Below are 72,078 nucleotides of genomic sequence, written 5' to 3' on the forward strand. Positions count from 1 at the left end.
ATAAATCTGACAATATAAATAGTTGATATCTTGCTGGAATATCTGTAATTAAAAATACAACTCCTTTGTGGTTGAAAACTTGCTAGTAGCATTGTGTAGTATGTTTCAGCATGTCATAAATGTCGGAAGTCATTTGACTCTATGTACATACCACCATTGAAGTTGTCTTTTTGATGTTTAATGACTTATTCCGAGTAAAACACTTAATATTCATTTACTTAATTTTTGTATCCTCCTTGTCATCCACGTGTTGCTACACATGACATGTTTTTCCCTAGGATGAATGACATGTTAGATGTATATGTGATTGTATAAATGTATGTTTGCCATAGGTTCATAAAAGTACTACTGTACCACTAGTGTTAGGAATAATGTTTTAAGCTAGCAGTCCATACATGTATAAGCATATGCTTGTCTGATGTTTTGCTTACGTAGAGTAGGGTAAAAAACAATGTAAATTATACATTTGATTCAGTATTAAATCCTTGTGTTACATTGTGCTTGTTTGATTGTGAGAGCATATGCTTGTTCTGGATGCACAAAAGTATTCCACGCTTAAATAAATAGCTATCAAATACCTTCCTGTCTATCCATTAAATATTGGCTCATATGTGTGCTTGATATTCATGCATCTCATTCACTGCATCATGCATATCATTCATATAGTGACGCTTATTGCAGATACGTGATCATTAAGCAACTGCGTGGAGCTACATCAAGCAATGGTGATCCAGAAGACCAACCAAGCCCCAAGCACGACCTGGAGGGCCCATCAGTCGTGTTTGGATGGAGAAGTTGTCCTCGTGGTCAAGGGGTTGCCTGGGGCAAAGCCTCACAACCCGGCAAACTAACATTAGCTTAGTTTGTTGGTTTTCTCTAAATAAAAGCAAAGGTAGGCAGGAACATAATTTTCGCCAGCTTACTCAAATTATTTGGTATTTAGGCATCCGCATTAGGAGTTGTTTGAAACCCATTGCATTAGACTTCCTGGCCGCCCTGGCCCTAGCACCTACAATAGAGTACGTAGGACGAGTATGCCTAGTAATGCTAGGTACGAGTACACACGAGTGAATGGAGTCACTCGTCGTATAGGTTTTATTCAATATCAATTGCTATTATGAAAAATGATATTTATGCTTATTGTTAAACTAAGACCGGGTGGAGAGTAAGTTTACTTTTGTGGTGTGAGTTGTTGTACGATCTGGCTCCGCCCGAGTCGCATAAGGCCCATTCGTTGTTCGCTGCTGATTGGCATAACATTGCTAGAGTGCTTATCCAGGAAATGGGTTTGGTTAAAGTCTTGCTTGTGCCATCCGAAGAACAGAGACTTGTTCCTACCATGGGACCTAGGGGCGCTTAACTCACGGAGGGCTGACCCGTCGTGGTATCGCTCTGTGGAGGCTAAACCTAGGGGATGGCGGGTTGGAATCGAACTTGGGATGGGACAAGTGGAGATGGGGGCTATATGTGATGAACGCGATGGCTAGTAAGCATATATCCCCTGTCATTTTTAGTTATTCCTGGGAATTAAAAATCGATTCGAATCGCTGATGCTCACCAGGTGTGAGAATGCCAAATATCACTGACGGGCAACGTAGTAATAACTTGAATATGTTGTTATTCATCATTGTTTGTTAATCCAACATGCTTGTTTTTGTGTTCTTTACATTCCTGCAAGTATATTATGAGGCAAGTTAAATGATGATACCAGTTATATTACGCTGTAAGTTATTATATGATGATTTATACTATGTTATGATCCACTATGCTCCTGATGATTAATTACCTGTTAATTTGAAAATTGTTGTAAAAATGAACAGCTAAGGATCAACTATTAGTATGCAAGCTTTGTGTCAGCCGTAAGCCATTCCATTAAGTCCTACTGAGTAATTAGTACTCAGGGTTTGCCCCCACTTTTGGAGCGCAGGTACTGATGAGGCTTGGATAATTGCTTGGAGGAGGGTAGTACTGGTGGGCTCGTTGCTACTCATCTCGTTCATCATTGCATGGAGATTACCTCTTCAAGTTTTATTTTCTGCTGCGAGATATTTTTGAACATGCTTCCGCTAGTATCTTGATTTGAACTTGTATTTGAAATCAACTTGGGTGGTAATAACTCCATCTTAATTTTACCATAACTGCCTGTGATGATTTATCTGTTGTGGCTCCATCGTGGGCTAGATGTGTGTTATGTCCGTTCCTCTGGGAAATGGTAATATCGGGGGTCGAATGACTCTCGACGGATGACCGAGTTTGATTCGGTCTAAGCGCACTGCGAGCCAAAGGATGGCAGGTGTGCTTAGCTCGGATTAAATCAGCGGTTCCGCCACAATCTAACGGTTTATAAATTGGCGGTACTACGGTACGGTACCAGATAGGTCCGGCAGCAAGATTATCTTCATCACACGGTCTGCCGACACCACCCTACCGCCCGTCTTCCTGCCGAAGCGCTCGTCCGCCTCACCTGAGCTGGCCGGAATCGTCCATCTCCTGGTCGCCGGAGTCCGCCCGTGTTATCGGAACCAGCAACATGCCTCCCCTAGAAGCCGACCGGCCACCTCCGTGCCTAGATCTGATGCGAGGAGTGGGGCGGGCGGCGGGCGGCGGGCGGCACGAGCAAGTTCTAAGTTCTAGCCAAGAAGAGCCCTTGGCATTCTGCATGGATGGGAGGGAGGGGATTGCGATGGCAGGTGGCCCTGAAAGGCCACACCGCCACAGTTTCTTCAGAGCAAACATCTCCATGACAGAGGCACAAGAAGTAGCAAAGGGGTACCACTACTCTCCCTGCTCACCGTCAACGTCCCCCACTCCGTCGCCGCCGCAGCTGGCCATAGTGGGGATGGCACCCCAAGTTCGCTCGCCTCATCGCCTGTAGCTTGGGCGGGGACAGGCCTAGTGAGGCCGCGGGGGACAACGGCATGCAGCGAAGATGGGTGGGCAGAGTATGCCTGAAGTGCATCTAGGCCGATAGATGTAATGGTAAGTTTCGGTGATTAATGACAACCGTATGCGACTAACGTATGTTTTGAAGGAAAAATTAGTGATTGAGTTAGTCCCATATGAAATGTGAAAAGAGACCCCTCAATTCGGAACAATCATGCGAGCCAAGGACTCAATTTCAAAGATTAAGGACCTTTCTAGTCTCAAGTGTCACAAGGAGATGAAGGACACTTGATTTAGATAGGGTTTATAGTTTTTAGTTCTTGACCGTACTATTAAGAGGGGTTCATGAGTTAGTAGCTTGATCAAACTTGAGTTGGCCCTAGAAATCTTGCACACTCGCTCAAAAACAGCTCAAGATAGTCAATAGAAGTTAACACAACACTTGGAAGAAGAAACAATCGAAGTAACATTGAAATCCAAGCCAATTCAGCTAAAAACCAGGAAAAACAGCAGCACCGGTTGAACCGGTGCCCTAGCGTCGGAGCATCCGATGCTTGCCGGAAGGACCGATGCCCTGTCGGTCTATCTTCTCTGGATAAAGGCTGAAATCAAGTACAGCACCGGTTGAACCGATGGTCAGAAAAGTAACCACCGGTGCAATGAAAGTTCTTTGTTCCAGAGAGCATGTTTTGGTGGATTTCAACTTCTCTTCAGCACCGGTTGAACCGACGCTTCGGAATCAAAGCACCGGTGCATTGAGCGTCCTATGTTCCAGAGAGCTTGTTTGGATTGATCCGTAAAACTCTTCAGCACCGGTTGAACCGACGCACCTACGGAGCATGCACCGGTGCATTGAAGCAAGCCTGGACACTGTGTCAGGACCCCAACGGCTACAATTTGGACACAGAGAGACCGGTTGAACCGACGCCCCAAAACTGACACCCATCGGTTCTTCCGGTGCTCACGGTTTTTCTGCAGTGGACTTCCAACGGCTATGTAACCACTTCCACTCTATAAAAGGGCACCCCATGGCTCATTTCAGTCGCCTTTGACACCCTGAATACTTGAGGCCACCCTTGAGAAGAAGAGAAAGTGCTTTGAGCAAACAAGAGAAGATCTAGCATTTAGTTTGTGCTTCAACCTTGAAGAATCCATCCTTTGCAAGTGTAGCAAGTGTGCTTGAGCTAGGGCCAACTGAGTGTAGGTCAAGTGAAGGCTTAGGAGCTTGTTACTCTTGGTGTTTGACGGCACCTAGCCGGTCTTGGTGATCGGGAGGTTCTTGGTGAGCTCTTGGTGTTTGTGGGAGCCCCAAGACAAGAAGATTGTATACGGTGTGAAGCTCGCCGTTCCGGAGATGGAGAAAGAGCATTCTTAGTGATCACTTGCTTCTTGGTGGAGCAAGGGAGCTACACCCTTGTGTGGGTGCTCCAACGTGGATTAGGGGGGAGCGTCAACTCCTCGATACCACGGGAAAAAATCCGGTTGTCTCGTGTCCTTTACTCTTACTTCAAGCATTTAAATCCTTTTGTTACTTTTCTTGCTTGTAGTTTGACTAGGACAACTTGCTTGGTAGAGTGAGCTTTATCTTAGGATTTGATCTTGCTAGTGTGCATCCATCTAGGCAATATGATCATGATAGTGTGTTTACCTACCTAAGGACCCTTTGCTAGCGTGCTCTAGTAATTAGGTTTCGAATTTATAGATTGGGCAATACTAGTTTAGGTTAAGGACTGATTAGAAATTCGAAAAAGTCCCAATTCAACCCCCCCCCCTTCTTGGGCCACGATCCTTTCAATTGGTATCAGAGCTAGGGCTCTATTTGTAGGCTTCAAATCCTAGAGAATGGCCGGGGGAAGTGGTGGTCCACCCAAGCTCGATGGGAGAAACTATGCTTATTGGAAAGCTCGCATGGCGGGTTACCTTGAGGCTATAAATCCCATCGCTTGGGCGGTCACGGAAAAACCTATTGTTGGTCCGTGGAATGAGGATCAAGTCAAATATGGTGCTAGAGCGAAGAATGCTTTATTTGATGCTCTTAGTGAGGAGATCTTTGCTCGTGTTCATAGCAAGAAGACCTCTCATGAAATTTGGGAAGCACTTGAAGCTATTTATGTTGGTTCTAAAAAGCTTCGTGAAGAAAAATATCAAGTGCTTAAGGAAAAACTTAATGAATTCAAAATGCTTCCAAATGAGTTGGTTGAACAAATGTTTGCTCGGTTAAATGTGCTTATTGAAGACATTAATGCTCTTGAAATTTCTCCTTTGTCTAACAGTGACATCATACGGAAGATCCTACATTGTCTACACAAGCCCAAGTACAACATCGTCACCTCATTGCTCTATGAGAAGGATCTTGAAACGCTTGAAGTGAGTGATGTTGTTGGGAAGATTCGGTCTCATGAGATGTTCCTCTTGGGAGAAGTTGATCCACCGCAAGACAAGAGAGATCTTGCACTCAAAGCTAAGGGTGATCACAAGTCCAAGAAAAAGAACAAGTGCAATGTTCCATCACCAAGCTCAAGCGAAGATGAAGCTAATGAAGATTCAAGTGATGAAGATGGTGATGTTGAGCTAGCACTTCTCATGAGAAAGACCTCCAAGATGATGTCAAGGTTGAACAAGAGAGGGTACAACTATGACCCTAAGAAAAACAAGTTTCGTACCCGGAAGAGCAAAGACAATGTCAAGAAAGTTTGTTACAATTGTGGCAAATATGGCCATCTCTCATATGATTGTCCGGAGCCTTCAAAGCTCAACAAGAAACAAGAAGATGGTGACAATCAATACAAGACTTCAAAGAAAAATCATGAGAAGAAGGACCACAAGAAGAAAGGGTCTTTCACAAGAAAAGAAAAGGTCAAGGCTTTCCTTGGAGAATGGATCACGGATGGTGAATCCTCAAATGATGACTCAAGTGATGAAGAATCAAATAAAAAGATTGTGGGGATTGCCATGCATAATGATGAAGATGATGGTGATGAGGCACCTCTACCTCCACCACCCATGTGTTTCATGGCAAGAGGTAACTCCAAGGTAAGTGATAATGATGACTCCTCTAGTGATGAAAGTGAACATTGCTTATCTCCTATTGAAGTGCAAAACATCCTAGAAGAGTACCAACAAGTGATCAAGAAGTACAAATCAAAATGTAAAGTTCTTGGAAATGAATATGCCAAGCTTAAGGCCTCGAATAATGAGTTAATTGTTAGGCACAATGAGATAATAGAAACTCATGATACAAGCATTGTTCCTAGCAAACAACTTAGAGAGGAGCATGACAAGCTACTTGTTAAGCATGATGAATTAAATGTTAAATATGAGGAAGTAGTTGTGCTTAACAAGTCACTTACTTCATGCAACAAAAAGCTTAAGCTTGATTATGCTAATTTAAATATGAAGTATCAAGAACTTGACCTTGCCTTTGATGCTTTGGATGAAGAACTAAAAGAAACTCAAACAAAAGTCATCAAAGTCAATATAGCTACTTCTTGTGATGATCTTGTGAAGTTGCCTCACCCTACTACTTGTCATCATGCTTCTCCTTCTTGTTCAAAGACTAACCATGATAGGGAGAAACAACTTGAGGAAGAACTTGAAAGCATGAGCAAATGCATGTTCAATGTGACAAGAGGAGAATACTTGCATAAAGAAATTCTCTTCCACAATGCAAGGCACTATGGGACAAATGGACTTGGATCATTTCCCAACCCTCCGGAAAATTGTCCCAAGTCGCCGGAGCTCATGGCATGTTTCAACAAGGAAGTTGGCTCTTATTGTCAACATTGTCAAGTCACCGGGCATCACACAAGGGAGTGTCCAATTCCTACACGTCCACCTCCTACCTTGCCTCCTAATTACAAGTCTCAATTCAATGAAAATCATTTCTTGTTAAGCAAACTTAAAAGTGGCAAGGTTAAGGCAAAGTTTATTGGCACTCAAATTAAGGGAAAGCTACCACGCCAACTATGGGTTCCTAAAGCTTTAGTAACTCATGTCAAAGGACCCAAACTTGCATGGGTTCCCAAACCTCAAAAGTAATTCACTTGTGTGTAGGTGAACTACAAAGCCGGTGGCAAGCATTGGGTGCTTGATAGCGGATGTACACAACACATGACCGGCTATGTAAAGATGTTCACCTCATTAGATGAAGATGTGGGCGATTATGAACATGTCACCTTTGGTGACAACTCAAAAGGAAAAGTGGTAGGTTTGGGTAAGGTAGCCATAACCAAGGATCTCTCTATCTCTAATGTGTTGCTTGTTGAGTCGGTTAGTTTCAATTTGTTATCTATTGCCCAACTTTGTGATTTAGGACTAATATGCACCTTTAGTGATAGTGAGGTTGTAGTGACAAGCAAGGAGGACAAGAGCTTAATATTCAAAGGATTTCGACATGGTAACATCTACCTTGTTGACTTCTCATCTAATGATGCAAGCTTGGCAACATGTCTCTTCTCCAAAAACTCCATGGGTTGGCTTTGGCATCGCCGCATTGCTCATATTGGCATGAGTCAACTCAAGAAGGCCTTCAAACGAGGTATGGTGGTTGGTATTAAAGATGTTACATTTGACAAAAACAAATTGTGTAGTGCTTGTCAAGCCGGGAAGCAATTTGCATCATCACATCCCATGAAAGCTTATTTGTCAACATCAAGAAGCTTGGAGCTACTACACATGGATCTCTTTGGGCCAACCACCTACAAAAGTCTTGGCGGTAATCTCTATTGTCTTGTAATTGTTGATGATTATTCTAGATATACTTGGACTTTCTTTTTAGAGGACAAAAGCAAGACTATGGGGATCTTCAAGATTTTTGTCAAGCAAGCTCAAAATGAATTTGAGTCAAGTGTTGTGAAGGTCCGGAGTGACAATGGCACGGAGTTTAGAAACACTCAAGTAGAAGAGCTTTGCAACGACTTGGGGATCAAACATGAGTTTTCATCAACATACACACCCCAACAAAATGGAGTGGTGGAGAGGAAGAACAAGACATTGATCACTCTTGCAAGAGCAATGTTGGATGACTATGGCATCTCACAAAGATTTTGGGCGGAAGCCATCAACACCGCATGCCATGCGTCCAACCGAGTTTATCTTCACCGCTTCTTGGGAAAGACACCCTATGAGCTTCTCATTGGGAGGAAGCCCAACATCTCCTACTTCCGGGTGTTTGGTTGCAAGTGCTACATCTTCAAGAAAAGGAAGCACCTAGGCAAGTTTGAAAGTAGATGTGATGTTGGCTTTCTTATTGGTTATTCATCAAACTCCAAAGCATATCGAGTATTCAATAGTGCTACAAGCAAAATTGAAGAAACTTGTGATGTGGAGTTTGATGAGACTAATGGCTCCCAAGGGGAAGTTTTCTCTTGTGATGATGTAGGTGATGAACCACTTCGAAAAGTCATGAAGAACATCGCTATTGGGCAAGTCAAGCCAAAGGAGGAAGTAGAAGAGCTACAAGCCTCATCCACTCAAGTGGAAGTCACTTCCAAGGATGACTCAAAGGATGAAGACAAGTCTACATCATCACATCACCATGATGAGTCATCCGATGAAGAAGATGATGCCTTACCTCCTTTCCAAGATGCCCAAGATGAACAAGTGGTTGAAGAACAACTTCCATTTGATGACATGCACATCACAAGTGAACAAGTCCAAGCTCAAGATCAAGATGATGAATCACTAGAAGAATCAACGTCTCAAGCACAAGAGAGGCATACAAGAACTTCAAGGAATCATCCCATTGACTTGGTCATGGGTAACCCCTCTAGTGGAGTAAGAACTCGTAGACGTCAATATGCCTCTTTTTGTGAACATTACTCGTTTGTTTCTTGCCTGGAACCCACAAATATAGATGAAGCTCTTGAGGACCCGGATTGGGTGATGGCCATGCAAGAAGAGCTCAACAACTTCACCCGCAATGAAGTTTGGGTTCTTGAAGAACGTCCTCAAGACAAGAATATCATTGGTACTAAGTGGGTCTTCCGCAACAAACAAGATGAGCATGGTGTAGTGATTCGCAACAAGGCAAGACTTGTGGCAAAGGGTTTTGCACAAGTTGAAGGATTGGACTTTGGTGAAACTTTTGCCCCCGTTGCAAGACTTGAAGCCATTCGTATCCTTTTAGCGTACGCTTCACATCATAACATGAAACTCTTTCAAATGGATGTGAAGAGTGCGTTCTTAAATGGCTTGATTAATGAGTTGGTGTTTGTTGAACAACCTCCCGGGTTTGAGGACCCTAGATATCCTAATCATGTTTATAGGTTGCACAAGGCGCTCTACGGGCTCAAGCAAGCGCCAAGGGCTTGGTATGAACGCCTTCGTGACTTCCTCATCAACAAGGGCTTCAAGATCGGGAGGGTGGATACAACTCTATTCACAAAAATCATCAATGAAGAGCTATTTGTATGTCAAATTTATGTTGATGATATCATTTTTGGTTCAACTAACCCCACTCTTTGCAAAGATTTTGGAGAAATAATGGCTAGGGAATTTGAGATGTCCATGATCGGTGAGCTCAATTTCTTCCTTGGGTTTCAAATCAAGCAATTGAAGGAAGGGACATTCATCCATCAAGAAAAGTATACAAAGGATATTCTCAAGAAATTCAAGATGGATGATTGCAAGCCGATCAAGACTCCAATGCCAACTAATGGACATCTTGACTTGGATGAGGGAGGTAAATCGGTTGACCAAACTCTCTATCGTTCTATGATTGGGTCACTTCTTTACCTAACCGCATCTAGGCCCGATATCATGTTTAGCGTATGCATGTGTGCCCGCTTTCAAGCTAATCCTAAGGAATCACACATTAGTGCCGTTAAGAGGATCCTTAGATATCTCAAGCATACGCCGAGCATAGGCTTGTGGTACCCCAAAGGCGCTAGTTTTACACTTTTGGGATACTCGGATTCGGACTTTGCCGGATGCCGTGTGGATCGCAAGAGTACATCCGGTGGGTGCCACTTGCTAGGGCGTTCTTTAGTCTCATGGTCGTCAAAGAAACAAAATTCCGTGGCCTTGTCAACCGCGGAGGCGGAATATATTGCCGCCGGGGCTTGTTGTGCTCAAATCCTCTACTTGAAGCAAAGCCTCTTGGACTATGGTGTAGTATTAGATAGGATCCCGCTCCTTTGTGATAACGAGAGTGCCGTTAAAATTGCTAATAACCCGGTTCAACACTCTCGCACCAAGCACATAGATATTCGCCATCACTTTCTAAGAGATCATGTGGCAAGGAATGATATACTACTTTGTGGTGTTCGTTCCGAAGATCAATTGGCGGATATCTTCACCAAACCTCTAGATGAGAGCACCTTTTGTAGGTTGCGAAGTGAGCTTAACGTTTTAGATGCTTCTAACGTCATATAATTGCCTTGTCATATAGATGCATTTCATATGTACATGTGCTAGGGGCTTGTCTAACCTTGTCAAGATAGTGATGAACATGGGTCTTGCATGAGCCGGTGGTCTTGGTTTCGCTCATGGCATGAAGAATGGTTCATCATGAAGAAGCTTGACGAGGGTTCAAACTTGACAAGATAGTTTCAAATTTTGCAATGCATGTGCTTGTTATATAGAATGCATCCATGTTTAATTTCTCGCTTTGCATTGGCATTGCATCACGTTAGTAGCATCACAAGGGAGCAAATCACACTTCGAGAAAGATATTCATGCGAAATATGATATATCATCTCCACAAGAGTGATAAGATCAATAATGTGCTTTCACGCCTATTGAGTCACGTCCTATCGAACTTAAAGTTTCAATCTCTAAGTTCATAGGCAAAGTGGCTCATACATTTGGTTTTTGAGTTTAAACCTCGCTTGGATCTTATTTTGCCTAAGTTTATATAAAAGCTTGCGAGCACTTAGTATGAGTGTTTGAGGGGTGAGGTTGTCTCTCGAAAATGGTCCAAATTGAGTGTTTAAGGCCTTGGTTTTGAAAATTTGGATCAAAAGTAGAGTTTGTAGTTCAGCAGAAATCTTCCTTAACCACCGGTTCAACCGACGCCTGGTTTTTCTCTGCATCGGTTCAACCGGTGCTTAAAGTCTTCGTGGCTCGGTTTCTGCATCACCTCTGGAACAACCTCCGACCATTACACCGATGGCCACCGGTGCTTCCGATGGTTGGCGGATGAACCGACGCCTAAGCATCGGTTCAACCGGTGCTACTGCGTGGAGTAAATGGCCCTTGCATAGCCTCTGGACCTTACTCCTGCAGATGCACCGACGCCCGTCGGATGTTCCGGTGCCTCAGTGGCGGATCTTCCGGTGCCCCTTTTGACCACGTTTCAATCTCGTCCAGATCCGGTCAACTTTACTCCGATGGTTACTCCGATGCTTCTTCTTTAAACCATCGGACCTTCCGGTGCTTAGGGTTCGCGGGCCCGCTCGTTCTGTTTTTCTCTTAATCCTTCCGCGGGCCCACGCGTCAGTCTCACTCACTGTTCTTCTTCCTTCTCGCGAAACCGCCGCCCTCACACTCGCCCGTACGCCGCTCTGCCGCCGCCACTCCCGCGACGCCCCTCCACTGCCTCACGCGCGTCGCTCCTGCTCCACTTCGCCACCGCGCCACGCGCCAGCGCTCGCGCACGCTCCGCGACCTGCGCCCGCGCCACGCCGCGCCGCCCTGCACTGCCCTGCGCCGCCCGCACCGCGCGCCGCCGCCTCCCACGTGCAGCGCCGCCGCTTCGCAGCACCTCCTCACGCACGTTCCTCTGCTCCTTTGCCCTACTCGAGCCGCAGCAAGGGCTCTGTCCCACTCCCTACACCCCTTGATCAGGCGCACTCAAGGTGCTCGAGGAATTGCCTCTTAGTTTTTTTTTTCTTCGATTTCTTCCCTGATTTGCAAGGGTATGACCTCTACATCTTGTAGCAAAGTGAAATTTCCTTTGTATATCATCCTTTGCACATGTGTTTACATTTATCATTCCCTTGATCACACACATAAGAATCTTGTCACCTATTTTTGCACATGCTCACATAGTTAAATCCTTTAGCATGTCATCGATATCAAGGCTGCTATCCACTATATTTCATGTCATAGGCTCAAATCAAAACTTTGTTTTGACTCTCTATGTCAGATGGCTGGTGATAAGAAGGGCAAGAGCAAGATGGTTGTGCAGAAAAAGAAGAAGCGCACCCGTGAGGACCGCGAGCGAGAGCAGGCCGAGGCAGTGGCAGATGCAGCTGACAGGCAGGGCTCACTCAGGATCAGAGAGCCTCAGGCTCAGGGGGAGCCACAGCAGCAGTTACGTCGCTCAGGACGTACTCAGACGGCTCAGGCCACACCTGAGTCCCGCTCACGTCCACGGACTCGAGGTGGTGGCACACAGAGGGGAGCAGGTCATACACCGCAGCAGCACACCATCAGTCAGACTCAGTCAGGAGGTCAGGACAGTGGTGAGGAGCTGCCCGAGGTTGAGTTGTTCGATCTCAGGGGGATTCCAGGACCTAGGGTCAAGAGATTGCGTTATGTGACCCCAGAGCAGTGGTTTCCCGAGCAGAGGGATGTCGGAGTTGATCGTCGTTTTTACACTCTGCTTCAGGAGTCTTTTTACCACACCTACTGCCAGTTGGACATCAAGATTAGTGAGCACAAGATGCTCCACTGGGTAGCTATGCGTGTAGCAGTAGGTGGGACTCCAGTACTTCCTCTCTTTGAGAGATATGTTGGATTGCCTGCTCTACTCAGTGAGAGGTCCAGGTATATTCGAGAGTGGGTTCGAGTCTTCTACGCCACTCTGTTTATTGAGGAGGACCGGCAGTTTATAGACTTCATGTTCCAGGAGAGGCACTATCGTTTGACCCGAGCACGACTGGCTACCTTTCTAGGAGTTCAGATTGCCGAGGAGCCACACTTCATTCACTATCAGGCCTATGGCAGCACGGTACCTCCTCGACGTCCTCATGAGTCTCACGTTCCATCTGACGAGGAGATCAGTGTTCTCTTCCAGCAGCCCTTCCTGCCTGGCACACCGAGGACTCCGGACAGGCTGACTCACGTGGCACACTCTGTTCACCTAGCTTTGAGGAAGAGTCTGTTGTTCCGGATTGGATACAACGAGGGGATTACAGCTCTGCAGCAGTGGCTCTTATTGTATATCATGACAGGACGAGATTTTGACCTCGTAGACTTCTTTATCTGCGAGCTTGAGGATGTGATTCTGGATGGGATGACAGTTCACCGTCGCCATCCATTTGCTCATTGGATCTGCTGGATTCTGGCTCAGCTAAGTCAGAATGAGCACATGGATGAGCTGGAGCACTCGAGGACACACTTCAGTTTTTACTCACCTGCTACTCCTCGAGACGGTCGTCGTGGCTCGAGAGGACAGCGCCGAGCTCAGCGGGTTCTTGATGAGCGTGTCTTGGCTGAGGGCCGAATTGCAGACGATCCGACAGCAGCCGAGGACGCTTCACTAGCAGCAGCAGAGGCCCAGCTCCCACACTACCTAATCACAGACTCGGAGGACTCGGAGGATGACGAGGATTTCATTCCTACTGTTACCGTCCCTCGAGGAGCTCATGATGATGAGGCAGGATCCTCTGGTGCAGCACGAGCCCCTGCTCCTCCAGTCACCACTGCTCAGGTCACTCAGCCCGATGCACTTGCTGCCATTCTTACTCGGCTTTCAGACCAGCAGGACAGATTTGCTGCAGCTCAGCTGAGCATGCAGGCCGAGCAGGCTCGTCAGCAGGAGGCTCAGACACTTGTACTTGAGGGCATTCGGCAGCAGCAGGAGGCCATGAGGCTACAGCTACAGCAGCAGTCCCAGATACAGCAGCAGATGTTCACATTCTTCTCGGGATGCTTCGGTCAGCTGTATCGTCACACTGGACTACCTGAGCCTCAGCTCCCTACACCCCAGCAGCTCCAGTTTGACCCTACTGCTCCCGCTCCTCCTGTTGGCGGATTTGTGCAGACACCCTTATCATCTTTCCCGTTGTCACCATTTCTTCAGACCGGGTTGTTTGCCAGTCCTGTACCTACTGCTGCTCCGGCCCCTGCTCCACAGCCTAGTGTTTGGACTGCCGAGCAGCGTGCAGAATTTCATAGACAGCAGCAGATCTTACACCAGCTCCAGCACCCTTCGGCTCAGTCACTCACGTTCGAGTCACCTACACAGCCTGAGGTGCTCCGTCCGTCTGTCGTGCGCGTCACTCAGCCAGACCTGACTCCCGTCACGTCTGCTCCTCCGACGGACTCCACGATCGTCGCCGCGCCAGCTTCTACCGCTGCCCCAGCTACTTCTGCTGCTCCGACGTCTCCGGTCGCGCAGAAGTCCTCTTCGGTCGACGACGACTGGACAGACGACGACGCCGACGACTCCGCCGCTCAGTATTCCACCGGACCCAGCAAGAAGACTCCGCCTTCTCCAGCTCAGGATTAGATCGCCTTTCTTTTTGGTGCTTTGTTGCCAAAGGGGGAGATAGATAGGGGGAGTAGAGATAGGGGGAGCTTGGTGGTTTGTGGCGTGTTTGGATCTTCATGGATTTTGTGTATGGACATGTTATTTGGATATTGTGTATGCTCTGTGTTGACATGTCCCTACATGTGCTTTTTTTTAAAAGTAATGCATGCTTGTTTTATCGCTTTCAATTTCTTATCTTGTGTATCTCTACTATTGTGTTGTCATCAATCACCAAAAAGGGGGAGATTGAAGTGCATCTAGGCCGATAGATGTAATGGTAAGTTTCGGTGATTAATGACAACCGTATGCGACTAACGTATGTTTTGAAGGAAAAATTAGTGATTGAGTTAGTCCCATATGAAATGTGAAAAGAGACCCCTCAATTCGGAACAATCATGCGAGCCAAGGACTCAATTTCAAAGATTAAGGACCTTTCTAGTCTCAAGTGTCACAAGGAGATGAAGGACACTTGATTTAGATAGGGTTTATAGTTTTTAGTTCTTGACCGTACTATTAAGAGGGGTTCATGAGTTAGTAGCTTGATCAAACTTGAGTTGGCCCTAGAAATCTTGCACACTCGCTCAAAAACAGCTCAAGATAGTCAATAGAAGTTAACACAACACTTGGAAGAAGAAACAATCGAAGTAACATTGAAATCCAAGCCAATTCAGCTAAAAACCAGGAAAAACAGCAGCACCGGTTGAACCGGTGCCCTAGCGTCGGAGCATCCGATGCTTGCCGGAAGGACCGATGCCCTGTCGGTCTATCTTCTCTGGATAAAGGCTGAAATCAAGTACAGCACCGGTTGAACCGATGGTCAGAAAAGTAACCACCGGTGCAATGAAAGTTCTTTGTTCCAGAGAGCATGTTTTGGTGGATTTCAACTTCTCTTCAGCACCGGTTGAACCGACGCTTCGGAATCAAAGCACCGGTGCATTGAGCGTCCTATGTTCCAGAGAGCTTGTTTGGATTGATCCGTAAAACTCTTCAGCACCGGTTGAACCGACGCACCTACGGAGCATGCACCGGTGCATTGAAGCAAGCCTGGACACTGTGTCAGGACCCCAACGGCTACAATTTGGACACAGAGAGACCGGTTGAACCGACGCCCCAAAACTGACACCCATCGGTTCTTCCGGTGCTCACGGTTTTTCTGCAGTGGACTTCCAACGGCTATGTAACCACTTCCACTCTATAAAAGGGCACCCCATGGCTCATTTCAGTCGCCTTTGACACCCTGAATACTTGAGGCCACCCTTGAGAAGAAGAGAAAGTGCTTTGAGCAAACAAGAGAAGATCTAGCATTTAGTTTGTGCTTCAACCTTGAAGAATCCATCCTTTGCAAGTGTAGCAAGTGTGCTTGAGCTAGGGCCAACTGAGTGTAGGTCAAGTGAAGGCTTAGGAGCTTGTTACTCTTGGTGTTTGACGGCACCTAGCCGGTCTTGGTGATCGGGAGGTTCTTGGTGAGCTCTTGGTGTTTGTGGGAGCCCCAAGACAAGAAGATTGTATACGGTGTGAAGCTCGCCGTTCCGGAGATGGAGAAAGAGCATTCTTAGTGATCACTTGCTTCTTGGTGGAGCAAGGGAGCTACACCCTTGTGTGGGTGCTCCAACGTGGATTAGGGGGGAGCGTCAACTCCTCGATACCACGGGAAAAAATCCGGTTGTCTCGTGTCCTTTACTCTTACTTCAAGCATTTAAATCCTTTTGTTACTTTTCTTGCTTGTAGTTTGACTAGGACAACTTGCTTGGTAGAGTGAGCTTTATCTTAGGATTTGATCTTGCTAGTGTGCATCCATCTAGGCAATATGATCATGATAGTGTGTTTACCTACCTAAGGACCCTTTGCTAGCGTGCTCTAGTAATTAGGTTTCGAATTTATAGATTGGGCAATACTAGTTTAGGTTAAGGACTGATTAGAAATTCGAAAAAGTCCCAATTCAACCCCCCCCCTTCTTGGGCCACGATCCTTTCAATGCCCTCCCTCGACCCTCAAATGCAAAGCGTCCTCATCCTTCTTGAGCAGCACAAAAATTCCATTTTTTGCTTTCTAAGTTTCTTGCTATGTTTGCTGGCAGGTGGCTCTCCTTGTTCATTTCTGTTGCATTGCTCGGATGCGGTCCAGTTGGGGTGATGTGTATGTGCCTTTCACACTCAAGAGCATTGCTACAACTCAAATTTCGGTTACCTGTTACTACTGTTCTTTTGTTCATTGTCGCAGGTGGTTGAGGCCGCGCCGCAGCCTGCAGTGGAGGGAAGCACGGCGGGCGGGCCGCGCATTCGCCCGCTAGGAGGCCTCGCAACAACCGATAGGCAACAGGCAGGCAGCGAGGGGGACGCAAGGAGGCAGGCAGATGGGAGGCAGGGCGACGGCCGGCGAGGAGGCATCGTGGCAGCGGCAGCATCCTGGCGGTTCAATGATCTTCGCGAATGAATTACGTCGCCTGGGCAGCCGAAAAGAAGCGAAAACAAATTACCATAGAACCCTTTCGTATTTATTTTAATTATTCAAATAATTCGGCCATAAAAAAAGAAGGGGTACCGGTAGGTACCGTCTCAACCACTGTAAAACGTCTCGTGACTATTGTCGACAAATACGACACCGAGGTACCGTATAGGCATCCCCAGGGTAGCAAATTGCGTAGGAGCGTGGACGCTAGCGTTGAGTCCAATCCGGCGATAACAACAAAGTGAGCAAAATATTTAGAGAGGTTTGAGCCCTTTGAGGATTTCTACATTAGCCCTCTCGGCTTGTCCATTGCTTCGCGGGTGATGTGAAGAGGCATAGCAGATTTTGATGCCCATGTCATCACAATACCCTTGAAACACAGTGCTAGTGAACTATGTACCATTATCAGTGATGATGCGGCTCGGGACACCGAACCGGGAAACAATCCCCCAGAGGAACTTGGTCGTTGAATGTTTGTCAATTGTTCGTACGGCGGCAGCTTCGGGCCACTTGGTGAACTTGTCGATGGCGACATAGAGATACTCATAGCCACCGACGGCTTTGGGGAATTGACCCAGGATATCAACCCCCCCCCCCCCCCGACCGCAAAAGGCCATGACAGAGGGATGAGTTGCACAAGCTGGGACGACGTGTGAATCTGCTTTGTGTGAAATTGACACGCTTTGCATTTCTTGACCATCTCAACCACATCCTTGAGAGCTGTCGGCCAGGAAAACCCATGTCGAAAGGCTTTGCCAGCCATCGTGCGGGATGCTGAATGACTCCCGCACTCACCCTTATGGATATCCATGAGAATATCGTGGCCTTCTTCCCTGGAAACGCACTTGAGTAGTATGCCATTTGACGAGCGCCGGTAGAGGTCCCTTTCCACCAGCACATATCGCTTGGCTTGTCGAATCACATGCTCCATTGATGCTTCATCTTCAGGAAGGACGTTGTCTTTCAGGAAACCCCGGATCTCTTGGATCCAGTCCTCGGGGGTTACATGAGCTTCTTCCGGATCGGGAAGGCGATCAATCTCTAGGCCTTGAGGTCGCTCGGGGTTTGAGGGATTGGCCCCCGAGGCTTGAGGTGGCCCAGAGTTATAGAGTCCGGCATCACCCTCTCCCAGCTGGGAGGTGACGGGGTCCCCTGGAGTCGGGGTTATGGATAGGACCTGGGCGTCATCCTCGACCTCCGGGTGCGGGGGTTCCGCTGAAGGTCAAAGTATCCTGTTGTGGAAGACTCCACTAGGCGGGGGTTGCTTCGCAGAGGCGAGAGCCAAGAGTTCGTCCACAATGGTGTTCTCCTCTCATGGGATGTAGCTAAATTCAACGGCATCAAAGGTGAGCTCTAACTTTTTGACCTTCATCAGATATGCAGCAAGGTGAGCCTTGGTGCAGGCACATACCCCGTTGACTTGGTTAATAACCAACTGTGAGTCTCCTTTGACCCAGAGTTGCTTAGTGCCCAGACCAAGGGTGGTCTAGAGCCCAGCTATGAGTGCTTCATACTCCGCGGCATTATTCAAGATCTTGAACATAATGTAAAACATGTACCGCAAGAGCTCCCCTTCTAGAGACACCAGGACAACGCCGACCCCCAAGCTCTTGCGAGTACAGGAGCCGTCGAAGCTCACCTCCCAAGGTTTTTCAGTGAAGTGGGCGCGTTGCTCATCGGGAGTGGTGGGTTCCGGGGTTTCTGGTGTTGCTGGTCCGGCCCCTGGCGTCCATTCCGCGATGAAGTCGGTGAGGATCGGACTCTTGATCGCATGCCGAGGCACGAACTCAAGTTCAAACTCCGCCAATTCCGCGGCCCACTTGGTTATCCGCCCGGTTGCGTGCCGGTCCTCAGCACTGTACCGAGCGGGTATGAAGTTACTACCAAAATCTTGTGGCCCTAGAAATAATGGCGCAGTTTCCTCGGCGCCAAGAGGACGGCGTAGAGCAGCTTCTGTACTTCTGAGTATCTTGAGGGCGCATCGCGGAGCACCTCGCTCACGAAGTAGACCGGGTGCTGAACTCTCCGTGTCTCAGGTGCATGGTCGTCTAACCTTGGGCAGGGTGGAGCGGGCCCTAGAGCAACAGGGGCCTCTGCGATGTGCGCAGGCACTGATCCCGCCGTAACCCCGGTGCGATCACACGTTTCCCGGTCCTTCGCAGGGCCTATCGTGTCCCCCGGCAGCACTCCCGGAAAAGCATGCGGGGGTCTGGGGTGCTCTTCACGCTCCACGATGAGTACCATGCTTACCACACTAGAGGTAGCAGCGATGTAGAGGAAGAGGGCCTCACCCTCCCAAGGTGCAACTTGCACTGGCGGGGAGGTGAGATATTTCTTCAAACCTTCAAAAGCTTCATATGTCCATTTGAATGGGTTGTTCTTCCTGATAAGCTCGAAGAACGGTAGGGCACGTTCTCCAAGCCTCTAGATGAAGCGACTGTGGGCAGCCATGCTACCAGTCAGCTTCTGCACCTCCTTGATGCGGGTCGGGGGCTGCATTTAGCTTGAATTTTTTCGGGATTTAACATCATCTTATAGGTGCACAAGCTGGTAAAAACATCATTCAAGTCCCGGAGGAATTGATCACTCTGACGGGACTTGACCACAATATCATCGATATACACCTCTACTGTTTTGCCTATGTGATCTTTAAGAGTAACATGAGTTGCATGCACAAAGGTTGCTAGAGCATTCTTAAGACCATAAGACATATTTACATAGCAAAACAGCCCGTAGAGAGTAGTAAAAGATGTTTTCTCCTCATCTTCCCTAGCCATTCTAATCTAGTGAAACCCTGAATATGCATCCAGAAACGACAAAAGCTCACATCCAGAAGTAGAATCTACAATCTGATCTATTGTAGGGAGAGGATAAGGATCTTTTGGACAAGCCTTGTTGAGGTCGGTGTAGTCGATGCACATCCGCAGCTTGCCCCCGGCCTTGGGGACAACCACGGGATTCGCGAGCCACTCCGGGTGCTGGACCTCCCAGATAAAACCCACGCGAAGAAGTTTGTCGATTTCAAGGTGGATGAACTCCTGCCTCTCCACCGACTGTTAGCGGACCTTCTGATGGACCAGCCTTGCACCGGGATGAACCACAAGTCTGTGCTCAATTACCTCCCTGGGGACCCTGGGCATGTTAGAGGGTTGCCAAGCAAAAACATCAACATTAGCCCAGAGGAAAGCGATGAGCGCGAGTTCCTATTTAGGATCCAGACTCCCACCAATGCGAGCGGTCTGGGATGCCTTAGGCCCGATCTGGACGACATTTGCTAGAACAACGCCACCATCGAGGGTGTCCTTCGGGGGTTTCGGGGGCAATGCCTCGGGGTTAGACCTTGGGGCCTTTGCCTCGTCAAGTGGCCCCCGAGCAATGACAGGAACTCCGGGGGCTTCTGTTGGGGTTACCCCGGCTGGGGTTTCCACATACCCTTGAGCTACGATTGCCTGCAACTTCTCCATTGCTACTGCGGCTGCGGGGCGATCGCCGGGGATAGTGATGATTCCGCTGGGCCCCGACATTTTCATACACAGAAACCCATAGTGTACTGCAGCCATGAAATTGTAGAGGAATAATGGACATTGTTGGCGCTCCTTAAGTACTCATTTTATCCTTTGTTTATCCTTGATAATGGCATGAATTTAATATCAAAATCACTAACCGTCCTAACCCCGGCCTAATTATTGGTCATTTTCACGTTTGCACATATATTTTGGAGGAACTTCATTTTTGCAGGTTTTTGTCCTATTTTGGAGCATGAAATGACGAGGCCCGTGATCGAGCGCTAACACGGAGAAAGACGAAGGCCAAAGCCCAAAGGGAGGACCAAAGCCCATGTTGATTCGAGGCCCATTCACGCACATCCATCCTCCAAGAGAGCCCAAAGTACTGAGCCCACGAAGATGAGATCAAGATACTTCGGGATTACGCAAAGCAAATGAAGATTTAAGGAAGGATTCCCTATCCTATCCTTTCCTCGAAGATATCTCCAAGATAACGACGTTTAAAGGGGTGCAATCGTGAAGGACATAAACTCTAGAAGATGCGAGGAGTCTACACGCGAAAGATGAGACCGAGGCGAGCCCGAAATAGGGTAGGCCGGCCGGCCTAGGCCCATGGGGCCGGCCGGCCTAGCCCATTTCGAGGCGGTTTGGCCTCCCCTTCGACCGGTGGCTTCCTCGGCTTATAAATAGCTCGCACCTTATTCAACTCAAAGCATCCATCCACCCAGAACTCGACGAAAACCTAGGGCCAAGACCGGAGGGAGACGACGGCCGCCGCAAGTCTTCGAAGTTGTCTAGGAGATGGCTTAGGCCGACCCTAGCCGCCGTGGCCTCCCTGCGTGGTTGTGCCATGGCGGAGTTCATGAGCTAGTTGGATTCATCGATGGTGTGCACATGGCGGTGATGATCCAAACGAATCTATTATGTGAGTAATGATAATCATGTCTTCTGAATCTATTAGCGATCATGTCCTCTCTTTCGATTTCGTTCTTCTCTTTGGGTTTGCTTCATCTTAGATCTATTATCGAGATAGATCGCTTAGCATGATCTTGTAGTCATGGTGGCTAGAGGTTCATGGCGGAACTACCAAAGGGGGTTCGACTTGCTTCAGGGTATTTCGTCCAAAAGGGTGGCGTCGTGACAGGCCGTTGCCACAGAGTAGGCGGAGTATCGAGGGATCGGATTGGAGATTTTGGGTTTAAAGATTCTTTTAATTGAGATGCATGATTTATTCGCTCGTTAGCTTGAACTACAACTAGATGATGATAGGCCTAGTCATATCTTTGGTTTTGCTATGATTAAGCCTATGTTCATGGATGAGATCCACCTTTACATATCACTCATATCTATTAAAGGTTTACCCTTTATATGCAATCAATGCTTCATGTTAGGATAGATCCATTAGATTAGATGGAAAACCTTAGGTAGTTCTTTGTCGATCCACGGATTGATAAACCTTGGAGGAATACTCTAAGGGAAAAGCTACACGAACCGTGCGCTTGCGGTATACAAATCGGGGCGCTAAGGAGCGTCAACAGACATCGAAGGATAGCGTTGTAGGGCAGCCAGAGCTTTGCCACTGCAAACTCGATATGCTTAGTCCTGAAGTTCTCTGGGTTTTGAAAGTGACGGGCAAAGTGCATGCACCGTACGGAAAAATGGCCCAGGGGCCAACTCCCCTGAAAGGCAGAGCCGGGGTGAGCTTTGCCGCCAGGATTTGAAGCTGGGCAAATGCCCATGAGGAAAGCACGTTGAGCCCTGCCCCCCCCCCCATCGACCAGCACATGCTTGAGACAAGCATTAGCTATAGTCGAGGAGACCATGAGAGGCAGCTCCCCAGCCCCGCCCATGTTCTGCGGAAGGTCACTGGGGCCAAAGGAGATCGTTGTGTCGACCCACCTCAGAGGGCACCATGACTTCGGGAGCGCGGCCACCGCGGTTACCTCCCTCTTCAAGATTTTGACAGTACGGCGGGATGCCGCACTGCCAACGTTGCTATGAATGGTAGAAATGGTGCGCTCTGCGGCCTGGAACCGCTCTGCGTCTTCTCCGTCGTCATCGTCATGGTATTCTGGGTGTGCAGGAGCTAGCACAGTGTACTTCTGAGGGTCACCCTGCTGACCCTTTCCCCTCTTTTCCTATGGCTTCTGCGTGTTCTCCCACCTCTGGCGGTTTTTCTCCGCTATGTTTTTCACGATCCAGCAGTCCTTCAGATCGTGGGTGTCGGAGTTGTGGAGTGGACAGCACACCTCAGCCTTGCCCTCCTGCGGGGCAGTCTTGGGCTTCTTGTCATCACGGCAGGGCTGATTGTTCGGCTTACTGCTCCCTGCCGCAAAGACAGCCCCTTGATCAGAAGCTTTCTTGTTCTTCTTCTTCCCCTGGCCCTCCGGCCGAGGGGTCTGATCGATCATCCCGGGCAGAACGGCCCAGGGGCTGTGCCACGCTCGGCCGTCGGCTGCACGGGCACACTTGTCAGCGAGAGCTAGGAGTTCACCGACGTCCTGGGATCTCGTGCGTCGCCAGCTTCTCAAGCATCTTCTCGTCCTGGAGTCCCTGACGAAATGCGACGATAACCGAAGCCGGGGTTATCCGTGGTATGGTGTGTCATACCTGGCAGAAACGCTGCACGAACTGGAATAGGGTCTCATTGGGTTGCTACCTCACATCGTGGAGGTCAGCCTCTGATCCCGCGCGAGAGCAGTTTCCAGCAAAGTTCGCAATGAACTACCGGCACAACATGTCCCAAGAGGTGATCGACCCCTCAGGAAGGTATATCAACCAGGACCGTGCTAGCCTGGCGAGAGCACGTGGAAATAATTTGCCATCACATCATTGGCGTCACCGGCAGCGATAATGGCGGTGGCATAGATCTGGAGAAACTTCGTCGGGTCAATGGTCCGATCGTATTTCTCTGGCAAGTGCGGACGGAACTTAGCCGGCCACGGCGCCCGGCGAAGATGTGGAGCTAGGGCACGGCACCCGGCCCCAAGATCGATCTCAGGAGCAGCAGGCGGTGGGAGCACTTGAGCTCTGGGGGACTGCACCCCCGCTAAAGATCCGGCACACCGTAGTGGTGCGCTCCTTCTGCTTCCAATCGATGGCGGTCACCGCTCCGTTCGATGGCAAGCCGTGCGTCTTTCGCCGTCTTGCTCCTATTCAAGACCTCACGCAGGTCGTGAGGTTGTTGTTGGTGAGGCGGCTGTTGAGCCTCGAGCTGGAGTTGGTGCACGCCGCGCTCCTTGGGCGCGTGAGAGTTTTGCGTAGGTTCAGCCCGTCCTGCCACCACGAAGCGGGCGACGTCCTGTCGCCACTGCTTATGTGCCTCAGGCGCAGCATTGGGAGCTGGTGGATTACGCAGTAGGGCCTCAGCTGCGTCGAGAGCCCCGACTACGTGCTCGGAAAAATCGAGTCATCGACGAGCTCGACGACTGACTCCCGATCTCGCCGCGGTCACGGGACCACGGATGGACTGGGACTTGGCCCCCAGCCAATTGTCAGTTGCCGGGGGGGGCATTGCGGATTCCTCGCAGCTGGCGGGGTATGCTGCGGCTCCCGCTGGGGAGGTGTTATCGCCATAAATTAACATGATTAATTTATGGGCCGAAAGCAAGGTGGGCTTAAAGCAGAAGATTAAGAAGGCTTGTAAATCGGCTCCTGCGTGAGCATCTGGGCCACATGGGCCATGTATCCTTAGATTTATTTCAAGATTAGAGATTGAGTCCGATCGGGACAAGATTAGTTTAGATTGTTTCCCAAGTCTCCGGACTATAAATATGTACCCTATGTTATTCATGAAGGAAGAACGTCATCACGTCTCGCAAACAACAACTCTCAGCGTATCGCCACCCCTAATCCTAGGGTTTCATCCAAGTAAGCGCCATGTTGCCCTGGTCGCTTCTTGCGATCAGGGCAGCATTGTTCTTGCTTTTACCTTGGTATTACTCGTACTGAAGCGTTTTTTATGGCGAGTAATGCTAGTTATTTTGATGTTCGTAGCATGACTTTTAGTAGATCTGTTGTGCTTTGTTGCTTATCATCTACGAATATCATGTTGTCTCTGGGCAGTCACGTTTCAATCTTATGCTAGTTCTTGTCGCATAGAATTAGTTGCACGGAGACAACACCCTGCTTCTTTTATATTTAATAGATCTAATCTGTTATGGTTTGCTCTTATTTTTGAGAGTTGGCGTAATATCTGCTAGGTTAGGCCTTGCAAACGGGTTGGACGATCCGGTGATGTAGTAGATGCTTTATCTTAGCCTTGATAGGGATTGTTCTGGGAATCGGCTCTTTCTAGTTATTAGGCCTCTGTTTTGGGTTATGGTTTAGCTATCTGCTACGTTCATTAGGCCCAATTACGTGTAGGATGTTCCGATCTAACAGTGAAGCTTTTACCGTCGTGGGTTAGATTAGTTAGATTTAATTGAAGCAGCTTTACAGTTATTTGCTTTATTCATCAATATCCGGATGCGAACAGATCCAATCTGACACCGGGACTCGATCGGCTCTTTAAAGCCGATGCAAGAGTCGTCCCGGGGAGCCGACCACGGCTCGGACTTATGTTTATACGTGTTTTTTTACGCAGGAAACTGTTTGGAGCACGTTCGCACCCTCCTGATCGGGTATAGGTCAGGTGGCACGCCCGGCTTTCTACGGAATCTCCGGGCGCGTGACGGAATTGCGGGCCGTCGACAAGGGAGCAGTGCCTGCCAGCGCTCCGGCGACCTCCCGGCTCTTCGTGTTGGCTGTCGCTGCTCGCCGGTGGGTTTCGACCGACAACAGGAGGCAACTGGGGAGGTGGCTCTTTGCCTGCCGGCTGCGGTCGCCCTTGACCCCCGGCCGACGCAGGCGCCCGCCTCCAGACATAGGCGTCACGACCCAACAGCGCCGGTGGGGCTGAGGCGACATGCTGCGGGACCCCATCCCGTTGTGGTAATTGAGGTGCACGACGTGGTGGTACGTCGCCGTCGTTGGAGCTAGTAGCAGAATGTGTTTCCCCTCAGGGGCTGGCTCTCTTGCCGCTATTGGAGTCAGCGATCAGCGCTCCCAGCCCTTACCTGGCACGCCAATGTCGACGGACGCGACACCGAGGTACCGCATAGGCACCCCTAGGGTAGCAAATTGCGTAGGAGCGTGGTCGCTACCGCTGAGTCCAATCCAACGATAAGAACAAAGTGAGCAAAATATTTAGAGAGGTTTAGGCTACCTGGAAAGTGTAACACCCTACGTCCTCTATGGTGGATCACTATTAGAGTGTAGATATTGAATTATAGACCAAGACCAGGAACTTGGGCTCCCGGGTGAGGTTTTTTGGTGAATAAATGAGCTCTATCTTTCTAGGGCCCTACTCCTCCCTTTTATAGAACAAGGTGCAGAGCAGTCAGTACAAAGTTGGTAGCACAGTGCTACAGTGGTGGTTTCAGTAAACCACCGCCTTGGGTATGGCTTCAGTCTAACACAGTGCTCCACCTATCTTGCCAAGATCTGGTCGCACGTCGCATTGATAAGAGGTGGCACACGACGTGGGGATACTGTTCCCCTTGCATGTCGTCGGATTGGGCAGGCCCTGTGTCAGTGTATAGGCGCTTCTTTGACTGGACTCCTCCACCGCATTTAATAGGTAGGTATGAGATTCCTTCCGACGGAAGGAGCTCTTGCTACGCTCTTGGTAACCCCGGGCGCTTCTCGGGGTTTGCCACCCATCCCGGGGCCTGCCGGCTAACCCCGGGGTCTACTGTAGGCCCACGACCCGCCGGGGTTATTTAATCCGCCACCCGTGTGGGGACTCTCTGCGGGGCCGGCTTGTCAGGCCGTCGCTTACGCCCATGGACAGACTTTTCTTCAAACGACAAGGACCTAAGTCGCACCCCTGGGGTATAAGACTTGCAGGGTGCTAACAACTATATAACATGTGCCGTAGTTTATTTATTTTTATTCCCGTTAGAAGCTTCCCCGAACCTTTTTTTTTTTTGCCCTGAGGATGTTTGGCCTTGGTCTAACCACACAGTAAAAAAGGCTTGAAAAATCACAATATTTTTCTTCATCTTGGTGGTGTATAGATTTCATTCCTCTATGACCATCTAATCATTGGTTACCAATGGAGACACTGATCTGACTATTTATTACCAATGGATACACTACCTAACACGGATATGGAATGCTAACTTATAATTGGTCTGTCTTAATAAATGCTTACTTTGACCATTGAGTTGGAGATGGTCTAATCCTCGCCTGTTTGTACTAATGCTTACTTCAAATAAAAATAATGGCATACCAACCTACCACATCTGAATGGTGTAGTTTCAAGGATGGATCGTGCGTGAGCCCACAGGCTCTGGGTTTGAGAGTCCAAGAGGTACATCTTTTTTACCTTATGTTATGCCCTCTAGTAGTGTTATACGGTTGTAAGACATTTTTTTCTGCTTTATGATGCTCTATTACGTGGGTGCCGAGTATTAAAGCCTTTTCACATCCGATTGCAATCCTGCAGAAAATTGACATATATAGTGTTTATTATGTATTTTAAAAATCATAGAAAACAATACATGAACAAAATAAATAAATTATATATGATATATAAATTATAAACAATGTATCTACATAGGCGGAGTGTTTATTTGGGTTGGAAAGGGCAATGAATTTAGATTTTAGATTGAATCATATTTTATGTTTTCCTCTAATTATGTATTTGGAGTTAATATATGTTCCAGATGAAAATTCTCATAATAATTAAATGACAATTATTGCGAAAACAGTTGTACCAAGGCTAGAACTCTATTAACGAAACATGCAAGCTTTAAATGTGCCTAGATCGAGTGACAGAATTGACGTATATAGATAATTTTTGTTTGCCATTCTGTTGCGATATAAATACGCAAAACAGTATACATATTTGATCATGTAGATATATACCTTGGCGATCCGTTCAAGCAAGATAAAGACCTCAGAGATCCGTGTTTATGAAAGTTCAGCACACGCTCAAGCCTGGAAGAATTAATTAATATGACACAGGTTATTAATAATACAAGTTTTACAGTAGTTGGGAAAATTAACAACCGTCCATCAAGCAAGCTCTGACGGTTTAAAAATAGGCAGTATGAAGGGAGAGGTACTAGATGGTACCAAATACGTGGGTGCGACACCCCAAAATCACTCCCAGACATTTTCTAATTTCTTTTCTAAATTCAAATGAATGTCAAAAATTATTTTCCAAATATTCTTGTGAGCTTGAAATCAATAAAAATCATCTGGCTAAAAACCCCTAAATATTCCTTTCCTCAAAATACCCTCCAAAAATATATCTCAAATATTTCTCTCTTCCCAAAAGCTTGTCATGAAAATTCATCGTCAAAACCCTCCCCCAAAAGTCTCCAAATAATTCCCCAAATCAATTTCCCAAAACCCCCAAAAATTCCCAAAAAGGATATATCCAAAAATAACCCAGAAAACAAGTTCGAGGTGGAAAAGAAGACTTCTTCCATTTCTTCTCTTCTCCTCTCTCCTTCCGGCCCATAGAGCCCCGCGGCGCGCCCTGCGCGAGCCGTCCCGGCCCCACCTGGCGGTCGCCGCCGCTCCGCTGCTGAGCTGGCCCCACCTGTCTCCTTCGTCCCCTACCTCCTGCAGTGTGCACACGTTGTGCCTGTGATCGGCAAACCACCACGGGCATCGCGCCGGCACGGCCTAACTCGCCCTATGCGTCACATCCCGCCGCCGGTGTGGCCCTCTGCCGCACAGCCTCCCCCATTGGCCGCTTCCCCCGAGCACACCTATAAATAAGCCTCTCCGCCACTGCTCCGCCCCGCGCCCAGGCGCTGCACCCTCCCGGCTCCGGTGAGCTTGCCACTCCATGTGGAACCTGCTCGCCGGAAGGCCGCCACAACCAGAGGCCACCGCCGCCAAAACCTGCCGCCACAATTCCCCACCCCCGGCCGCAATCTACAGAGGCGAGTTGTCCCCGAGCTCCGCCACCTTCCCCTCTACCTCCCCTACCCCTCTGGCCGTCTCAAGAGCGCTCGCATCGCCCCTTACCGAGTGCCGCCGCTCGCCGCCACGGTCGCCACCACGGCCTCCGCTGCCATGCCTCCTCCCTTCCCCGCCCAAATCAAAAACCTCCTTGGAGCTTCGCCGCCGCGTCCCCATTCCCGTGACGCGGGTGGCGCTGCCACAGAGGAACCAGCCCCGACAAATCTCCGGCGGAACGCCGCCGTGACGCCCACAGCCATGCCGTGCACGTGCCCGCCGGAGCAGCCTGACTCCGTCTCGGCTCCGTTTCCCTCAGCTGTAGCTGACGGGTGGGCCCGGCATGACGCCGTGGCCGCTGCGCCATCCCCGCACCGCCTCGCGCCACTGACAGGTGGGCCATGCCCCAGCCACCGTCCCCGTGAGCTCAATCCAGTGGACCAACCACTCCTCAGGTCTCACTGGTCAGTCCATGAGCCAAGTGTACGGAACAGTACCCAGGCCGAAATGCTACCCAGCAGAACTTAACCGTAAGTCTATCCTTGCCCCCCTAAACTACTCAGAAAGTCTAAATCAACCCCATCTCTTCCGCGGCCAAGAAAGCAGCCCAAGAGAACTTTTTGAAAAGTCTAAATCTACCCCAGAACTCTCAAAAAGTACATATCTACCCCCATAACCTAAATGGTCCCCCCAGAACCTAAATGATCCATATCTTCTCCGTTTTAAGTATGATTTCGGTGACTCGACCATCTAAATTCATCTAAACTAAGACCAACGCAACCGTACCAGTCATGCATACCTCAGGGAAATTACCATAATACCCTCCGCCCCATTCATAAATAAACCCAAGGGTTTCCGCCCCGTTTCACACAACCCTCGCGCAGCTTCTCTGCCATAAACCAACCCGAGCCTTCCAAAGGTGCTCTAGCTGTCCCGCTTCCCGCCACCAAGCCTAGAACCAGCTAAGTTCAACTCCAACAACGGGTAAGCAACTCTAGCTATTCCAACACCACGTCAAACTCTACCCACACCCCGCTAGATGAGATTTTATTGATATGATTGCTTGCATGTGTGTTCCCTTGTTCTGCCGATTAGACTCCGAAGCATTCGAGTAGAGTTCTCCCACAGCCAGGACCCCGACATTGGAGCCATAAGCCGGTGCGAAGCAGAGGAAGGCCCACGGAACCCTTTCTCCACGAGCTTGAGTTTGTCGCCTCTTCGACGACGGCAAGTCCATTGGATCCCTTTGATGCGTAAAATTCCCAGTTTTCAAACACTACCCTGAGCCGTTTTTTTATATGTCTATACTATTGCATTATTTTGCTACTGAACAACGATATTGTAGCCACCTAAGCCTGACTTAGGCTTAGGAAATAATGATTCATGATTTTGGGTAAATATTGCGAAAAGTCCTAGGAAAAGGCGTGAGTTTTTAAAAGAAAAGGGTTTTTGGGGAAAACGGGGATGTGTCCGGTTATCACCGGCACTACCAGGGCCTAGGGGCATGATGGGATCTCAGGATGGGAATGCTCGCGACATAGACTGGGGTTCCGGTGAAGGAATGCCTGGGGGGAGTATCACCCCTCCCGTATAAGGTCCGGGTTGTTGTTTAATCTTTCCTAACTCAAAGCATACAACTGCCTGGGATTGTTGGGCAGTAGCTTGACCTGAACCTGCATGTACTAACCGATGATAGTTTTCTTTCCCATTTATAAAAAAAGGGATAAGGAGATAACTTTGCGCACATGAAAATTTGAAGTTTTTTTTAAAACTTTGAAATGCTCTCCATCCTAAAGTGATGTCGACTGATCACATGTTCTGAGCGTCTAGCCATTAGGCTGGGCTCACCAGAGGGTCCAAAAGAGGGCGCCCATACACTGTGCGGCACTATAGACAGAGAAGAAGGTAGTTGGAATAGTGGATAGACAGGGTTGGATGAACGCCCTGGTGAGCCCAGCCTTACTACGGATTTCGTCTTCCTTGACATACTGTCGTTGCCTGGTTATACGAAAACTGCCGGTCATAGATTCGGCAAAAACCGAAAGTGATACTCCACATCACTGTCGGTTTGTAGCATGAACCGGCATATATTGACATATCACTACTAGCTTGTGTTATAAACTATCAGTGATGTGGAGGCATATCACCATCGGTTCGTGGTTTGAACCGAAAGTGATGTATCGATGTCTATATGAAAAATAGTTGTCGTGCAAATAGATTTATAGGTTTTCATATGAACTTGGATAAAGGCAAACTTTATATAAAAAATTTAGTGCTAGAACAAGATCTATATAACTTCATAGTTGATAACTTTTCAATTGAGTTTGTTTATATTCTCAACTATTTAGTCTTGTTTAAAATTTAAAATTTAAATGTTTGAACAGCCTTAGACGAAGACAAATGTAGTCTAAACAAGATCTAAAATTTTGTAGTTGACTATATTTTTTAATCTAAGGTCATCGAAATGCTTAAACATCTAATTATTCAAAAAAATAATATAAAAGAATAATAGTATCCTTTATACACTATGCCAGAAACAGTTATCACAGACACGAAAAAACCGCGTCCGAGAATTTACGTCTGTAATGTGCAGTCATCACAGGCACGGTTTTGTCAAAATGCGTCTCTGATGTAGGGTATCTCTAACAATGATAAGGAATAATGAAGGCTGTTGGCCATTTTACGTTATGGATCATGAGGTCGGATGGAGGGAAAGACCCATATTTCCGTAGCACCAACCAATGACCCAAACACATACTCATCAATTCCTTGAATGGGATATCTTCAGCGATTTAGCTTTAGCCTCCGGCAGTGGACCGATGATAGGGTTCTCAAGATGGTGTTACAATCACATTTGAACCATAGATTCACAGAATTGAACACAAAGATTAGAACACATATATATAATTCCATACTAAGTTCTTACATATAACTAATAATAATTTATACATTTCTACTCATCCTCGGCTATCAGTGCCACCCAATCGATCTCATCATCTTCATCATTGACGACGGTGATGACTTGCGGCGCCGGCGCCCGCACCACATGGCCGGCGATGTACTCCAGAATGGCGGCCTCGGCGGTGACGGGCGCTCAGATGATGTTGTAAGGATCACTGGGGTGTCCGACCCTAGAGGGGGAGGGGGTGAATAGGGTCGCTAATCGCTTTCTAACCTAGGGCTCAAACTACTTGCATAAGATAAACCTAACACGTCCTATACATGCTAGTTATGACTAAGGTTTATCTATGTTACTCTCTACTTACCCCTAAAAGACTTGCAACCTAGCCAATCCTAATCAAACTAACTAGGAAAGTAAAGGTACGCAAGATAGAGTAAATGCGGAAACGTAATGCGGTAAGTAAAGAGGTAAGTGCAAGAGGGATGCAAACTCCCGAGTAGACACGGTCATGTAACGTGGTTCGGCATAAATGCCTACGTCCACGGGACACCGAGACTCTTCCGATCGCCGTCTTGCACTACGCCACCAAGGCGATGCCGGCAAGCAAAGGCAAGTGCCCCTAAGACACTAAGTCTCGTGCACCGCCACCGTCTCTCTCGGTCACCCGGCCGTAATCCACTACGGAGCTTCTCCACCAAGGAGGGGGCCTCCTCTTCCCCCGCACAAAGTGTCGTTGCCACTCCACACAAAAACGGAGGGTCACACGACGGATCACAAGTTGCTTGCTGCAGCAAGGCTTTCTCTCAAGCTAGTTCTCTCAAGAACTAAGCCTAAACAAGCACTAAGCACTCTCACAAGTGTGCTTAAGCCTATATGATGTACAATTAAGCACTATGGTGGTTGGAGATGATCTTTGGCTCTTGTATACTTCCTTGGTCTCCAGCACTCTCAAATGAGCCGTGGGGTGGCATATATATAGCCCAACCCTCCAAACTAGCCGTTGGGAAAAAGACTGACGAAATCCCTTAACGCCGGTTAAACCGACGCTCTAGTTTTTGTCATCACCGGTTTAACCGGTGAGTGTATTTTCCCAGCAACTAGCCGTTACTGCTCCAACAGCTATTTTGATCAATCGACCGACGCTCTCAAAGCCAACGTCGGTTCAACCGGTGTATGTAATCTTCAATCGACCGATGCTCTCAAAACTAACGTCGGTTCAACCGGTGCATGTAATCTCAGAACCCCCCCAAAAAATGGAGTCTCTGGACAACTGCACCGACGCTTCAGAAACCAACGTCAGTTCAACCGGCGTACTCTGCTGATTTTGCCTTCTCTGAGTCCGTTGCACCGGTGAGTACAATTTCTCTATCGTTGGTTTAACCGGTGATAGTAAATTGTCTCTGTTTTGATCTTTTCGACTTGGAATAGTGTTTGAATCACTTTGTCATCACTAATCGGTTAATCGGTTCCTTTACTATTAGCGGAACCACCGTAGGGCGGCCCTTCGGGCCTTGCTACGCCTATCTTCTCTTTGTCATCACTTGAACCTAAAAGCCTGAGAATGGTCATCTTAACAATCATATTAGTCCAAGTGTTGTGTTGTCTATATCAATCACCAAAACATTATATTGAAATATGGCATGAGAGGCCATTTTCGCTACAATCTCCCCCTTTTTGGTGATTGATGACAACACAACCAAAACAAGCAAGATGAATTGCAAGAATATGAAATTGATACCAATTTGAAAAATTAGAAACTACTTAGCTTGCTTGGATGACATTTCAATGCTCATTTTAAAAGCCCTTGATACCAATTGTAGAAAAAATTGTAGAACAATGGCTTGTGTGAGGTTTGAACCATATGAGCAATGAAAATTTTTTGTACCTTAGTCCATGGGATCATCAAATTGCACTTCTCTCCCACATTGACTAAGTACCTCCCCCTATCACCATGCATCCTTTTGCATTGCATTTTCCATTCCTCCCCCTTACTAATGGCATCATTTACTCCAAACTATTTGCTTGCTTTTAGGGTACATTTCTCCCCCTTTGTCATCAAACACATAAAAGCTTCATCACCACTAGCAACAAAGAGCATTAGTAGCAAAAAGAAATTCACTAGTGATAGAGTGTTATACCAACTAAATTTGGCATATCTCCCTTTGTTTGAACAAGCTCCCCCTTTTTCAAAGCTTGTGGCACCTCCTATCTTGACATCCATTGTGATACCAATTGTGACTTGTAGGGGTAGTGTTCAAAAGAATTTGAACTCATGGAGATAGCTCTAGATGACTAGCCATGCCTCCCTATATCATTTATCTCTTTAACTTTTGGGGGTTATGGCTTGGTCTTCTTCCCTTGTCCAATCTTTCTTTATCAATTGATACCAATTGTAAGGTTAATTGCAATGTGCATCATCTTGATATCAAAAAATTGAGTGTATTACCATATGGACTAAGGGAGTGTGACTACAACAAATATCACTTTGAAAGTATGTTAGTCACAAAAACACAACCTATAGAGTTAGCGACCCCTAAATGTGTGCAATAGTGTTTGAATCACTTTGTCATCACTAATCGGTTAATCGGTTCCTTTACTGTTAGCGGAACCACCGTAGGGGCGGCCCTTCGGGCCTTGCTACGCCTATCTTCTCTTTGTCATCACTTGAACCTAAAAGCCTAAGAATGGTCATCTTAACAATCATATTAGTCCAAGTGTTGTGTTGTCTATATCAATTACCAAAACATTATATTGAAATATGGCATGAGAGGCCATTTTCGCTACAGATGTCACGTGTGGTCGAGGACAAGGAGCCCACCTCATGGCGAGTAGATGGGCCGGCAGCGGCGACGCAGCAACGACGATTCGAGAGAAGCTTACAGGTGCAAGAGAACGCCCAATGTACGCCGGCGCGATAGAGCCTCCACCGGCGCCAGTGCCCGAGGTGGCAGCGATCCATGCGCCTCGCCACTGCGAGGCGCTCTTCTAGGGTCCCGCGTTGAGGCGTGCAACTAGGGCAACTTCCACTGGTATTGCTTCCATTGAGGCGACAGCGGAAGAGGAGAGGAAAGGAGGAAGATGAAAAGGAGAGGAGATGGCGGCAACGGGCCGACGAGAGTTATAGATGGCGGGAAGGGATGCTATTAGTCCCGGTTGGTGGCATCCACCGGTACTAAATTCCTCCCCGCCATTGTTTATTCTAAAAAGATATTTAGTACCGGTTGGTGACACCAACCGGTACTGAACCTCCCCCGAGGGCCCCTGGCGTTCCCAACCGGGACTAATGCGTCTCCGGGCGCCCCGCATAGCGCCCCCAAGGGTCCTGGGCTTTGGAACCGGGACCGATTCTTATATCAGTCCCGGTTCCAATTGGCGCCGAGACGGATTTAGGGGACAGATTGGCTGTTCTGTAGTAGTGAAAATACCTCTCCTATTTACGTATCAAACCACATGATAACCAAAAAGATCAACCTCATATATACATCATAAGTGTACAGCAAAGATTAGTCGTCTACAGTATACAAATTCGTTATTACATCTAAAACAAGGAAAAGAAAGATATGATCAGTTAATTTAGGCATGAGTTACAGAAATAGCATCTCATTGACTGAGCAGACCATAGGTTAAAATATGGAAATGTGCAGCTACATCAGACAGCATGAGAACAGATCAACCACTAGTGCAGTCAGAGACAAATGTAATGCTACAAATGAGTTACTTGCTTCTTATGATAATCAATTACAGAGACATTTTTAGTCTTACAAAACTAAAGGGGAGACAACAGGTTGAATACGCAAAGGGAAATAACGATTGCATTACCTTCACCAAAGGAAAAAAAAACAATTCATACCTAGCTGTTGTTATTGAAATCAAGTAATATGGCTAACATGGCATAAATAGAGCCTAACAAGAAAAGAAAAGCAGTTTCAACTGTTAAGAATGAACAAAGTAATATGAATGTGGTTCATACCTATTGCATACTTGTTCTTGGCTTCCTGTTCTTGCCTCCTTGGTTTTTGCCTTGTACAATAGCTAGCAAAGTAACAATGAAACATATAAGAATTAATAACCTGATATAAAAGTAAAAACACATCAACAACACATGCCAAAAAAACTCACAAATTACAGATAGAACGTAACAACACAAGGCACAATACATTACATGTCTTGTCTTAGTGGTTCACGAATAAAACAGCCCATAAGTCACGGTTTACAAAAGGCAATAGGCTAGGCATAATAGTTCATGGACCTTGCATACATAGAAATAAGAAATTGAACACTAGAGAAGGTGGCAGCATGCTGCCATCATGCAATCTGGTTCCTTCTCAGGTATTGGAGTTGAGGATTTCAGTTCCTGCAGTACAGAAAAGTGGGGAAGGACTGAAGGAGGAAACCTTTATAGAGGATATATGATGAGTGGGAGGAGCCAAGGTGCTGGAGGCAGGGCTGGTGACGCCGTGCCGGTGCTGCCGTGTTGTGTCAGCGGTCTGGCGGAGTGCTACAACAGCCAAGGTCGAGCTTGCGTCCCTCCTCCACGGTGACACAAGCGGCGATGGTCGACGGCTCTCTGACAATTAAAGTAGTGTAAGATGACTGTGATAGCTCTCTGACAATTAAAAATCCGCAGAAAAAGCAAGAAACTTGGAGATAAATTGAACTAGGAGTCAGACTCACCCTACTGTGTGGTAGTGCTCCCATCCAATGTATTGCAAACTGAATATTAAAATCTGCAATCTCACAATCATCTAGGATCAATCAGTTGATGAAGAGAAACAACAAATCAACAGCAATAAAAGGGAATAGAGTACAATCTTATCTCATAGGGACATCGCCACCTAGGTACATGCATATCCAATGCTCCAAATAGCAACGTAACAAGACAGAAGCTCAAAAAACTCAGATAGAATCCTAGAATATACAGATAACATCACAAGGCACAACCAATGCTGTGCACCGCTATAATTAGAACCTAGTAAACTGAGCAAACAACAATACCACACGCAAACACACATCGATGCTTTGATAATCTATAGATATAGAAAAGCAACATCATAAAAGCTGTGTTCTCAGGTTCCATGAACGGTGCCAACGCAAGCAGACGGTGCTAGTAAGAGTATGTAGCACCAATAGTGGAGTACCTTGTTTACTTTGACTTAGGAAGCGGCCTTGGCTGATCCGCGTGATGGACCACCAACGGAAGAAGGCCCTCACACTGATGCCGCTGAGGCCGGAGATGCGGCGGTCGTCGAGGTGCCCTGTGACGCGGTCGTTGAAGGAGGCGAGGTAGCTCCCGGTGGGCAGGACGATGCTGCAGCTGGAGTGGACCATGCTGTGGCGTTAGCACAAACACCTGGCGTGCATAGGCACAGTTGCACAGGCACACCACCACACGCGCGACGTGCGAGAACCGAGAGAGAAGAGAAGATGCGTACCAGGGTCACCACGACGGAGAAAGCTCAGCGGCCGTGTGCAGGCGGCGGAGCAGTGAGAGCTTCAGGACACGCAGGGTCAGCATGGCCGCGGCACCACCGCCCTTCACCTCCCCGGATCTTGCTGGCAACGATCTCCCTCGCCAGATCTGGCCAGCAGTAGCCATCTCCTCGCTGGATCTGGACGGCAGCAGCCTCCTCCTCGCTGGAGGCGTCGGTCAGCGTAAGGCGCATCATGGAGGAGGCGGTGGCCGGATCCGACGTCGACGAGGCGGGGGATGAAGAGGCGGTAGCTGGATCCGACGTTGGCGGGGGTGGAGTGGCGGCGATGGGCAGGCGAGGAGGCGGCCTGCGGAGGAGGATGAAGACGAGGAGGAGACTCAGACTGGATGGATGCGAAGGTCAGGGGTGGACGCGAAGGCCGGGTGGATTCTTGGAATTAACCAAATCGAATGGTTTTTTCAAGTCCGTGGCCTTTCGTATCACATACACGTGTTGTTCAATCACGTCTCATACATGTGTGGTCATCACAGACGCAGATTTTTTAAACCGCGTCTATGATTTATTCACATCACAAACGGGTTTTCTCTTTTCCTAGATGGGAGCTGCGGGGGTCGTTCGCGCGTCTGTGAATTGTTGTCACAGACGCTGCTCAAATCCGCGTCTGTAATGTTAGTGTCTCCTATTACAGTTTTTGGCACAGTGATATAGTTTGATGTGACTATATAGTTCAGTGGTGGCGAGGGAAAGTGCGAGGCTGGAGGTCTAGGGTTCTAATCCTTAAAAACATGAAAAATCACGTGACATGTGACTTGCGACGTGAACTACCTCGGGATACCTCATAACTAGGGCATGATGTATAGCTGGCAGGTGTGACATATGAATAGTTCTTTGACCAGAATGAATGTTGATGTAGAGGCCAAGGAAGGCGTCAGAGTCGCTTAGGATACAAAGGTAGAGTTTATTTTGTAACCGAGTCAAACTCTAGATTTTCTACTCGACTTAGCAAGAGATCATAACTGAATATGTAATAATGTCCCCTATAGTATATAAAGTGAGGCAGGGACCCCCTACAAACGATTTGAAACCCATATACTTATAAAAAATAATAACCATGCATACAGGACATAGGGTATTACTCTTTTCGACGGCCCAAACATATCTACATCGTGTTATTCCTTGTAACTTGTATATTCTCGTGTGCACCATTGCATTACATCACGATCACGACGCGTGTAATCCATCTCATAGTACACCTGGTGGTGGATTGCCAGTACTAAAGATCGACAATTGGCGTGTCAGGGAAGGGCTTGATCGTTTGACATCAAGCTAGCGCAATGACCATCATTTTTCTATACCAATATGAAGTTTGTCCTTGGCGATATGTTCATAGCATGGATCAAGGAGGACCAAGACACTTGCGAGGGTGCTCCAACGAGGACTAAGGGATTCACAACTCTTTGATACCTCAGGAAACAAATCCTCTTTCCCCCTGCCTCTTTACTTCCATGCATTTTACATTACGCATTTAAATTCCTAAAGTTGCATGCTTTAATTTGGACCTAGGTGCTATCTTCTTATCGTGTAGAGAACTTAGTCACACATTAGGCACCTGTGGTGAACTGGGACTATTGCAATAGGTTTTAATTTTGAGTTCTTGAAATTTGAGTCCAATTCACACCCCTCTTGGACATCTTGATACTTTCATCACTAAGGTTTATCTATCACATCATTTAATCTACTGAAAATACTTGTAGTCTATAGCCAAACATAATCAATTGACTAGGTAAAGACACTCAAGATGTAAATATAGAAACATAAATGTGGTAAGGATCAAGGAAAGAGGAAGCAAACACTTGAGAAGACATCTTTATCCCATGTTTTGGTTAGGCCAACTTGCCACCGTACCTATGACAAGGCCACTGCCATCTCTCTTGGTATTTATGGCACCTTTTTCACTATGGAGTTTAACACCGAGTAGGGGTTGCTCCTCATCCGTGCAAAAAGTGTCGCCAATTCTCCACACCAAGTTCGAGGATCGACAATTAGTACAATTGCTTGTTGTAGCAAGACTTATCTTGAAATTGCATTGATCTCTCAACAACTAACCCTATCATAAGCTTCTCACACTTGCTTACAAAGCTCTAGCAAGCTTGATGATGCACTAACATCGCATATGATGGTTGGAGTAGATCAAACACTTGGATATCACCTCGACACTCTTTGTCGTCTTCAACACTCTCAACCAAGGCCCTTGGAGGGTATAAATAACCCTTACACCCCAAAAGATCCATAGGAAAAGCTGTTGCAAAATCGCTGTCAACATCGGTTAAACCCTATGCCTATGAGACTACCATCATCATTTAACTGATAAGACACAATTACCAAATTAGATGTTATACTCCAATATCTATTTTAATATACCAAAATATACACAAATGTCCTTGTCAGTTTAACTTTTGAGTGAATTTTGCCCTAAACTCTTGAACTACCACCTTTCTAGACAAATGTACCGACATTCACTTCTTCTCATCATCGGTTTAACTAATGCCTTCATTTCTTTGGTTTCTCTTCAGTCCAACTCAACGCACCAACAACATATATGTTCCATCCTTGGTTTAACTACCGACTTATGTAATCTTCTTTGATTCTTGTTGGGGACTTCCAAATACACATCAACACTTGGTTTTCCTTGATGTCAGAGCGGCCCTTCGAACCTTCATCCCTTGGACCTAAAAAATATGAGGATATACTTGTAGATAAGATCATTAGTCCAAGTAGCATGTTTTCATCATCCAGTCACTAAAATATACAAAATATAGCATAAAAGCCCATTTTCGCTACATGGTGGAAACTATAAACCAATGTTGGTGGTAATTTGATAAACAAAATTGTTTGGGCTTGAAAAATCCATGCCATGTTTCTAATTAGGCCCTTATAGTATATTTCTATCTTACACATTGAATGAAGTCCATTTTACGCCCTGAACTTGTCTAGAGTTTGGAACACCCCCTTCTCAAACTCAAATGTAGTACAAAATAGACACCTTAACTCTAAATTCTAAAAACAAGACGTATTAACCCCTTGGCTGGTTCAAAATGGTTTTGTAAGTGGTTTTGGTGACGTGGCAATAGGCTCCACATATTAGCGAGGTTTGGACTAAATTAAAAGATTTTAATTGTTTCGAGGGAGTATTCGAGACATGGTCAAGACACACAAAAAATCATACAATAAAGTTATAGGACTTCTGGGGGTCTTTATCAAAAAATCTTGAGGCGCATGACCATGGATGGCAGAGGAACCATGATGAGTACTATTGCGCCAAGATCTCCCCCCTCCCCCCCAACACAACCATGGTGCTGCGTCGCTTGTTCTCATGCACAACTCTTGGTCTCTCATGCTCGTTGTCCTTCATCTCTTGACCTAGCGTAGAATCACCATGACCTAGCAATGGCATAGCTCCACCTCATGTTCTGCCTCACACTGCCAAAACCCCTAGCCTTCGTCGCTCCTGGAGGCACACAACGATGGCATCACAGAGCGCCTTATGCCACTTGGTGGTGAGGAAGGAGTGGTCGAGGGCGACGTGGATGCCGAGAAATATGGCTGTCTCGGCATGGGAGAACTGCAGCAGATGCCCCTGGTCAAGGCTCTAGGGGAGTGCAGCAATGATTCGGCATGGGAGAAATCGATGCGAGTGAGAGGGAAGGGATGAAGTAGAGAAGGGGCGAGGGCTAAGCACACATCAACGTACATCCATAGCAGCGGTGGCGACAGTAAAGTAGAGGCAGCTGCAGAGGTTGCAGCGTAGAGAATGGAGCGACAGTGTTGAAGACGACACCTGATATGGCCACATGTAAGTGAGAGGTGCGCAATGTGGGGGGCCAAGAGTCAGTAAAAACCAGCAGACAAAACCACTTTGAACCGGCCAGGAAGGGTAATATCACTACCGGACTCGCCTACTTTGCCGAGTGCCAGAGACACTCGGCAAAGGCAGGAAAACACTCGGCAAAGAAGTCGCTGAGTGTAGCACTCGGCGAAGCGCACACGGCCTTTCTTCTACCGGCGAAAACGGCAATGCCGAGTGCCTTTTCTCGAGCACTCGGCAAATTTTTGCCGTGTGCCATGCCGCACTCGGCAAAAAAAATGAAACGGGACGGCCGAATGGAATGGATGGGACGGGATGGGAGCGGAACTTCGCCGAGTGCCGGACTCGTGGCACTCGGCAAAGATCCAAAGTTCGCCGAGTGCCAGATATACAGCACTCGGCGAAGTTTGGATCTTCGCCGAGTGCCACGCTTCTAGCACTCGGCGAAGTTTGTATCTTCGCCGAGTGCCACACGTCTGGCATTCGGCGAAGTTTCAAACTTCGCCAAGTGCCTAGGTAATTACACTAGGCAAATATGTTTTCCAGGAAATAGAAAAGTGGTTGCTTTGCCGAGTGTCAGGGTAAAACCACTCGGCAAACTTTGCTGTTTTTTTGTATTTTGTCTGTTTTTTATGTAATAACCACATCCATCATCACAAAGAAAGCATATATACATTCCAGACAAGCGATACAGTATATATATGGCACATCCATCACATAATAACACAAATATCTCACGCTGCGTCGCACGAATATCACAAATAGCATAAGTCCAACATCGATGCATAAGTGTAACGTTCAACAAGCACAAGTCCAACTAATTAGACAAGTCTAGTCCAACAACAACAAGTCTGTAGAACAAATATCATAAACAACTCTAAATCAGCTAGGTGGCCACTGCGACGCTGCCGGTGCCGGTGAATGCTCGTCCGGAGGCTCATTTGACCCCCCCCCCCCAATCGATTGATTCTGCAAAAAAAATTGTCATAGGATTACATCTTGAGAAAAAAATTAGATGTATGTTTAACCAGTGCAGGCCTTCATCATTATCATTATACCCTTTTCACTACACTGACACTGACACATGGCTCGATGGAAAAATTAGCAGCAAGCAAGCTCACACAAGTTTTTTTCTGGGGTCACACATACTGATCATTCTCTAACCAGTGCAGGCCTTCATCATTATCATTATACTCTTTTCACTACACGCTAAAGGCGATGGTGTATTCTCTATCTTGAAAGAACGAGTTGGGTACTTGGGTATCTGTAACATACAACATCCCAAAAGTCATCTAGAAATTGTGTAGAAGAAATTGGCTATGCTTATTTTATGATGCCATAGTATTACTCATAACAAAGTACTACTCTTTCTGTAAGTTATTTTCTGAAAGTACTACTCTTCAGTGTAAGTGACAGTGCTACTCATCATTTCTTAAAATCAATACCATATGAATAAAGGACGACATTTGAAATATAAATCATTTTGCTTGTGTTGTTGACTTAGCTCATGTATATATCAGCTGTGATACCTTCTAATCATTCTTATTAAAGCATATGTCATTAATCAACCAACCACTAAGTGAGTCTAGATGTTCTTTCAGATATAGCACATGATATATTGACATAAAGTATCTCAAAATTTGAATATGTACGTGCAAGCAAAGTAAATCAATATATCATACTCACAGGAGTGCATGTAGCGCCAGATGGAGGAAAGATAGAAGGAAGGCCTAGCGGTGGTAGCGGTGGTGGAGGCCAGGGCATCGTTGGCGGCGGTTGATAGTTGATTGTCACGCCAAGGCCTTGGAGGTATGAGAACATGGTCTGCATCTGTTGTTGCGCGGCCTGTCGCTCAGCAAGAAGCGCCTGCTCCATCCTCTGCCGCTCCTGCATCTGCTCTTCCTGCCACCTGCGCTCTTGCTCCTGCCTTAGCGTTCGCTCCTCCTCTAGCCTCGCCTCGATGTCCTCCCGCCTCTTCGTCTCTTCGTCCATCCGGGCCTATAAGATTTCACCCAAATGTTACAATGCGAACAAAAGATAACTAAAAGCAACGACACCACATCTGTTTCTTATTTCCACATCTGTTGCACGGACACCACAAGAAACTCGATCCTTCAGCCTGACTCCACACGGCTTCCAAAAAATCATTGGTCTTTCGAATCCATTCATTGGTCATGGTAGCCTGACTTGGACGGCCCGTGTACATCCAATGACGGTCATCCATCCTCTAGACCGGAGTGAGAATAAAAATCAAATGCAACTACGTGTTGTCCCTACATTCTAATAGGTGAAGGTAGGTCCTAATCCCACCCGAGGATGCATACATACGGTCAGTTTTCATGGTCCACTACCATCCGAGACAAAATTTCGGCAGCACCTCCCCGCTGTTCTCCAGATACACGTCCCGAAAGGGAGATTGTGTATCCGGAAAACAACAGGGAGGTGATGCCGAGACTCTATCTCGGATGGGAGTTGATCATGGTAACTATCCGTATCTACGCATCCTCAAGCTATCCAAATAACGTGGACAATTCGAAAGAGATACAATTATAGATATGCAAAGATCCGCATATCTCAATTTTACCTCTTCCGAATGGGAGACGCCTAACTAGGTTACATGAACTACGAGGCGGTGGTGGTGCAAAGACGGTGGCGGTGCTTACAATGGGTCGGCGGTGTAGGCGTGGCCGGCTTGGTGTGGACTCGCAGTTCAAGCTTCTCGTCGAGCACGTCGCAGGCGGACGCCGCTACCAGCCTATATTTTGTGCAGTCAGAACAAATAAAAGGTTAAGCATCATGACTAGCAAGAAAGCAAAATCATCAGCGGAAACTACTAATGCATTGAGGGCCCATTGAACATGACTTTCTCTGTTGACATAATATCCACCTCTTAAGGCTCATGCATGCATGTGAGGGCTAATAAGTGTTACGAATTATTTGGAAATCAGTCTCATCATACTGCACTTTTTGTTTTCAAGGATTTTTGTGAGTCAATATTCATACTGCACAGAGATATGGCAATGATTTATTGATCATGTTAACAAAACAAATCTCATTTTATTTGAAGAAGACACATGCCTACAGCTGATCTCTCACTATTTAACTATGACAAAAAAAGTTCTTTTTTATACAAAAAACACAAATTTATTATGTACATTTTGGCCATATTTCCATCCCTAGTTCTGCCATTTGAGCACTGCCTTCCCAAGACACAAATCCTAAGGTGAAAGATATATCAAACAAAAAATGCAATTAACAGTCACATACACAAATCCCGGGGACGCCGCTGCCGGGGCGGGGAGCCGGCGTCGGGAGCCACGAGCCGGGCCGCGGGCGCGGCCTCCAGGGGCGGGGAGACGGCGCTGGTGGCACCCGAGGTGCGGAGGCGGTGCTGGGGCTGGTAGACGGCGTCGGGGACGAGCCGAGCCCCTGGGACGCTGCTGCTGGGGCGGGGAGCCGGCGTCCGGGGACGGCCGGGCCTCGGCGTCGGGAGCCCGCGCGGCTTCCGAGGCGAGGACGTTGACGCGGCGTCGTCGTCGGGCGCGGCCTCCGGGGCGGGGCGGGGAAGCGGCGCGAGCGCGGCAGCAGGGCCGGGATGTGGCGGGGGCGGGGTGCGGCAGCAGGAACGGGGGCGCGATGTGGCGGCCGTAGCGGGGGCGCGGTGTGGTGGCGGGGGCGGGGCGCAGCGCGGGCGGCGGCGGGGGGGGGGGGGGGCGGGATGCGGCGGCCGTGCGTGTGTTGTGTGTGTGTGTGCGCGCACGCGTGTGCGGGCGCCTCGGAACACTAAGTGTCGCTGACTTTGCCGAGTGCCCCGATCTGGCACTCGGCAAACAGAAATTTCGCCGAGTGCAAGATCGGGGCACTCGGCAAAGTCAGCTTTTGCCGAGTGCCCTGACAGGACACTCGGCATACTAAACTTTTGCCGAGTGCCCTGACTGGACACTCGGCAAAGTGGCCACTCTGAATTTGTTTTCAGAAATTTATTTGAATACAATTTCAAATTTCACAAATTTCTTCAAATAATCTTGAGGCGCATGACCATGGATGGCAGAGGAACCATGATGAGTACTATTGCGCCAAGATCTCGCCCCTCCCCCCCCAAGGCCCCAACACAACCATGGTGCTGCGTCGCTTGTTCTCATGCACAACTCTTGGTCTCTCATGCTCGTTGTCCTTCATCTCTTGACCTAGCGTAGAATCACCATGACCTAGCAATGGCATAGCTCCACCTCATGTTCTGCCTCACACTGCCAAAACCCCTAGCCTTCGTCGCTCCTGGAGGCACACAACGATGGCATCCCAGAGCGCCTTATGCCACTTGGTGGTGAGGAAGGAGTGGTCGAGGGCGACGTGGATGCCGAGAAATATGGCTGTCTCGGCATGGGAGAACTGCAGCAGATGCTCCTAGTCAAGGCTCTGGGGGGAGTGCAGCAATGATTCGGCATGGGAGAAATCGATGCAAGTGAGAGGGAAGGGATGAAGTAGAGAAGGGGTGAGGGCTAAGCACACATCAACCTACATCCATAGCAGCAGTGGCGACAGTAAAGTAGAGGCAGCTGCAGAGGTTGCAGCGTAGAGAATGGAGCGAGAGTGTTGAAGACGACACCTGATATGGCCACATGTAAGTGAGAGGTGCGCAATGTGGGGGCCAAGAGGTTGCGGCACTCGGCAAAGAGGTGTTTGCCGAGTGTCCCCTTGCGGGCACTCGGCAAACAATAATGGCCGTGACGGGTAACGGGCGCGGCGGGAGTTTGCGGCGCACACGTGAGGCTGTGTGCCCAGTGCTGCCCGCGTGGCACTCGGCAAAGGTGGGTTTGCTGAGTGTCTGTAATCAGGCACTCGGCAAAGCCAATCTTTGCCGAGTGTTTAATTTTTGCCGAGTGGTTTTTGGTAAGCACTCGGCAAATTGTAACTTTGCCGAGTGTTCGATATCTTGCACTCGGCAAAGCCTTCGGCACTCGGCAAACATCGGGTTTCCGGTAGTGTATGGTTGGTTTTTATAATTAAGGTGTGTATATGCTATCCGATATTTGAGTTGTGTACTTGTGTGTGTGGGGGTGGGCTATGCATAATTCACCGGTGCTCATCTGAGATTATCCCTGAATTCCTGCAGAAACGTCAAACACGTGTATCAGACTGTAAGGGCTACTTCTGCTTGAGTGAACCATAAAACCCAGGGAGTTGTGGTTTTCCTCGCTCGTCTATCAATATCTAGTATGGCATCACCGGCAGATGCGGCTTCTGGGTTCTCTTTCAGCACGCAGCAACTTCGTAATCCCTAGTCCAGTTGGAGATTAATCAGATGATTTAGGGTGATTAACGCGGTGGTTGGTATGGCCCCGCTGATTTGAGTAAGATAATGGCAGAGGCTGATGCGGAGGGAGACTGGGAACCGGCCGGCGGTCCACGCGGTGGAGGGAAGAAGCGAGGTAGGCACCGACGCACCGTAGGCCCGGAGAATCCGGTGAAAGGTGTAGTATATTAATTCCCACCACACGCCGCCGGCGTCCAGAACTCCAGATCACGACCCCGCCTGCGCCGATGGCCTCCGCTCCGGGAAGAGGTTCTCGTGCCGGGCTTCGGGCTAGGATGTCCATGGTGAACATCGGCGACTGTTCGCCGGTGCATGCACCCGTGCCGGCACACCCGGACCCCTCGTCGATCTCCCCGGACACCTGGCGGCGCTTCGAGAGCGTCACCCGCCGTGTGATGCACAAGATCCAGCCCACCGTCTCCTCAGACCAACTCCGCGCCGCCGTCATCGACTATGTCCAGCGCCTCTTCAGGTCTCACACCGGGTATCAGGTACTCAGATTACATTCCCTGCAACAGATTATTCTGGTCGTGGTCTATAGCATATTAAGGAATAAAGCCTCGGGCTTTATACATCAATAGCATATCTGTATTTTTGTCCTACTACTATGAGGCTATGAGCCATCACATTTCTTCAGATTATTATTATGTATAAGGCCATGACTTGAATCAAGAGTTTCAGAGAAGCTGCGTAATCGAGGTTGTTTTCTTATCATTGTTTATACAAGCGGACACATGAGACCTGGCAAACATGTGTCACAACCTAAATAAACTGGATACAAAGCACACAGGGTTAAATTTAAATTATTTGATGAAATCAGTATCACTAAAGTGGCATTACTTGTTTCCTCCTACTAGATGTTCACATGTGTGCTTCCTTGGTGCTATATATGATAATAAGCCACATCACATGGAAAGAAGTACAAACTTAACCCTTACTTTTTTTTTCTTTGACACGTAGGTCTCTCCATTTGGATCTGTTCCTTTGAAAACATATCTTCCTAATGGAGATATTGACTTGACGTTAGTTGGCCCTGAGATTTATGATGAGAATCTAGAAAACGAAGTGTGTGCTATTCTAAAATCAGAAGAGCAAAGGGAAGATTCTGAATTTGAAGTCAAGGGTGTCCAGTATGTCCCAGCTGAGGTATTTCATTCTGCTATGTTAGTTTTTTTATAGTTACCGTATTGCTCTTTGTTTTGAATATATATTCAATTTGAGGTCACATATCAGTATATCATTTTTTAGACTTTTCACTTCACAGGAGATTATTGTGGTCCACTTGTTGAATCGATGTACTTTTAGTTTCCTGCATTTTTACTTATAAGTTGCCATTCCTATAAATTATCTAATACACTGAACATACCTTTTTATGTACTTGAATGTCACCCCTCTTCATCTTGCCTATTATACTTTCATGTTGCTCCGGGGCCTGATGGGCTACACATGACATCAACATTTTTAGTTTGCTGTTTTTGAGGGGGGTTCTTGTCCTATTGCTATAAGAATTAATGTGGCACAGGTTACTGGAAAATCTGTCTTGATTTATATGTGTTGGCTAGGGACAAACTTCAGGCATATTTGTCATCCTATAATAAATCTTCTTGGTTTCAGGTAAAGGTGGTGAAATGCCTCGTGCAGAATATTGCAGTGGACATCTCAGTTAATCAGATTGGTGGGCTCCTTACATTTGAATTTCTTGAGAAGGTAATATTTCTCCCTATTCCATATGTTCCCATAAATGTCGAGTTGTGGTTATCTGCATCCTTAAACTCAAATCTAATACTCTCTTAATAAGATAAAAATGTTCCCTTAGTCTTCCTACATGAGTTAGAACTTAAGACGATTAATTCCTCTTTTGGTGTTCCTTATGTCATATTGCATAATGTTTTATCTGTAGGTTGATCAAAAAATTGGAAAAGATTGCCTGTTTAGGAGAAGCATAATGCTTATCAAAGACTGGTGCTATTATGAAAGCCGCATTCTTGGTGCTCACCGTGGTTTGATTTCTACCTATGCCTTGGAGACACTAGTCCTATACATTTTCCATATCTTCCACAAATCTCTAGATGGTCCATTAGCTGTGAGTTGTGGCTTAAATTTCCCCCTTTTTTTGCTATCTTATATTGAATTCTTCAAGATATGTACCTACCTAGGAGTGTGATGACTATATGTCCATATGCAGGTTCTCTATAGGTTTCTTGACTATTATAGCAAATTTGATTGGGATAATAAGGGGATCAGTTTATTTGGTCCTGTTTCCTTATCTTTGCTACCTGAGCTAGTTAGTAAGTGAATGCATTATTAATTGTGCAGAACATTGACTTTTTGCATTTGAAATTATTGGTCATTGACATGGATTTTGTTGAACAGTTGAGCCACCAGATATTCATGATGATGGTTTTGTTCCTTGGGAGGAGTTCCTCAAAAAACACGTAGAGGATTATACTGTTCTGCCTAGAAACCCGAAGGATAATCCACAAGTATTCTCTCGAAAATTTCTAAATATTATTGACCCACTGAAGCAGAGTAACAATCTTGGACGCAGTGTCAATAAAAGTATGTTTCCTGCCTTTAGATCATCTATTAAGATAGCAAGAATGAATCATGTATTCCTCACTTTTTCTTATTATCAATTAAATCTATTGATAGGGTTCTCAACTTGATCTTCCAACCTTAAACATTTGTATGAACTCCTTCTATAAGGGTCAACAGTGCCCAGAGAAAAGAATTCTTGCTTTGCTTGTTTTGTTCGAATTGTTAAAACACAAATTGCTCAGCTAATGATTATAACTTTTTGTTCATGCAAAAGTTACAAAACACTTTGGGCCTGTTTGGGAGCATGGTATTTAGATAATACCATGGTTTTTAGAGAAGCCATAGTACTTCATGCTGTGAGGTGTTTGGTTTCTTTAGACCGAGGTCACCAGGTAGTGCAAATGGGTGTGCAAAACACTATTTGCGTACTGTAGACAGAGAGAGGGGCAGTTGGAATAGTAGATGCACCCTTTGGATACCATACCTGGTGACCGCGGCCTTATGCAAAACAATATTTTCAAAACCATTGTTTTATAGATACCATGGTATTTTGGAGTATTGAAAACTCCATTCCAACCCAAAGTTTTCATTGCTTAGCTAGCTCTTGCCTAAATATCATGGTTTATAATGTTGTATCCAAACACTATGTAGTTTCAATGAAACTAGATAAAACCATGGTATTTTCACGACAATTGCAAAAGTATGGTATTTCAAAACTACGACATTGAGAAGAAATGTTACTAAACAAGCCCTTCATTTGATGATTTATGTTTATGATATGTCTCATTGAACCTGATGTGTGATTGAACTGGGCTGCCCTCATCAAGTATTGTATTGTTTGACAAGGGGTTATTCAAATATGCAGCCTCTATATCTACCTTGTCCAAATCTACCATTTTCGCTAACTAATGTTATATGGGCTACCTAGCTGCTACATTGTTGATGCACACTGAAGAGTTTTGATTTCAATTCTGCGTAAAAGGAACCAACAACATTTGAAGGAGTAGCATGTCTAGGCTCACTGGCCTACCATCCATTGTGATGTGAACATGTACAATAAGCATATGACCAAGGCCAACTCAACAATCCCCACCTAATAGAAGATCTTGTCACCCCGTCCCCATCATATTGCACTGTGTCTAATCACAAATCTGCGGCACGTTTCTCTCCATTATGTACTACATTAATAATGTCACGTGCTGCTGCCACTTTTCTGGTCAGAACATGTGGGCACATATATCATTATGTCTTCAGTTTGAGAGTATTTATGATTTTCATTTGATTTGTATGAAATAACTTTCTTCTGGTATACAACTGTGTTGTGAATTAATTTTATGAATTATTGCTTATTTTGTCCTTAATCAGTTGCTTCATTCAGAATTGTTTTCTTCTTAAAAAGGAATTCTCAATTAATTGTACTGCTCCATGTGCAGAAAACTTTTACCGGATACGCAAAGAATTTGATGTTGGTTCTCACAAACTTGGCAAGATTCTTCAAGCGCCAACTTGTTTTGCTGACAGTGGAATCAATCAGTTTTTCGCAAACACATTAAATACGGATCATGCTGGGTTAAGGCGAGATGCTTAAGTGAGATCTTCTGATGATGTTCGAATGACTCTCTAATCAGTTCTGTTACATAAACATTTCAGATACCTAAAATCATGGCACAATAATGCAAAGAGAATGCAACTCTATGGCTGAGCACAATAAGATAAAAATCTGCATTTTGGGGACTGCTAGATAGTCATGCCACGAGTCATGAACTACTGATTCAGTAAGTATGAGGAAGGGTGGCGATTTCTCTTGTTTCATCAACACCAAGTGGAACATGTACTTTGCAATCTGGGGGAGATTATTATGCCCACATCTCTTCTACTTTTTTTTGGAGTGTGAAAGGGCAGGTGCACTGCCATTGCATTATAGTAAGAGGAGGCTACAACATTACACTATTATATTTATAGAAACTGTAAAATAAAAGAGTGTGTGTAAAGCAACCGGCAGAGATTGAACATGACAACCGCTAGCCATCCCGAACAGACACTAGCGGTTCATGGCAAGTTGGTGATGCTCCCATTCATATAGGAAGCTTCCTTGTTGAATTGTATTAGCAATTTTCACTTGTGTTTGGGCCTTGATGTCAAAGACTCATTGTCATTGTTCTTTCCACAAGTACCAAAGTCACCTATTAGTTTTCTTCAGTAGTTTAAGAATTGTGTTGCCGGTAGTTAGTTGTGACATTGTTGTAATGTAATACCCGCTCTTGAGACTTGGGATTCAAGCCCACTTTGTCGTCGCTTTCTCCTCTTAATGAAATATGTGTCCAAATCGTGTATATGACAGCTTGAGTTCGCTTATTTGATGTTGCTGTGTGGACTAGGCCAATCATGTTTGACCACCATCTGCCTGGGCCCCTTTAAAGACGGCGAGCTGTGCAGCGTCATGCCGGAGTGCCGCCACCAGTTCCACAAGGGATGCATCGCCGGATGGTTCCAGGCTGGCAACAACACCTGCCCTCTCTGCTCTAGGGGCTGATCGACATGTGGCTACCTCTTGCTGCAGGCTTGCCGCCGTCTACTACTGCAGATAGATACAGCGTGTATGCTGATGCATGATCTAGACCAACAACTATAGCATTATATCACTGACTCCATATATACGCTGCTAGCTTGTATTTTTGTGTACGAAGGTCATCGCATACTAGTTCATCATGCATGTTATATGCTAAGCTAATTTCCTATGTAACCTGCTGGCCTTCTTAATTACACAAAGGCTATTCCTTTTATATTCGATGCGTATATATAATTCCTTTTTGTTTGCTACAAGGAACAACTTCCCTCATCCTGTGATATAGATCCAACTTTCGAAAGAAAGCTTTCTTCCCTTTAGCCATTACTTTGAATACCTGCTTTTTTTCATTAAAATAGATTCGAGAATGGAATTCCGGCCATGAAACAACTGTTTGAAAGTTTTCAGAAAAATACTAAATAAACCAAAAAGGAAAAGGTATGCTGGGTTTTTTTTGTACGTGGGGGGAACGACCGATAGTATGCTGGCCATGGAATAAGCTTGGGCTACGATTTTACACCATCCAGGTAGAAACTTGTCTGTGTCAAATGGAGAATACTTTTACATACAGTAAGTTGAAAAAAAAAGGTAATATAGCTCAGTTAGGCAGATGTATGATGAATCTAGATTAATGTTGTCAACTAAATGATAAGTATATAGCTCTATGGTTTAGCAATCACTCCCTCTGTTCACAAAATGTATGATGCAGTTGACTTTTTTTTCAAAACTTCGATCACTCGTCTTATTAAAAAAATCACAATTTATCATTTATTTTGTTATGATTTTTTTATTACTAAACATAGTTTGAGTATGAGTTACATTTTTACATATTTGAATAAATTTTTTGAATAACAAGAACAATCAAAGTTTTAGAAAAAAAATCAACCGCGTCATACATTTTTAAACCGAGGGAGTATCTTGTCTTACTATTACTAATTGAAGGTTCTAAAAGAAACACTACTTTCAAAGCGCGCTAGAAAAAAAGATAAATCTAAGAAATTCTCACAATAATCAGAAACATCCGACCATCAATTGGTTGATTGGAATATTGATAGTCATTAGACCTGTTTTCTAAGTAATTATCCACCTCTACCATTATGAAAGGTCATGGGTTCAACTCTCAATGAAAACAAATATCTTTTTTTTTGCAGATTTTTCCCATTTTCAAATTTACCTTCAGTTTTTGTCTGTTTTTCTCATTAAAGATGCTAGAAACCTTTCCATGAAACAGACATCTTGTGCCTAATCTTACTATTACTGATTATAGACTTCTTTTGAAGTTTCCACATCAATTCTCATAAGATGCACTAGAAAAAAATAAAATCATAGAAATTCTCACAATAATCAGAAACATCTGATCAGCAATTGATAGGTTGGAATCTTAATATAAATCTGTTTTCTAAGTAATCACCCACCTTTTCCATTATCAAAACAATATTAAATAACCCCTAAAATTACATATTAATTTCCCACTCTACCATTATGAAAGAAAATATGAAATAACACCCTAAATTTATACATAATTACTCACATTTGCTATTATGATGGATAATACCAAATAGCCCCTCTAATTTATATCTAAATTGTTTACCTTTGTTATTATGACTGATAGTATAATGAAAGTAACTCCTCAAATTTATATTAAAATTACCTACTTTTGCAATCGTATCAAAGATTATCTAAATCAATTAAGCATACATGTACATTAGCAAGATATGCTATTATAAGAAACTAACTATTAACATATATCTATATATGTTGTACTATAACACATAATACATTTAAGACTCTAACATGTGCGAAAGCATGGGTTGATAGACTAGTGAAATACTAGTGCATCTACCCGTGCTGAAGCATGAGCTAGTATTGTTTACGGGCATAAACATTAAAAATTCATATAGAAATTTGGGGCCACTACTAAATGTTGCTATTCTTCACTATCACTCGATTGTTCATACCCTAAGAGCAAGGACGATGCATGTTGCCGAAGTGGGAGCCAATTATCGCAGTGCAGCGGTAGTTAAGGTGGATCACATACACAATGATTAAAAAAAGCATAAACGCTCAATCAATACTTTTTATATCTTGTTGCTAGGTAATAGCTCTATTGTGAGTAGCAGCTGTTGGCCCCTTTACTACTACCTGCCACAATGTATCTTGCCAATCAAAAGTCTTAAATACTACCTCTTGTTCTCACATTGCGGCTTCCCTAATGGATTTAATAATAATGATGGAGCGTAGTTTACATGTAACCTGAAATGGTTATGTAGATTCTCTATATGTTGTTATATGTGGAAAATTAGATTCCAAATTAGTTCATTACATTAAATTAAATTTGATAAAAATATTTTACTAGTCTTTACTATATGTTATTAGTTGTGTAGTTGGAATTATATAAAAAACATAGAAACATTATGTATCTAACTATCTATCAATTTTTTATAATAGTAGATGCTAGTAATTTAGATAAAGATTTGAGAGGACATTTTAGTAGGAATTTCCATGAAGTGGTTACATAGATTAGTTATTATAATAGTAAGTGTTGGTAATTTAGACTTAAGTTTAAGGGGTTACTTTAAATCACATTATATAATTACTAATTGTGCAATTTGTACCCAAAATTTAGATCTTCACTTTAAAATGTTTTTCATAAGGGCATGATGGGTAATTATATGAAAATATAGGGGTTATTCATCTAATGTCAAGGCGGGTAATTTATAACCAAATATAGAGAATTGTAGTAACCATATTTCATAATAGAATATTACTGTTACTAATTGGAAACTACATTTGTAGCATCCATGCTAATTCTAATGAGACACGCTGTAAAAAAAGATAAATCTTAGAAATTTTTACGATAATCAGAAACAGCAGCAATCCATTCGTCGGAAGATAGATTGCTCAATTGCCATTAGATCTTGCATGCCTGGCATAATTATTATTTCCCCCAATCCCCGCAGGACTCATGCATGGGCTGTTGGCCATTATCCAGGCTGTTCGGCATAATCCAAGACCCCTTTACGTCTCCCCAACGTGATCTGCGGCTGCAATAAAAAAAACGTGATCTGCGGCTTAGGGAAATAAATCGTCTTACATATAACATATGTTACGACATTGGAATTAAATGGAAAACGCCAAGATTACAATTAAAAAAGCATAGTATTATAGATTGCCATGTGACAAAATGTTAGGTCTAATTGAGCCACACATGTGGAAGGTACACCTAATGGGTTCTCATGGTTATTTTTATATTCAAAATTAAAAATATTCGAATACATATTCCATCTACTGCGCATCCGTCTAGAACTAATTAAATGGGCACTCCATATTCATTTCCAATTATCGTAGCAACTGCAAAATAAAAAATAACAAAAATATACTTATATTTAGTTAAAATTTTAAACTTCTATGACTATTGGATTTACCTGCCGACTTTTAAAATATGTGTCTTCGAAGACTCGAATCCGTGTGTTAGCGCCACGGGGACCCCATACCCCAGAGACGCATACACAGCTCCACTACGGATACGTGTCCAGCCCAAGGACGGGCTGGCAGGCCTACCTCAGCAAAAGGGCCTTTGGTCCGCGCCTGCTATAGGCATGGACTGTACTCCAGTACGGATGCACGAGGCGCCCGGGGCTCTCTAATGATTACCGGGGTGTCCGACCCTAGAGGGGGAGGGGGTGAATAGGGTCGCTAATCACTTTTCTATCCTAGGGCTCAATCTAATTGCATAAGATAAACCTAACACGTCCTACACATGCTAGTTATGACTAAGATTTATCTATGCTACCCTCTACTTACCCCAAAAGACTTGCAACCTATAGCCAATCCTAATCAAACTAACTAGGAAAGTAAAGGTAAGCAAGAAAGAGTAAATGCGGAAACGTAATGCGGTAAGTAAAGTGGTAAGGGAGAGGATATGCAAACTCCCGTGAAGACACCAAGACACACGATTTAACGTGGTTCGGTTAGGACACCAAAGTCCCTCCCTACGTCCACGGCCACTTGCTCACAAAGAACAAGTGTGATGCCGAGTCTCTTCGCTTGATCACCGTCTTGCCACGCCTCCAAGGCTCCCGACAAGCAAAGGCTAAGTGACGCCAAGTCACAAAGACGAGGTCACCGCCACCATCTATCTCGAAACGTCACCACGGCACCGTCTTCACTATCTTGGAGCTTTAACACCAAGTAGGGGCCTCCTTCCCCGCACAAAGTGTCGTTGCCACTCCACACCAAGTCGGAGGGTCACACGACGAGTACACAAGGTGCTTGCCGCAGCAAGGCTTTCTCTCAAGCTAGTTCTCTCAAGAACTAAGCCTAAACAAGCACTAAGCACTCTCACAAGTGTGCTTAAGCCTATATGATGTACAATGAAGCTCTATGGTGGTTGGAGATGATCTTTAGCTCTTGTATACTTCCTTGAACTCCAGCACACTCAAATGACCCGGCCTTGGGGGTATATATAGGCAGCACAAGCAAATATAGCCGTTGGAGAAAAGCTGCCAGAAATGTGCTTAACACCGGTTAATCCGATGCTCCCTAAATTGCCATCGTCGGTTTAACCGGTGATACTAAACTGCCCACTGAAAACTAGCCGTTACGTGTACGGGCAATCAACCGACGCAATCGACCGGTGTATGTAATATTAGCGTCGGTTTAACCGGTGAGTGCAACTGTCCTCTGATCCTTGAAAAACAAACTCTCTGGACAACTGCACCGACGCCATTAACCGGTACATCATCGGTTCATCCGATGTATGCATTTTTCTTGGTCTGCTTCTGCCATTGCACCAACGTATTCAAACTTCCTATCATCGGTTCATCCGGTGCCAAACCCTAGCCCGCAGGCCATCTCTGTCATTGCACCGATGAGTACATTTTGCCTTACGTCGGTTTAACCGGTGATACTAAAACTCCCAGACGTGCTCAAGTCAATGCACCAACGTGTGTAATTTGCTTGGCGTCGGTTCAACCGGTGACTTGATTTCTTTTAGGTTTCAGGGCGCTGCCCTGAGACCCGCGAGGGGCGGCTCCCCCTCGACCCCCGTGGGAACCCCCGTAGGGGCGGCCCTTCGGGCCTAGCTTCGCCTCTCTTCTCTTTGTCATCACTTGAACCTAAAAGCCTGAGTATATCATCTAAGCAAACACATTAGTTCAAGTGTTGCGTGTGTCATCAATCGCCAAAACATTATATTGAAATATGGCATGAGAGGCCATTTTCGCTACAGGCTCTCTATGGATACCTATACGGTATTTTGGTGTCGGTACACCGCCGACACCGTGCGAGAGCATGTGTTGATAGACTAGTAGCGTCTAATTTATATGCAAATTTAAGGGTAGTTTTAATTTACTAGCTCTGTTCTCGAATATTTGACGTGTTCAAGTTTATTCAAAACTTTTATCATTCGTCTTATTCGAAAATTTACGCAAATATGTGAAAAACAAGCCATGCTCAAAGTATCACTAATGATAAAAAGTTATAACAAAAGAAATAATAGCTTCTGAAAATTTTAAAATAAGACGAATGATTAAAGTTGTGCAAAAAAGTCAACCACATCAAATATTTTAGAATAGAGGGAGTACCTTTTTATAATGGCATGATGAGTAATTATACCAATTTAGAGGTCACTTTAGTTCATCTTTTATAATGGCATTGTGGATAATTTTTATGTAAATTTGGCAGTAACTCACTGCTACATCTAACTACATAGAGGATGTTTTTCTTTTATTGTAATTTCTTAGAAGGCTTTAGTCTCGGGTGGTGAGGCTTTAGTCCATATTGGTGTTACCAACTAGGGCTAAAGGGTAGCCTTTAGTCCCCGTTACTAGGACTAAAGGTTGCCTTTTAATCCCAGTTGATAACATCAACACGGACTAAAACCTTTTCAGGGGTACCATATTTCGAACCGAGACTGATTCTTCTATCAGTACCGGCTCTATTTCACACCAGGACGGATGTAGAGGATAGATTGCCCATTCTTCGGTAGTGTACTGTCTCCTAAGACTCCGGTCCTATAAAAGTAGAGGTTGATGGACATAGTGTACTTTACTTATTTATGGAAATAGAACTCAATGTGAAGTCTAACTCGTGTTTGGCGTCTCAACTGATGTTAATCTCTAAAATGTTTCGAATAACAGGTTTCAAAGAAGGGGGATTTGGCGCCTGAGGTTGAAGCCTTGGTGCGAAAACTTGTTTCAAGGTGTGGCGGACTTCCCAAAGTTACAGTTAAAATTGCCGGTTTGCTAGCCAGAACGACAGTTGGATTGAAGGAGCGAGCAACCTCTACCAATAATAAATTTATGCAAGAGTTGAAGAGCAGTGGAGAGTTTGGTGGACTGCAGGTTCTGTTTTGTTGAATTATATACCTATCTAAAGGCTCCAAGATTTGGAGCGACGCCGTGCGTTCTGGCCCCACATGGGCCCATGTACTGTTCATACATGGGCCCATGCACTGTTCATGGGGTCCTATGTACTATTCAGGCGGACCCTCGTGGGACCCATGTACTATTCAAGCGGGGCCCACGTGGGACCCACATACTATTCAGGCGGGACTCACGGGGAACCAGTACCATGTACTGTTCGTGCGAGACCCACGTGGGACCCACATTCTATTAAGGTGGGACCCCACGTACTATTCAGGTGGGACCCCACGTACTATTCAAGTAGGACCCACGTATTATTCAGTTGGGACCCGCGCACATTGTTTCGTGGGACCCACCGTGGGTCCCTTTATTTTTTAAAAAATACGTTTCTTCCATTATTTGAAAATACAAAATATATTTAATTACTCCCCATATATAAACATAATTGCTAGACTTTGTATACTACGTTCGCATGCGGTAGCCCTACTACTTTTTGAACTTTGCTTTCACTTCATAGGCTCAAAAAATATAATTGAAATATTCATTCATCGCTAATTTTATCTTTTTTTTTCTCTATCAAAACTAACAATCAATGTAAACCAATCCATCAACTATACCTATTAGCACAAAAAAAAATAGTAAACTCCTAAAAAAAGCTATATGTACCTCCTCACTAAAATGCTTGGGACTGGTACCCTCTCAGACTCTAAACTAACATGCTAATTTACAGTAATTTTTATATTTGATTCAATATGTCGATACCATATTGTCTTGAACATAATAGGAGATAATATTTTCCCATTATTAGTTTAGGTCAATTTTTTTAATAGGCGCGCATAGCGCGCCAACCTAACTAGTGCAATCCTACTTCCGCAACTGCCCAGATTTTCTCAAGCCATGTATCTTTACCTTTCAATTTTCCCTCCAGAAAAGCACATTCGGCGGAGGCGTCTAGTTAGGCGGTGGACTGCAGAGGGATACTCAAGAGATGGCCCTGAAGAATCCGCTGAGGAGAACGGGGAGAAGCAGTTCTTGAACCTCCTCAGTCTAAGCATATTCCAGCAGCCATCCTCAGTGGAGCTTGGTGACACAAGGATGACCTCATGCCAAGTCAATGGGTTTTTCCGGGAGTACATCATCTCGCAACGGTTGGAAGACGACCTTGTGTTTGAACTGAATGGCAGATGTACCATGTCCACCCAGCGTACAGGACGCCATCTTGTCATATCAGAAAGCTGGGATAGGGACAGAATTGTTTTCAAGAGCATTGACTTCTCCAAGCTATGGTCCCTAACAGTGTCGGGAGAATGGGAATCATTCTTCATCTCGGAAAGTATGAAGCTGCTTCGGGTGCTTGATCTAGAGGATGTGACCAAGGGAGATGTAAAGTGCAGTGATCTTAAGAAGATTGTGAAGTGCTTTCTTCGCCTCAAGTTCCTCTCGCTGCGAAAACGCAGTGAAATCTGCCGTTTGCCAAGTTCAGTGGGTGATCTGAGGCAGCTCCAGACCCTGGATATCAGACACACCTCCATAGTCTCTCTGCCAGTTAACATCACCAAGTTACACAGCCTGCAATATATCCGAGCTGGCACAACCGCTGCAGCAGACCAGCAGGAACCATCAACACCACATGTTTCATTGTCCCGTTTGTCAAGCAGCTGTAGATGTCGTCACCTGGTTGGCGTGATGATGCCTCCCGCCCTCCCGGGATTGGAGAATTGACAGCGCTGCACACGCTTGGTGTTGTCAACGTCAGTGCTTCTGGGACAAAGGCCATTTTGAAAGATCTCAAAAAGCTCACACAGTTGCGCAAGCTTGGAGTGTCTGGAATCAACAAGAATAACAGAAGAACTTTTTCGAGCTAATTCCCTCAATGCCATTAAAATTTTAGTCAATCCCTCGATTGCCATTGACCCCACATGTCATAGACACACAAAAAATCCCTTCAATGCCATTTAGTGGCATTCAAGGGATTGGCAAAAATTTCAATGGCATTGAGAGAATTAACTCAACTTTTTCTCCACGATATCAGATCTTGTCCATTTGGAATCCCTATCGGTGCGGCTCGTCAAGAACAGTCAAGATTGCTTGGTGGGTATTCCCCTTCCTTTGGGGAGCTTGCGGAGCCTTAAACTGTATGGTCTTGGAGACAAATTGCCAGCATGGAATGAGAACCTTACCAAGATCACAAAGATAGATCTGGAGATGGATAAAATTTTGAAACAGCCAGAACAAGATGCATCATCTGATGATGTCATAATGTTCCTCGGCATGCTCCCAGAATTGTGTATTCTAGGTATTTCTGCCAAGCAGTTTCAAGATGGCAAGCTCAATATAAAAGCCAATAAAAATGTTAAGGAGGTTAATTCTTATAAAAAGGTCAAGATTCTCAAGATTGCTTGCAGCTCCAGCTCCGACCTACAAGTTACCTTTGGATCGAATGCCATGAAAAAATTAGAACAACTGAAGGTTGATTGCTCCAGTCAGGGGCGGACCCAGTGTATAACCAGCGAGGGCCCTTTCCCCTGTAGCTCAAGAAGCCCCTCCAATGGATTGAAATACCAGTTTGTTGGCCTTGAAAACCTATCTGAGCTCAAGGAAGTCTGTCTTAAGGGTTCAGATGATGACACACTGAAGAAATATAGGGAGACCATACTAAGAGAAGGCCAAAAGAAACCAGTTGTGAGACGGGAGTAACTATTGTGCTGATCAATCTGTATAAGCTAATTGGAGGCGACAATATTATTCCAGAGCTTGTTGCATTCATTTCTTGTGCAAACAGTAAGTTTGTTTACTTCTTTTTTTTTGTGTTGGATCCAAATTCTGGCACATGTACTAGCAGTCTGGCATCAATTTGTCGTTCTTGACCATTCCTACTTGAGAGCTAGCAGCAGTGCTAATGATCCATTACTATCATCCTCCATCAGTGGTATTCAGTATTGATGGATTGTTGGCGTCAAATCCTGGACAGGGTCAAGGGTGTGGGCCGCCAGAAGAATCTAGCAAATGGCGACCGAACAAGAAGCTTCAAGGGCTGAGCCGCAAGAGAGGCCCAAGCTGTAACTTTCGGTATCTGTTGGCACTAGTCTATAGGCTAGGCCGAAGCGGACTTCAGCAGATAAGGCTGACCCGTTTGTGGGTCGGCTGAGAGGGGGTGTTCTCACAATTGGGATGCTAAAGCCCTATCTGTATCGTGTCGGACTAGGATATAGGTCGAAGTTTAGTTTCGTTTAGCAGCAAGCCTAGTAGGGCTATAAGTATACACATGTATCGAACGTAATAAAGGTTCACAGCCAATCAACCTTTCAGCGCATCGCCACCCTTGTTCTAGGGTTTACTCTCGGTAAGCGCCATGCTGCCCTAGTCGTTCTTTTAAGATCTGCTAGGGTTTTATGATGTTTGCCATGTCTAGTCTCGTACTGAAGCGTTGTTGATGGCGAGACTCATTAGTTACCTATGTGTGTTTTACCTGCAAAGTTCTATCTATGTTACAATTTATTTGCCATGAGCTTTGCTTGTTTTCTTCGCATGGTTGCGGGTTTAGAATCTAATCTTATCTATGTCCATAGGCCAAGCTAGTCACGTACGCTGAAAACGTGCGGATCGCTTGCTAGACGCAATGAGGCTGGTCCCCGGTTGGATCCACGCTCAAAGAAGGGTTGGCCCATCCCTCGAGGTTAAGTCTATCGGTGGATTGTTCTGCTTGACTGAGAGCCATGAAGTCTATATGGGTTGTATCGAGTCGATGTGTAGAGCTAGACGTCCCTAAGATTAGGTTCCCGCATGCCTCGTTCTGTTAGTAGTCGATTGGTCTATCAAGCGTGGTTCGGGCTGGTTCCTCGGGCATTGCCTTGGATATAGATCTAGATGTCTCGTATACGTCGATTGGGCATGGCTCTTAGCTTCGGCTATGGAACGTTCCTATTTGGTCAGCATTGTGCGGTCTCCTTGCGTGTATTGGCTGGGCATGGCTCTTAGCATCTGCTATGGAATGTTCCTGTTTGGTTGATACGCGTATCCTTATCCTGAGACGTTCCTGTTTGGGGGAATCTGTTCGATTATGCGCTAGAGAGCCTGGTCTCTATTCGCAGACAAGTTTTCTATCACGCTGTTGCACGACAGTTCTTGCATGCCCTTGTGCCATCGGCTGCTCAATAGTCGATCGGCATGGTCTAAAGTCGTTAGCCCGATCGGCTAATGAGGTATTTAACTACTACTATTGTCTAGTTGCAAGACAGCAAATCGTGATCAAGCTGACACCTCCCTAGTTGACAGGTCAAGCCAGATGGCACACCTGCACGATCGACACCTATCGCCGGCCAGAAGGTGTCTGGCACCGTCTCTAGAGGAGTCAGTTCTCACAGCACTCCTGGTGCTGCGTGTGTCTCCTGCCGTGGTATCCGCCTGCCGGTTTTCCTCGGCAATACACCTTTTGGCATGCCCGGTGGGACACAAAGAGCAAGCAACAACCGCAGCAATGTCACCTCCCACTGAACACGATGGTACCATCGTCGAGGAAAGGCCCAACGGCTGCCCATACACTGAAGATGAGTGGGCCTACCTCTCGGCCAACGAGCTCAATTTGCAAGTTGAGCTCGCAACCAAGCAGCCTCCTTCGGATGCCAATCTCACCAAGCATGCGTGGGATAAGCTGACTGAAGGACAGAGTCAGGAGCTCCGCATAAAGCACAATCAGTAGATTCCTATGTATCTCACGGTGGATGGACCGGAGTGGGTAGCAAGGAAGAATCGACCACCGCATATACTCTCTAAGGAAGCTTTGAAGTCCGATCAACGCAAAACCTATGAAGACTTCATGCAGATGGTAGGATAGATAGCCTTGGAGAATGCTATCTTCTCTCGCAATGGGAACCTAAGGCTCAAACTGTCAGACATTGAGACACTCCACGGACACTAGAATGCTTCGAACCCCATTCCCGGAGTCACCTCTCACAAAGTTTGATAGTGTTTAACATCCAGGGAATAGTATTACAAACTAACCACGCTCGCCGCCATCACCGGACACAGCCGGCCCTAGATCGCCTCCACAAGGCTCCACAAGCCGGCCAAACCTATCTGATCCACGCCACCTCTCCACCGGTCCACCCTCTCCACGTCTCCCTTTTACAGAAGACAGCTACACTACGCCACCGTTACATGGGCTGTTCAATTCTCCCATTCCGGCCCATGGACTTGCATGTTGGGTCGCCTACTTCTGCGAGGTCTTGAAACCTTCCCGCCATCAGTCTTGGATTAGTTTTGTATTACAGGGATCCGTCGGGAATAATCGCACGGTCGGATGGCTGGAGTAACCCCTCTCGGATAGTTAGAGTTAGGGATGCCCAAGGGAAGGCTTTTTATTTTAATGAGAGTAGTTCAGCTCTTAGGAGCCTTTTCCTTCATCGACCATGCAAATCCTGTTCAGAGGCTGCTCCCTCTGTCTGCACTACATGTGGGTGAGGAGGCATTAATAAAGCGATAGATTGAATGCCTGATGAAGGTGAAGCACAAAAATGTAGTTCGGTTTCTAGGATATTGTTACGAGACCAAAGGGCACATGTGACGGTACAACGGGAGACATGTCATGGCACAGGAAGAAGAACGATTGCTTTGTTTCGAATACCTACCAAAGGGGGGGTCTTGACAAGTATATCACCCGTAGGCCGGGCCATATACCATATGGAACGTAATGTTTCGCATAGCACAAGTTATTACTTGCCATGATGCATGTCCTGGGCTCTCTAGGACTCAAATGCTAAGCACATCATCAAAACATATGCATCCTACCTAGCTACTAATAAACCCCCTTTCGTATTTTCCACTGTATTACAGGGTCATATTCTGGGCTTGAATGGGAACAACGCTATCGAATAATCAGTGGAGTTTGCCAGGGCTTAGACCGACTTCATCAGTAGCCTATTTTTCACTTGGATCTGAAACCGCAAAATATACTTCTCGATGACAACATGGTCCCAAAAATAATTACTGATTTTGCCTCTCAAGGTGCTTGGAACAAAATCAAACCAGTCTTCTTACTCAAAATAATATAGGCGGAACACTATAAGCTATCTAAGCCTCTTTAGAGCTCATTAATATATCGTTATTGCCATCTGCCCTTTGTTCGTTATTCAATCTAGCCACCTGCATTTAATTTTTTTTTGTATGCCATTAAATTCACCTCCCATATTTGAGGCTCCATCATATCCTTGCCCTCTTATCCTAAAAATAGATAGATTGTGGCTGTTAAGAATAGTGAATAAAGCTTCCTTCAAAGCATCAGATGTGGTGTTCGTGACATGTATGAGAGCGAGAAATCGTTCAACAACTTTCCCTCCAGAGTTGACATACCTGCAGTGTGTAAATAAAAATAGAACAGTAAACAAATTGAAAGGGAGCTAGGCACAATGAACTAACTGTGCAGCAGAGCACCTAACCTTATAACAACAGCCATTTGCTCTTTTACTGATATATCGCGTGATTCATCAATAAGGACATAAAATTGTCTATCACCAATCTCAGTCATAATTGCTTCAGTTATTTCTTCTGCACAACATCTTGCAAGATCTTTCTGAACCTTGTGCGAAGTCATCTTGCAATTTAACGCACCATGGTCATTGTTCGAGGATAATTAGTACGTGCAACATAAAATCATTTATATGGTATTTGAGGGACAAGAAATGAACGGATTTGGGCTCCCATCCTCGTATTGTGCGGCGGGTGAATGTCTCGATCCACCGTGATTTAATCTGAAGAGTAAAATGCGCTAGCGGCACCGAAGTTGGCACGCTTAGTCACTTAGGTCCCCGATGTTTGGAAACCTTGACTGCGAGTACAGAAAGTTGGCATGCTGTGTCACTTAGGTCCCCGATGTTTGGAAACCTTGACTGCGAGTACAGAAAGTTGACACGCTGTGTCACCTAGGTCCCCGAAATTGGTTTTTGCGTCATCTAGGTCCAAACGGGTGCAATCCCAACCCGTTAGTCCTACGTGGCATGCCACGCTGTTTCGGGTGGGCTCCACTGCTGTGTAGGGTCCACATGTCAGCCCCTTCTCAGCATTCTTTATCAAGAACATTATTCTTGATAAAGGGAGGGAAACGGCGCGGCTCACCCTCCGGCGGCGAGAAGAGGCGGCGGAGATGGCGGTCGGCGGAAGTGCGGCCGCGGTGCGGGGGCTATGGAGCGACAGGACGGGGACGTTGAGGTGGGGCTAGGGTCGAGGGCGGAGCGGCGAAGCTCCGGCGGTTGCTGGACGGGGCAGGGAGGCGACGGTGGCGCAGGACGACGGCGAGGTTGGAGCGGGGCGGCGCGGCGCGGCGAGTGAGGGGACTCGTTCCCCTCGCTCCCGGGCGAAGGAGGAAGACGGAGGCCGGGGCGGGGCCCGCCTGTCAGCCTGCGTGGCAGCCGGCCACCCCGGTGGCGAGCGCAGGCGCGGCCAACGCAGCCCGCCGCCCTGGGCCGGCGCGTGGCGCTGGGCTGCCGCCCCGCGTTTTTTTTAACCTTATCCCACACTTTTGCAAATTTAACCCCCTATGACAGCAGAATTTTACCAAGGTCCAAATACAAAAAGTGACAAAGCATAAAATACCCTTTCACTTTCACTGCGTTCGGCAGGCTGGAGCTGGAGGCTGGAGCTGGAATGGTGTGAGAGAAAAATACTGTTGGGCTGGCTGGAGCTGGAGCTGGTGGCTGGAGTGCTATGAGAGGAAATTACTGTAGCGCTGGAGGCTACAAGACCAGCCGAACGCAGTGTTTGCATTTTTGTCCTTGGCCAAAACTTAAGTTTGAAGGAATTTGAATCAAATTTGATTTGAAGAAGTTTAAATCTTAAACTCCAAAATATTTTTGAATTATGCACATGATGACATATTTAAAAATGCACTTAGAGAGTAGTTAAGATACGAAGTATCACCCCATTGTTCCCATTAATCTTTTTCTTCGTATCTCTGGATCCACGTACGTTGCTAGGAGTTGTGTTTGGTGGATGTGAGGAACTGTTTTGAGTAGGTCAATTAATAGTTTTATGGCCGATTTGGTACTATGAGATGCGATGATATTTATGATCGAATTTGTTTATGCATTTGTGTATCTGTTCCTCGTTCTTTAGTAGGCCGGATGTTGGAATTAGGATTTTTGAATCCAGGAAGTTCTTGATTAATAACATGGACAGGGCCGGGCAATATCTATGCTCTAGGCGTGTATAACGTGGACTTTGTATTTTGAGGGTTCATTAGAAATCCGAATCTAGATTTGTGGGTAAAAAAACCGGTGAAAAAAAGGAGACAACGGGCGGCAGAAACGCGTAAGAAGAGCGCGTAAGAAAAATCTGCCGCGCTTTTCTAACGTGCGTACGATTTCTCTCCTGTGTCTAGGATTTTGCCAAAGATTTTGTGAGGTTGTGTAAACATCTCGACCGTGGTTAGAGTTTCTAGGTTTGTGGGCCCAATATGGGCTCAAACCGATCAAAACTGATCGTTGGATTAAATTGTATTAGGAGATCTAAAGGTGGGTGCAGTTTTGGGTAGAAAACAGTTAGGTGAAAATTATTTATGTTTAAACTCGTTCTTTTATAGGGTAGATTAGTAAAAATGCACGTGGATCCTGCACGTGGCGCAAGTGTAATTTTTTATTTTTTTTATTTTTTGAAAGATTTTTAGATAACAAAGAAAGTTAATGATTTATTAAATTTTTTCATGACGTCAATGGTATCTATGTGATTCTTTTATTTTTCTCTAATGTATTCGACGATGTAAATTCACATTTGTCTCGCACATGTTTGAGCCGCGCGCCGCTCTCCTCGATACCAAGATACCAAGAAGGCAAATGTGCACACCTATGCTGATTCAAGCAAGTGAATCTTACACTCCTGTTATATTTGAGGCTTTCCAAGGTGAGTATGAAAGATCTATGGCTGCATGCACTGGAGTGTTGGATGGAGATAACAAATATGCTATTGGTAATTTTAGTGGTGATTTAAGTTTTGAAGAGGAGCGCATAGTGTCCTTTGAACCAAACTGCAGATTGTAGTTGTTAAATGTTTAATAGGACAGGAATATTATGCGCACATGGTCTGTAAGTGCTTGATTTTATGAATATAAAAATGTTACCCATACATTATGTCCTAAAGAGATGGACTAGAGAAGCACGCAGTGGAAGCATACAGGATAGACAAGGAAGGGAAATGGTGGAAAATCCAAAACTAGAGGCTCAACTTAGACTGAGATTTTTGTCTCATAATTTCTCACCATGGCATATAAAGCAGCCATCTCTCCAGAATGTTGTTTGCTATTAGACAATGCACTTGATCACCTTGGTCCACAAGTAGAGGAAAAACTCAATGCATCAACTAGTGTTGTGAGGAAAAACCATGTAATGACCAAGAAAATATTAACCCAAACACGCAACAATGAGATGACTTGCTCATCATTGCATAACTTAAAAAAAAAGAGGTTGAATCGAAAGGCTCAAAGAGGAAGAAAAGTTGGATTGAGAAGCTACGCAAAGGGAAGTGCAAGGCGACTAAATCTGCCGTACCAACAAAAAAGGGAGCAAAGGTATACTGCAATCTTGATATTTTAATATCAATGTTGTCATTTACTTCTAAACTAATTTGTTGCATTTTGTTGGCAGCAACAAAAGAAAAAAGATGGTGCACCACCACATGTACAAGTGGAGAATAAGAGCAGCAACAAAGAAGCAATTGTGGACCTCCATGAGTACAGGGTCGTTGGTGATTTTACCGAGCTCTTGACATCTACAACTTGTCATGATGAAAGTCTTTATGATGAAGATCTATTCTAGATTTGCAAGTTGATTAGATAGTATTTTGGATAGCGCTAACAACTGTATTTTGTGGGCTAACTATAGTATTTTGTGAGTAGCCTGATGAATGAAAGTTACTATGCCAGGCAATGCCCAAATGGCACAATTGTAAATTTCTAAATGCCATGTATTGCTTAAGAATCTGCAGAAAACAAATGCTATATAAGCATTCTTGAAAATTAGTTGTATGTTTGTCTTCACTGTAACCAATGTGCTTTCCATCTGTTATTGGAGGGTGGAGGAATTAATCGTGTAATGTATGCACTTGGTCCCTTGCTGTTGGAGTGTTGAAGGAGCTGTACATGGTGCCTAGGCTATGCCCAATGGGGTGCCCTAAAGGGGTGCCTCAAAATACTGTTCGGCACTGTTTGACATAAATGCTGTGCATTAGACAAAAAGGAGGGTAGTTGGAATAGTGTTTTGAGGAAGTGGATGAGGGGTACCATTGGGCATAGCCACAGCTGAATCCAGATCCCCACAGCTGCACACCTGTCCATAACGTTGGGCACGTGGTGTGACAGTGGGAAGCAGCGGTGGACATGGCGCAATCTCTAAATTTCTCTTGTGGAAATTTGACGTCCGCGAGGCTTGTACTGTCGTCTAGGGATGAAAACGGTCGGAAGAAGCCTCAATTGTTTTCAGTTTCACATTTTTTCTCGGAAACGATATCGATAACAGTATTGACGGAAACGAATACGGTGACGATAATACGGGAACTTCGGAAACGAAACTATCCGATCGAGAATAGCTCGATATCGGTCGAAAATCGATAATTTATAGGCTAAAAAACGGTTAGACATGACAATACATAGGTTCAATAAGGCAAGATCATACGGAAAATATTATCAGTTTATCACCCAACATGGCGACACGTCAACATAAGTAATAGAATATTATAGCACTACAGCAGGTCAAGTTCAACCTTAGCCATTAAACAAAACACACGACAGGGTTCAAAAGTGACATAGTAGTGCTAGTGCAGTGCTGCTGCTACTGCTACACACACATGCACATATGACATATCAAGGCCAAGGTAGACGAGGCGGGCTGGTGGTAGACGAGGCGCTTGGCCAAGGCCAAGGTAGGCGGCGGGCTGGCGGCGAAGTCGAAGCGTCGAGGTCTCGAGGAGACGAGGATCGAGGAGTCGCCGACTGTGGTCGACTAGGGTTCTGGCCTTCTGGGATGGGGTGACGGATGGTTAGAGTATTTATTTGACTGCAGTCGAGATGGGCCGAGCTAGGCCTTGGGAGCTCGATGAGAGATTGGGAGAATGTGAGTACCTGTCGGACAGGAAGGTTTCCCGGTAAAATACCGACGGAAATTACCGAGGAAATACGATAAAACGCGGAAACGATGGGAAAGAGGTAAAATTGTTTTCGTTATGTTTTCGTATTTTTTTACCATTATCGTTTCCGTTTCTTCGGTTACCGTTATCGTTTCCATTTTCTTTGAAACAGCGGTAAAACCTCGAAAACGAGCCCGGGTAAACACGAGATTTTCGGTTACGGTTTTCATCCCTACTGTCGTCTCCCTTCCAGAAACAAACACATTCGGCTTCCCCTTTCCTCTCGGCCTCCCCTTCCTGTTCCTCTCTACACACACGAACACTCATCTGCCCCGGCGGCCAACACTGACGCAGGCCGCGACGTTGAGCACTCTCCTCGACTCCTTTGGTCTCTTTGATTTCTCTCTCTTCCATGGTTCATGATTTCTCTTTCTTTGCTCCCTGTTCTTGGACGAGGCGTCGAGGAGCGGGCCTAGGAGGAACCCCACGCCGAAGCGCCCCGTGAGACGTCCGGCCAGGCACCGCGAGGCTGGGGCGACGGGTCTCATGAGGGTCCACGGCCGCCTTGCGGTGGGTCCTCCACCGCCGGCACGACGCCCCTCCTCCATGGCCGCCGCGCCTCCTCCTCTCTCCACCACGGCCGTCACGCCGCTCCTCCTCTACCACCACCGGCGCGACACCCCTCCGCCACGGCCGCTCCTCCTCCGTGCCCGCCACCGGCCATGGAAGATGCAGACCCGACGGCGAGATCCGCCTAGGCTGCCATCGCCTCCTCCGCGGCTAGCGGCGCCCGGGCCGCTCACCTCCGGCGTGCGGGCGAGCCGCCGGCGCCCCCCCTCTGCCAGCCGCACAGGTAGGTGCCGCCGCCGCCAGTTCCTTCCACCACAGCACCAGAGCGTTCGTCGCCGGTGGGGATGGTCCTTTTTGTTTGCCTTTTCCCTCTGAGTCTGTGTGATGTGTGATGAGATCGAGACCGTCTGATGATTTCCATCCGCCATGTTGATCTACCTGTTAGATTCAACTCATCTTTTTATCGTGCTTACAGTTTATCCTCCGGTGATTACAAATGCATCTTAACATATTAAGATTAAGAGTATGTATATCTCAATTTCTATGAGCGGTATGATATTTGTAGCATGAATTGTTTATATTTTTTTTATTTTGGGCCGGCATTTATGTTGTATGTCATGTATTTGCCCATTGTTGGGCCTTCTGGACCCTCTATGATTTTGCTGTTTATAGTCCGTGTTGTGAACTTGTGATTCGCCTTCTATGAGAAGATGAGGAAAAAGCGGGTAGATGATGCGGTGAAAAAAAAAATTTGGACGAGTTACGCTGCGAGCCAATTTCTAAGGCAGGAACGCCCGTTCCGGCGTTCTTATCGGACGAATTTGGTGGGTCCTTTTTTATCTGGTGGGTCCTCGGCAAATCAACGGTAGATAGAATAATTTATGTTTATTAACGGTTGCTATAAAGGGTGGGTAGATTTAGGGCCGGTAAAAATTATTTAAAGTTAACTCGTTTTTATAGTATAGATTACTTTTTAATAATCTTTGCCGGACTTGTACAAAATATGATCCAACAGGAGCGCACATAAATTTTCTGGTATGTATTTGTATTATCTGAGATATGAATAAAATATGTTCGCGTACTTCGCCATTACGTTATTTATTTTGTGCACTTTAGTACGCTGGCACGCCCGCGCTCTATTTCTTATTTGCGAGTAGAGAAACCTCTTGTCCCGCGTGTGTCACTTTCCCACGGAAACAGTCATATGCATCTCTCACTTCATTGTTATCTTTGAGATTTTCACTTCTTCATTGTTATCTTTGAGAAAATCTATTAACTCCAGAAGATTGCCTTTGTTCAGAAAGGTAGAGGACTCATCATGCTCACGGAAAGTCATGCCTTGCTTTAAATAAAAGTTTACTAACTTTAAATAAAACATTTGACACACTGTCCGATTTTTAAAGTCATCGCATTTCTTAACACACTGGGTTATGAGCATTACCTACACCACCAACATGATCAGGTAGTGATTTATATGCATGCTTCCAATCTGTCCATCCTGTTCTACTAAAAGCATCACAACCAAAGTGTTCCGGCCTTCCTGGCTCTTTAAAAAGGAAGCAATAAAAGCAAAATCCAGCGTCTTTGGATTCACTGTATTCTAACCAATTGTATTTCTTATACCAAGATACCGAAAATGCTCTTGAACACACTAGACCCATATTGTGTGTGAGGAAAAATCAGATTAGCAGGTTGTGTCGGACCCTTCAAAATATACGCTCTTCTAACTTGTTCTTGAAATTCAGGAGCATACTCATACATTTGCCTCCTAAGAGCTGGGTCAAAGAGGATTTGAATCATTAAGATTAAACTCAGTTGCTGCATTTACCAAATTTGGTTGTCTTTGGATGAACATGAACTGCTGCTGCTGCTGCTTCACATGGCTCATCTCCATTTGAGTTTCTCTGAGTTCTGTGACTTCCAGTATGCCTGATTCAGCGCTCTAGCACAATACATATGATCTGTCTGCTATGATTCTAATTGTACTTTTGTGTAGATAATTTTGGTTGCCAAAACTTGATATATAAAAGGGAATGCTTGATCTCTATGATCTGACCTTATTAGATTTCATGAAACTTAAGTTTCCATTACAATCACACTTGGAGGTTCTCTTTGGTGATCTGGTCGCAGAGCGCCAGGCTGGCATTTTTGTTTTTTTTCTATGCATCTTTAAATTCCTGTTCTCTCATTAGGATTCATGGTCAACTATGGAGCATGGTTGTGAACTGAGCGTAGCTCAACTAGTTAGGTTCCTTGTGGTGGAACATGCCCACCTAGGTTTAAGTCATCGACTTGGTACGGGTGTTCGTATGATTTAACAGCTTTGTTTTTTCGGTGGTAGGTGACGTTCTCGTCGATAATGAGGCGTCTGTGATGACTTCTTGAATTTCGAGATGCCGGTCCAGCCTAGTTTCACAGAGATGCTCATAGAGGTAGAGTGTGCATTCATAGAAGTGAGTGTACGTGCGTGTGAGTATCTGCGTTGTACCATGTTTCTAAAAAAACATGGAGCATGGTTCATGCTGCCTTGCAGAAGGCTTAGTTCCTCTGGTTGCGGGCTTTTCAGCAGCAACAATGGCATGCCATAGTTTAGGTAAGTTTCCTAATGTAAAATAACAGTGTGTTATTTTGCTTTATATGGTCTCTGCTCTGCTCTATATGTATATACAATTTTACTCATGTAAGATGTTTCGATCATTACCTCTTATCCATTATGACCGGTCTTTCAAGCAACATTGAGTTGTTTCATTAGTAGTCTAATGTAACTGTTACCTCTGAGTACTGCGCGCTCAACTTTGTTAGACATACCCCCTGAGATTAGAACCGCTGTAACTTCCTCTTAAAAGGGTCCTTCAGAAAAAATATATATTTCCCATTAGGGTATCACCCTTTTTCTTTGACCTATTGCTTTAAAGTTCCTATTCTGTTCTAATTAAGAGTGTACAAAACTTGCATCATGCCCTAATGCCCTTCATCGTTGTTGTTACTACATGTCATGCTTCTGCAGTGATACATTTTGCCTGCTCTATCAGGCACATAATCCAAAAGACCTCAATTCACTCAGATAATCATGCCAATTGTGGTAATATGATATTATTTGTACTGAACACAATAATACAGCGTATTTAGACCTGATCACTCCCATAACTTTTATCTCTTTTTCCTCTCAGACAAGTAATCAACATTTTGTATAAGCAATCAGGTG

The 72,078-nt window shown here is 45.8% G+C and overlaps 1 protein-coding gene, 1 long non-coding RNA gene and 1 pseudogene across 3 annotated transcripts; 2 read left to right on the forward strand and 1 right to left on the reverse strand.

The window, feature by feature from the left end:
- Positions 1-34,527: 34,527 nt before the first annotated feature.
- On the reverse strand, positions 34,528-36,426 carry LOC120646082. 2 transcript variants are annotated; one of them, XR_005664272.1, is made up of 4 exons: positions 36,256-36,426; positions 35,792-35,844; positions 35,512-35,684; positions 34,528-35,149 (listed from the first exon to the last, which is right to left on the reverse strand). It is a non-coding gene; the product is annotated as an uncharacterized LOC120646082 (long non-coding RNA). The 2 variants fall into 2 exon arrangements; XR_005664271.1 differs by lacking the exon at positions 36,256-36,426 and having other exon boundaries at positions 35,792-36,056.
- A 9,583-nt stretch (positions 36,427-46,009) lies between these two features.
- Positions 46,010-50,363, forward strand: LOC120646083. Its single transcript, XM_039922801.1, has 7 exons — positions 46,010-46,219; positions 46,689-46,874; positions 47,343-47,435; positions 47,629-47,811; positions 47,914-48,016; positions 48,102-48,287; positions 49,700-50,363. Exons 1-7 carry the CDS (start codon positions 46,010-46,012, stop codon positions 49,852-49,854), a joined length of 1,116 nt encoding a protein of 371 aa, XP_039778735.1. The 3' UTR covers positions 49,855-50,363.
- Positions 50,364-54,040: 3,677 nt separating this feature from the next.
- Positions 54,041-59,894, forward strand: LOC120646436 (annotated as a pseudogene).
- The last annotated feature ends 12,184 nt before the right edge of the window (positions 59,895-72,078 follow it).

The sequence above is a fragment of the Panicum virgatum genome, chromosome 8K, assembly GCF_016808335.1.
Source record: "Panicum virgatum strain AP13 chromosome 8K, P.virgatum_v5, whole genome shotgun sequence".
NCBI lineage: Eukaryota > Viridiplantae > Streptophyta > Magnoliopsida > Poales > Poaceae > Panicum > Panicum virgatum.

Bases quoted from the DNA above. Each gene is read 5' to 3' on its own strand.
- LOC120646083 (XM_039922801.1), top strand. From the start codon at position 46,010: ATGGTGAACATCGGCGACTGTTCGCCGGTGCATGCACCCGTGCCGGCA. The intron at 47,436-47,628 runs GTAATATTTCTC...TTTTATCTGTAG, and splicing joins CATTTGAATTTCTTGAGAAG to GTTGATCAAAAAATTGGAAA. The intron at 47,812-47,913 runs GTGAGTTGTGGC...GTCCATATGCAG, and splicing joins CTCTAGATGGTCCATTAGCT to GTTCTCTATAGGTTTCTTGA.